Source organism: Dreissena polymorpha, chromosome 7 (assembly GCF_020536995.1).
Source record: "Dreissena polymorpha isolate Duluth1 chromosome 7, UMN_Dpol_1.0, whole genome shotgun sequence".
Taxonomy (NCBI): Eukaryota; Metazoa; Mollusca; class Bivalvia; order Myida; family Dreissenidae; genus Dreissena; species Dreissena polymorpha.
This window is the reverse complement of record NC_068361.1, coordinates 83,873,145-83,945,233: the sequence shown is the minus strand read 5'-3', so window position 1 is coordinate 83,945,233 and position 72,089 is coordinate 83,873,145. Positions and strand designations below refer to the sequence as shown.

The following is a 72,089-nucleotide window of genomic DNA, read 5'->3' as shown; positions in this document are numbered from 1 at the left end:
AGTAAATGCCTTAAAAAGCTAGATTTTAACCATGGAATGTAGAGCTTCATTATAATGACAATAATAAAGTTGAAGAAAGAAATAAAATGTCCGAAAGAGGGCTTGAACAAGTGTCGTTTGAATGAAATGGCTCATTTCTCTTTCTCTTCACCTGTGTGTCTGACATTTTTCAGCCTTGTTTGTTTCATTCTTTGTGTCTTTCATGTACAAGTCTGGTTTATTTCATCCTAAGAGTGTGACACATATGAGTCTGTGGCCTATCATCCTTTGTATCTGGGATATATGTATCTTGTTTCTTTCCTAAGTGTGTGCCATGTATGAGCGTTGTTTCTTTCTTCCCAAGTGTCAAGAATATATGTGTCTTGTTTCTTTCATCCTATGTGTCTGACATGTCTTTAGTCTATAAGTGTGACATATATGAGTATTGTTTTTTAGCATTTTTTTTGCCTGCTATGTGTCTGACAGTTTTGACTTTTGTTTCTTTTATCCTTTATGTCTGACATGTGTGAGTCTTGTGTATTTTATCCTATGTGTCTTACATTTATGGTGCTTGTTTCATTCCTCCTGTGTCTGATATGTCTGTCCTGCGTCTTTTTTCCTATAATTTTTGTGTCTTGACTCTTACTTTATGTCTCACATATGTGAGTCGATGTTCTTTTTTAAATGCGTCTGACACATGCATGTTTGTTTCTTTCATCCTAAATGTGTGAATTTTTTTCTTCCTATGTGCCTGAGTCTTGTTTCTTTCTTCCTCTTTTGTCTGACATGTGTTTGTCTTTTCTCTTTCTTATGTGTCTGTCATGTGTGAGTTTTATTTATTATGTGTCTGACAAGTTTGAGTTTTATATATTATGTGTCTGACAAGTTTGAGTTTTATTTATTGTGTGTCTGACAAGTTTGAGTTTTATTTATTATGTGTCTGACATGTTTGAGTTTTATTTATTATGTGTCTGTCATGTTTGAGTTTTATTTATTATGTGTCTGACAAGTTTGAGTTTTTATGTATCTGAAAAGTACTAGTCCTGTATCTTTCTTTCTATTTTTCTGACATGTGCGAGTTTTCTTTCTTTCTATTTTTCTGACATGTGTGAGTCTTCTTTCTTTTTCCTGACATGTCTGATATGAGTGAATCTTTTTTTCTTCCTAAGTGCCTGACATATATGAATCATGTTCCTTTCTTCTTATGTTTCTGACATATATGAATCATGTTTCTTTCTTCCTTTGTGTCTGCCATATATGCATCATGTTTCTTTTTTCCTATGTGTCTGACATATATGCATCATGTTTCTTTCTTCCTATGTGTCTGGCATACATGATTCATGTTTCTTTATTCCTTTGTGTCTAACATATATGAATCATGTTTCTTTCCTCCTATATCTATGATCTTTATGAGTCATGTTTCATTCCACCTATTCCTGTGACACATTTGAGTCTTGTTTCTTTATTCCTATGTGTTTTCTTTAAGGAACCTGCCAGATGAGGTGCTGTACCGGGCCCCTACCCTGATGGAGCCCCCTGCCCCAGAGAACACCTTCATACCCGCCCCCTCTCATGAGCCAACATGTAGGTTGAAGTCTGCAAAGGCTCATCAAGGACGGCTCTTTCTGCTCTGATGGTTTTGTTTGAAGGAACTCTCTTCTTTCTTAGCAAAAATCAAGTAAAGGGGGAAAGAGTCGTCCTGATAAGCCTCTGCGGACTGTGTTGATGTGTCTTTATCAAGTTAAAAAAGGAAGCTCACATTTAGGTTGATATGTCTTTGTCAAGTTCAAATAAGAAGACCACATTTTGGTTGATGTGTCTTTGTTAACTTCAAAGGGGAAGCCCACATTTAGGTTGATATGTCTTTTTAATGTTCAAGGGGAAGCTCACATTTAGGTTGATGTGTCTTTGTAATGTTCAAGGGTATGCCCATATTTAGGTTGATGTGTCTTTGTAATGTTCAAAGGTAAGCCCACATTTAGGTTGATGTGTCTTTGTCAACTTCAAAGGGAAAGCCCACATTTAGGTTGATGTGTCTTTGTCAACTTCAAAGGGTAAGCCAACATTTAGGTTTATGTGTCTTTGTCAACTTCAAAGGGTAAGCCCACATTTAGGTTGATGTGTCTTTGTCAACTTCAAAGGGGAAGCCCACATTTTGGTTGATGTGTCTTTGTAATGTTCAAGGGTAAGCCCACATTTAGGTTGATGTGTCTTTGTAATTTTAAAGGGGAAGCCCACATTTAGGTTGTTGTGTCTTTGTAATGTTCAAGGGTAGGCTCACATTTAGGTTGATGTGTCTTTGTCAACTTCAAAGGGGAAGCCCACATTTAGGTTGATGTGTCTTTGTCAACTTCAAAGGGGAAGCCCACATTTAGGTTGATGTGTCTTTGTTAACTTCAAAGGGGAAGCTCACATTTAGGTTGATGTGTCTTTGTAATGTTCAAGGGTAAGCTCACATTTAGGTTGATGTGTCTTTGTAATTTTAAAGGGGAAGCCCACATTTAGGTTGATGTGTCTTTGTCAACTTCAAAGAGGAAGCCCACATTTAGGTTGATGTGTCTTTGTAATGTTCAAGGGGAAGCCCACATTTAGGTTGATGTGTCTTTGTAATGTTCAAGGGTAGGCTCACATTTAGGTTGATGTGTCTTTGTCAACTTCAAAGGGTAAGCCCACATTTAGGTTGATGTGTCTTTGTTAACTTAAAAGGGGAAGCCCACATTTAGGTTCATGTGTCTGTGTCAACTTCAAAGGGTAAGCCCACATTTAGGTTGATGTGTCTTTGTCAACTTCAAAGGGGAAGCTCACTTTTAGTGTGATGTGTATTTGTAATGAATGAAGAGGCAGCCTATATTTTTTACCACCAATTAAATATGAAATACTTTCTACACTGATTAATCATTTTGGTCATGCCATTAGAACAATAACTTTAAATTAGTTTATCTTTGTAATCAAATGGATTGTAACTAAAGAACAGGGTGTTTCTTTTGTAGATATACAAGAGAACATATCAGCTCAAGGTAAAACAATTCTGGAAGAGACTCCTAGAATGTTCGCTACGGAGACAGGAAAGAACAAATCAGATCTTTTGATTTCGAGCAACATACACCATGAAATGCACATCAGTGAATCTGATGAAAACATTGACCATTTGCCAATAAATTCTGTAGCAGATGCCAACAAAAACAATATGAATGCTGGGCACAGTGTTGGTGACGATGCTGAAGAGATGTTTCAAGACAATGACAGGCTTGGAAGCCAATCAAAATCTGTTCATTTTGTGGAGAAGAGAGCAAAAGCAAGGTCTAAAGAAGTAAACGAGGAAAGCAAGGAGATGAAAGAGCTTACCAATGCAAGTATAGCAAAGCAAGAAAAAGAAGGGACAGTTAGTGATGTGAATGATGATGATGAAGTTGCCCGGAAAAACAAAAAAAATGTAAAGGAATCTTGTAAGGAGGATGGCATGGATACATTAAAAAAGAAGAGAGATGAGAGCGATGATGATGATAATGATGATAATCAACACAAAGATGATAAATATGGAGGAAGAGCTAATAAACAAGAATCATCTAAGGCTAGTTCATCTGTTAGCACGAAAGGAACAAACCATGACAGTAACAAAGAAGAAAAGAAAGGTGGTAACAAAGATGCGGAAAATGTTCCAAGGGATATTAACAGCCAGTACCAGAAAACACCACACGCTTCTATAAACCACACTAAAAAATATGCACCAGATGGTAACATCAAACCAGATAAAAAGAAATCATCAAGACCAAATTCAGCCAACAGAGCTAAATTATCTGCCCGTTCTAAACAAAGATCATCAGAACAAAGTAGCAGACCAAGCTCAAGTAGGTGTCTTAGCCGGGAAAGAGACAGTCGGTGCTCCAGATATGAAAAGTCAAAGGCCAGTAAGATGCATACAAACAAACTGGAAGTGACTTATGTTATCCATGGTGACAAGGTCGTGACCTCTCTGGGCTCTGAAAGCCCTCATAGGGGTCGCAGTAGGTCTGCAAGCCCCTGTCGAAGCAGAAGGTCAAGTTTTAGAGTTGACAGTGATGTTGAAGATGCAGGTAGGCACTGCGTTGGCCCTGAAGATCAAAATGATAATTGTAATGTTACAAGTTATAGGTCAAAGGTCAAGTTCATGCTGGAGGGGGAAGAACCAGAAATGGAGACAATATTTATAGAGGATGATGACGAGATCGGAGTAAAGCCTGACAAACTTATTGATTTTGATGTTTTGGATTCAGAAATTGCTCTATTAAGGTCTAACATTCAAAATTCTTTGCTCAAGACTGAGATATTGGAAGATGCTGATGTCAAATCTGAATCTGATCAAGAGCTTCAGACAGAAGAAGAGAAAGAAAGTGATCTGGAAGGCTCAGTGGTCATGGATACTGAAGCTATTGAATCTATAAGAGGGGATTACTCAAACATTCTTGAAAAATACAGGCAAAAATGCATGGATCATAGTGAGGCATACGGTGCTATTAGTGAACGCCTGGTAACTCCTCGAAATACGCAGAATTTTATTTCTTCTGGGCAACGGTCTCATTGTGAACGATCAAACAGTTCACATATAGGGAGCTCAGTGAGGCGTAGGAAAAATAGCTACTCTGGAGAAAATTCAGTTGGAGGGGTCAGTGACAGTGGCAGAGGTTCGGTGGAAAATTTATCGGAAATATCTCAAACAGCCAGCTCAACCTTCACTGATACATGCATTCCTAAACTTGACCTTTGCGATGCAACTAGTGACCTTGACCTTAACACTGATCGCACAGATGTCACAGTAACCAATGAAATGATGGAGATTGAAGATGATCTACTCAAGAAGAATATTTTAGAAATTGTCTGCGACCAGCTGTCACCTTTGTCAAAGGTTGGTAATGGAAATTTTTGTAAACCTTTTTTTAAGCTTGAAAGCATCAAAACACTTTGCATCAAAAGTTAATGCATCAAACAAAAGCTTTTGACATACTGGGAAACTGAAAAGCAGGACTCAAAAACGCACATTTGAGCCATTTTCTCCCAACTTCATTATTTCAATAATTTGTTGTACATGTACAGAGGATATATGAGTTTTCTCAGATAATCTTAGGGCAAATATTAGGGGTGATGGTCTAGCAGGCCTCTGCTAATTTTCATCTCAGCTGGTAACTTTTCTTGGAAGAACGAGTACTTGTTGACTCTACAAATACCTTGAGATCCAGAACATCTCTATGGTGGACACCTTTTCCCCTACACTAGCGGGGCTCTTGGAAGATTCAGCTTGTAATAAGTTTGTATTGAATAAAAGTTGTCATCAAATTGTTGGAACAAAATTTAAAACAATTATGTTTTAGAGTTTTTGCTTGAATTTCATTGAACTTGTTGATACTTTTATTCTCATTTTCTGTAATTGTTTGCAAGTATATTGTGGCTTTTACTTTTAAAGAATCTTGGCTCTTAGAAGTTTTTTAATCGTTTCTTAAAAAAAATATTTTTTTTTTATAAATTAATTGTTTTCTGAATAATTGTGTTTGCATAATTTATCTTAAAATATTAAAAAAATTTTTTTTTTTACAGAAACAGTTTGCAAAAGATCGGAAAGAATCGTAAGTAGTTACCTACTGCATGAATTATCAATATTGCTTCTTATTTGTATTTGAGAATTTGTAAATGCATTTGTATAATATTGGAAAGCACCTGATTTGTAACACAAGTCTGTGAACTAATTAGTTTTCTTTAACAGAGTGTAGAACAAATAATATAAATGAATAATAAAATATGCTGTTTTACACATTGCCATAATAAAAAATGTAACAACAACAATAATAACAACAATGCTACTAATAATCATCATAGAAATAGCTAATTGATAGGTGTATTATGTATACATCTTCAGTTGAATTAAAATAGCAGTGTATCTTATGTACACTGGAGATCTGCAATATAATGTTACTTGTATAAACATATTATTGTTTTATACTCAGTTTGAAAAAGATTTTACATAGTAAAACAATTCAGAGGTAAGTGTCTAAACCCTTTGCATGCTGGAAAATTTGTCGTCTGCTAAAATGTCGTCTGCTGAATTTCTAAAATTAGCATTTTCTTCGATTTTTTTCAAAGAATACTATCAGAATAGCAGACAGCTTGGATCCTGATGAGACAACACGTTCTGTGGCGTCTCATCTGGATCCAAACTGTTTGCAAATGCCTTCAAAATTCGGCTCCAGCACTGAAAGCGTTAAAAATGTGCATTCACTGATTATACATGTACAGGAATTGAAGTATTTGTAGAATGAAAGTTTTAAATGTATTTTGTGTTTTCGTTTAAACTGTGGTGTTACGGAAAGTTTTTAATCCCCAAGCAAATTCTCGCTACAAAAATCATGAAAGTTCTTCAGTACTGTTAATTATTTCAAACAGTTATTATAACATAATTGTATAATTGACATTAATGAAATACGCAAAATATTTATTATAACAAGGCATATTTCCCAATTTTTAACCGGTACAATTAGACTTGACCATTAGAGATCAAGATTAAAAACGTGAATAATATTGGGTTCAGTATTAACAACTTAAAAGAACTACCATATATTCCCTAATAAAGTTTTTACATTTCATGGGGACGGGGGCAGGCATTCAAACAGAACATTTAGATTCACTGTATATACATTTACAAAAAAACAACATTAACATTTTGCATGCTGGAAAATTTGTCGTCTGCTAAAATGTTGTCTGCTAGATTTCAAAAATTAGCATTTTCTTCAAAATTTTTTCAAACAATACTATCAGAATAGCAAACAGTTTGGATCCTGATGAGACGCCACGTTCTGTGGCGTCACATCTGGATCCAAACTGTTTGCACAGGCCTTCAAAATTCGGTTCCCGCACTGAAAGGGTTAAGCTGGAAGTTTTGGGAAAGACAAAAGGGTATGGGTATAGCGGAATATGTGGTCACTTATCAGTGGCCTATTAATGACAGCCATGAAAATGTACATGTGTAATCACATACAAAATGCAAACTCTCTCTCTTCTGTAGACTTCAAGTATTTGGAAAATAAGAGAAACACCAGATTTCCCATATTTAGTAACTATTTATCATGGGTTTCAATAAAGACATGGAAACTATTCAGCCTGAAAATTCAAATATTATGAGCCGATGTTATGAAAAAAGGAGTGTATCAATATTGAAAACATGGTCAGTGCTGATTTTATTGTTGTCATTGACATGTATTCAAATTGTTTGGCATTCAAAGGCCATAATTAATACAAAGTTTATACTATTAAATACATGTTATCCTGCTGTCTATATAGCATCTAAATAACAACATGATGAATGTACTGGCAAAGAGGATGGTTGATTGCAAAACTATGCTAAGTGTCTATTCTATGTATCAGGTATATAGCATTGTTATGCGTGGAGCCATCACTTGCGGGAAGTTCTGGTGTCCTCACAATATCCTGTAGCTTGGTAGAAGTGCCCATCTCAGGGGTTTTCCTAGCCATTTTGGGGAAAAGGAGTCTGGTCAAATTGGGATTTTTTAAATCGATAAAATTGCCAAATTGGGAATTATATTTGGACAAAATGACCCAAATTGGGATTATTTATCAACAAATATTGACACATCAGGCCATTTCCTGGCCAATAAAAAAATGCAATTTGCGCTTATTCCACTGAGTTGTGAAGAGCTATAATTTGATATAACCCTTTATAATAATTCTAATAAGGAAATCAAAATCTTTTAGAATAAAGTTATATACTATATTAGATGTTTATGAAATAAATTTGAGATATAAAAATTATAAGACACATCTTTCTAAAAACAAATGTTGTTTAATTGGTGTTTTTTTTTTCAATTTCGGTTTGGGATAAGGACCATTTGCTTTGAGTTTGCGTACGTTTTACGTCCTTTTTTAAATAGCAGGAAAACCCCTGCATCTATGTATAATTAATCTTGCCATTTTTCTTAATTTATATATTATACTTTTATTGTAGCCATTGAAATAGATAGAGCATAGTTGTAGCTATTTGTATTGTAGATTGTGAAAAGCATTTTAGAGAAATACATGTACATGATACATTAATTGTGTATTTGCTTTTATGGTGAATCTTTGTATATTTATTTTACTATTTGAACATACAGTAAAATGTAATATCAATCTGAAAGCACCCTTAGATTTTGTGTTTAATTTTGTAGGTATATATATTTTCACCCTAGAGTATACATATTTAACAACATGAAAGTCTATTATTGAAAAATGAAAAACATAATATTGTTCTTATTATTGTAAAATTAACAGCAATTAAACAAATAATTAAATCAACTTTGATATATTGTTGTTTTACTATTACTGTAAATACAAATGTTAGGAAATCATGCTTGTAGTGATTTCATTTCTTGTCATTCATTTCTAGGTATTTTTTTGTTTGTAAAGGATAAAATTATGACATAATTTTACATTTATTTGTAATTTGATATGATAGTATAATATAAATGTACTGTACGACACAAGCATTATTTGATCTATATTAAGGAAACCATGTTCCTTTTTTAATCCAAGCACCTTTCCTAAGTTAGCGCACGGCTGGTAGTCACAAAGCTTCTATAAGGAATCCTGTCTAGAATTTCATATCAATTTTTAACCAGGTTTTTAACCAGGTTTTTAACCAGGTTTTTAACCAGGTTTTCCGTAGGAAAAAACTGGTTATTAGATTGGCGAATGCGGGCGGGCTGGCGGGCTGGCAAAGGTCAAAAATGGCCATAAATGAGCTTGTCCTGGCCATAACTATGTCATTCATTGTGAGATTTTAAAATCAGTTGGCACATTTGTTCACCATCATGGGACGGTGTGTCGCACGAAAGAATCATGTCAATATCTCCAATGTCAAGGTCGCCACAACTAAAAATAGATTTAAAAAAAAAAAAAACTTACAAGGGGGGTTAATTTTGTTTGTTCATTTCAAAAGTTCAGTTTGAGTTTTCTCCCTTTATCAGATTTTTTTTTCACAATGAAAACCTGGTTTTGTGACAATTTTGTCCCTTGTTTAACACATGCAATATTTTCTTCTACAGATATATAAAGTATTATTCCTTATAGCAACATTACCTTGCTTAAAGCGTGTGAATGTAAAAAAATGAATACTGAAATAGGCAGAGATTTAAGATATTTTGTGAAAGAACGGAACTTCTAAAGAAGGATTTTCATACAGAGCTTTATGAATATGGGCCCAGTTATGTGGCTGAAATACATATTTCGATATGCATGTGCGTTAAGTGTTGCCCCTGATTAGCCTGTGCAGTCTGCACAGGCTAATCAGGCTAATCAGGGATGACACTTTCCCCCTAATCTGGGTATTGTCAAAACAGTCTTCCTTGAAACAAAAAATACAATAAAAGCGGAAAGTGTTGTCCCTAATGTGCCTGTGTGGGCTGCACAGGCTAATCTGGGACAACACTTTTTGCACATGCATTAAATCCCCTTTTTTACATAGTGCGGCTCATATGTTTTCATTTGTTATTACCTAGCTTCATTTGTTGTTTAGATGTACATGATTTTAGGTTAGGCATTTTGGATTTCTTCATCTTAATTGGGGAAATATATTAGAGTTGAAGATTTGTAGATGGGAGTAACAGTGGTCTTATACTGGCCAATATTAATTTCAACTAACTAAAAAATGAAGCTTACAATGATGCAAATATTAAATGCCAAAACATAAAATTATTGAAGAAAAGTAAGAAAGATCAGTATTCTTTCAAATTGAAAATGATTATTAATTTATTATTAATTGTATCAGACTGAAATAATGTATTATGAATCATATACCTGTCTGACATGTGTATATGTTTAGATATTTTGTAGGGAGGAGGATGTTTCCAAACTGAAAGTGGTTGCCACTTCAAAATCACTGTCAAAAACAAAGTAAGTACCCCAGTGTGATTGCTTTTTCAATTTGGTAATGCAAAATAATCTCCCAATGAAATTTTTAACTGCTGTAAAACATAGCTGAAATAAACTTGATGAAATACTAAAACACTGCTGCCATATTTGTTTATTATTTATTTGAATTTTGTATTCTTTATCTGTATATGACATCCAATCATGTTTTATCATTTGCACTTTGTTAGCATCCAATATTTTAGTGTATTGGAAGTGTCTACATCAAATTTATTTCATATTAGAGGGTCCAAATGGAATTGATCATTTATAATTCTTTAAGCCAATAAATAATGGTAGTAAGGTTTTTAGGAGGCATTTGATGTTTCATTGTTATAATCAGGTGTGCTATGCACTCTATAATCATCATGTCGTATATGCGATGAATTATCATTTTGTTAATGAAGATGCTATGTTTTGCACATAGACAGAAACCCCACATTGGTGACCCCATACCCTCCCCTTTGTTTCATAATCAACGCCCGACCTCCGGCAGGATATCTATGTTACTTTATAATGCTCCTTTGTGTTTTCAGACATGGGCAGAACTCCCACATTGGTGACCCCAGACCCACGTTCCCTCCCCTGTGTTTCACCATCAATGCCTGACCGATGCGGGATATCTCTACTAATTTATAATGCTCCTTTGTGTTTTCAGACATGGGCAGAACTCCCACATTGGTGACCCCAGACCCACGTTCCCTCCCCTGTGTTTCACCATCAATGCCTGACCGATGCGGGATATCTCTACTAATTTATAATGCTCCTTTGTGTTTTCAGACATGGGCAGAACTCCCACATTGGTGACCCCAGACCCACGTTCCCTCCCCTGTGTTTCACCATCAATGCCTGATCGATGTGAGATATCTCTACTAATTTATAATGCTCCTTTGTGTTTTCAGACATGGGCAGAACTCCCACATTGGTGACCCCAGACCCACGTTCCCTCCCCTGTGTTTCACCATCAATGCCCGACCTCCCGCGGGATATCTCTACTACTTTGCCTATGGGCCTGACATGAACCCTCACAGGTTTGGCACTCTAGATCTCCGTAAAACTCTCTAATTTATCATTGGAGTCGGGTTCTGAGAAAACTGGGCATAATGCATGTGCATAAAGTGTTGTCCCAGATTAGCCTGTGCAGTCTGCACATGCATTATGCCCAGTTTTCTCAGAACACGACTCATTGTGTTGGCCTCAATAATTATGAAGAAAATGTTATATTAATGTATAAACTTCAAATGTAGAACAATTTATTGCAATACAGAGCGGTTTTTTGTCCCTTACAACCCGAACACCTCCATAGCAGATAAGTAAACTGGTATGAAAATTGACATTTGTTTGTCGGACTATAACTTGTCTTATGAAGTTTTCCTAAAATTGTAAGTGTATGACATTAAAACTTGCTTGATTTTTTCCTTCACATAAAAACACAGCTGTGCATGTGCATACAGTCCAACCCCTACTTCCGGTCACCCCTCCGGTCTGTGCCGCGACCGTCGATAAAAACTATATAATGCACCCCTCTTAAGCGGTAACCCCGTTTCTCCGGCCAGCGGCCAGCAATTTTGCATCCCAAATATTAAATTCCCCCCATATGAGTGGTCATGCGCAAGTAAGTCAGTCATGTACATTGGCAACATTACACAGACGCAACGGCGAAAAAATCGATACGTACTTCCAGTCTGCGGTTTAGGCCCTGTAGTACTGAAGCGTGATGTGTGATAAACATTTTGACAGCCAGTTTGCAAATTGCAATTAATTAGCGGCGGATTATAGGGTTATCGGGTTAAAAGCAATATGCGACCGTTTGATCTTTTTTATTTCCGCACGTGCGAATATCACCTATTATTACTGGAAAAAAGGAGATTCTTAATTTATGATTTATTATTTGTAGCTCATACTATTTCAAGCACACATTTATGACAATTATCGGCTAATTAAAAGTTAAAAAGAACAACAAAACTTTTAACCGAATTCAACTGATCTACATGTTCTCTGTGCTACAAAGTTTTTATCCCAAAAAAAATACACGCATGCTTTCGAACCATGGGTATGGCGTGACATTGTACATTGGTGCATAAATTTCGCGCGCTTTTGTCGGGACAAAGGAAATACACGATGCTAGAATTTGTAAACGTCTTGTTAACATTAAACTTTCGGGAGTGTGTTTCGGATTACAAATTATTATTTTCATTTGGGAATAAAACAAAACATTTATATTTGTTTTATATTAACAGTGATTTCAATATTAATTTTGATAAAACCCTTTACGCGGCGAAAACACGTTTTTATAATATTATGCATGAAAAGCACGATTACCAGGAGGATTACACCCGGTTGCTATTATCAGTCTCTTAAGTAACTGGCCACGATTTTATCGTGAAGGAGATCACTGTCGGAACCAATTCGTGCGGTAGGTATTCAAAGCCATAAAACTGCAATAAACCGATTAAATTATCGATTTATAGTGACACGGGAGTTATTCACGCATAACTGATTCACAACTGTTCCCATCTTAAGTGCATTGGGGCCATACAACGCGCATTGTGTAAACAATGAATCATGAGAATGATTCTTTTTCATTGACTTGATTTTGATGATGATGATATTGAGGATGATTAGAAAGATGAATAGAATATTTTTTGAATGAAAATGTTGTCTTAAAGCTGATTTTAGAAAGGAAGAAATGAAATTATTTTAAGTATATACATTGTTTAGTACATGTACACATATTTACCATTTTGTTTATACAAAAATTGAACAGTTGGCCATGCACTCATCAACTCCAGACTCCCTATGACCCAACCCCCTCTTAAGAGGCCACCCCGCTTAAGCAGCCAATTTGGCTGTTTCCCTTGACTGGCTGCTTAAGAGGGGTTGGACTGTATTTATATTACAAGTGTCTTACTGTCATAGTATAAGACTTACTCTGGGAAAACCGGACTTAATACATGGGCGTTAAGTGTTGAGGCAGATTAGCCTGTGCAGTTTGCACAGACTAATCATGGACAACTCTTTCAGTTTTTATTGTATTTTTTGTTTTAAGGAAGACTCTTCTTAGCAAAAATATAGTTAAGGCGGAAAGTGTCATTCCTGATTAGCCTGTGCAAACTGCACAGACTTATCTGGGAAGACACTTATTGCACTTGCATAAAGCCCAGTTTTCCTAGAATGAGTCTTTTACGTATGATTGCGCACAGGCTGGGAAGCTACATTCAACGAGAGATAGACCACAGGTACTGGGGACTGCTGTTCGGCTTCAACCTGGTATTCAACAAGAAAGGTACCCTTTATAGGAACAATCAAACGGTTATTAAGAACATCAATTCTGTTTTGTAGAATCTATTGACATCCCAACAATGATAACTTCCTCACATCCATTCAAACCAGAAGATGGTTTCAGTACATCCTTATACATTTGTTATTATTTGTAAACCAGTTGCATTGATTTGAACCATGTTCTGGGGAAACTGGACTTAATGCATATGTGTTTAGTGTCATCCCAAATAAGCCTGTGCAGTCAACACAGGTTAATAAGGGACGATACTTTCTGCCTAAACTAAATTTTCATTTAGAATAGACTGCCTTAAAACCAAATAATTCAATTGTTGCTTAAAATCTAGCAAAATACTTAACACACATGCATTAAGCCCAGTTTTTCCAGAGGAGCCTCATTTTAAAATCCAAACTCGAGCATCCCAACTGGTTTGCAAGATGTGACACTCTAAAAGGGCTGATTGAGATTGTCGTCAATCAGATTGGCAATGTGCCAGACTGACGTTAAACTTAACCCTTTACCTCTCAGATATGCATTTTGACCAATTTGAAGTTCCTAACAAAATCAAATTAAATTAAAAACTTTTCTTAATAGATTTAAGTTTTAAAGGCTTCATTTGCAACTCTTTGCAGCAGAAATCAGAACAGCCTTCAAGTTACTCGCAGGCTTTTAAGGTTTTATGCTTTGTGCATATAGCCATTTCATTGTGCTTCTCAGAGCAGAAAAGGGTTAAGAATAAGCAAATGACTGAGACTCCCAGATAACCCTTTACCCCTTATACACGCATTTGTCGTCCTTCAGAACATCAAATTAAATTTAAGTCCTTTCTAAATATATTTAAGTTTGAAAGTCTCCATTTCCAACCCAAAGATAATGATGAGTAGCAAACAGCATAACACCGGAACAGGTTAACTAAAAATAAAGGATATTTGAAAGAGTTAAAGGATATGAACACAATTATATGTGCAGATGTTTAGTGAAAATTAATAGAATAGCACTAGCTGATGTTTAGTGAAAATGAATAGAATAGCACTAGCTGATGTTAAGTGAAAAAAAAAGAATGGCACTAGCTAATGTTTAGTGAAAATGAATAGAATAGCACTAGCTGAAATTTAGTGAAAATGAATAGAATAACACTAGCTGAATAGAATAACACTAGCTGAATTTTAGAGGAAATGAATAGAACAACAATAGCTGAAATTAAGTGAAAATGAATAGAATAGCACTTGCTGAAATTTAGTGAAAATTAATAGAATAGCATTAGCTGAAATTAAGTGAAAATGAATAGAATAACACTAGCTGAAATTTAAAGGAAATGAATAGAATAGCACTAGCTGGTGTTTAGTGAAAATGAATAGAATAGCACTAGCTGAAATTTAGTGACAATGAATAGAATAATAGAATAGCACTAGCTGAAATTTAGTGAAAATGAATAGAATAGCACTAGCTGAAATTTAGAGGAAATGAATAGGATAGCACTAGCTGAAATTTAGTGAAAATGAATAGAATAATACTAGCTGAAATTTAGAGGAAATTAATAGAATAACACTAGCTGAAATTTAGTGACAATGAATAGAATAATAGAATAGCACTAGCTGAAATTTAATGACAATGAATAGAATAATACTAGCTGAAATTTAGAGGAAATGAATAGAATAACACTAGCTGAAATTTAGTGAAAATGAATAGAATAGCACTAGCTGAAATTTATAGGAAATGAATAGAATAGCACTAGCTGAAATTTAGAGGAAATTATTAGAATAGCACTAGCTGAAATTTTGAGGAAATGAAAAGAATAGCACTAGCTGAAATTTAGTGAAAATGAATAGAATAGCACTAGCTGAAATTTAGAGGAAATGAATAGCATTACATGAGCTGAAATTTAGAGGAAATGAATAGCATTACATGAGCTGAAATTTAGAGAAAATGAATAGCATTACATGTGCTGAAATTGAGAGGAAAATGAATCGCATTACATGTTCTGAAATTTACAAATCATAGAGATTGAGGCTTGGCACAAAAAAAGGCATTGTAACTTTAATTTGTGATACAATGTTATATGATATGGGATCCTGTTCTTGTAAGTGTGTGTTGTTTGTCAGGTACAAGTGAGGAGGCCGGTGGATTCGCCAATCTGGAGTTCAACCCACTGAGGTCTGTGGAGGGGTGTATTTACCGCATCACACCCGCCGAACTGCTGAGGTTGGACAAATGTGTGGGATATCCACAGGTGAGTTAGCATAACTGAAAGTCCATTACACCAGTATGTTTTCTTATTGAAAAAGCTTTGTTACCAGCTTTGCTAATTGTAATGCGTCACCTTGCAAATTTAATATACCACTGTACCAGTATCATAATTTTCTTTTTGAAAAAGCTTTAATTTGTTTCAAGCTTTGTTTGTTGAAATGGGTCGCCTTGCTAAGGCATGGATGAGGTAGCAGCAGAGTTTGCCAGACATGGGCCCATTCTTATCAAGAGTCTTATGGAAAATATTAGTTTAAAACATGTTAAAAGTTATGAAGAATTGATGATGATTGAATTTCATATTGTTTGTGTCAGGTGTTCTTAAAGCACACAGTGAGTAAGGAATCACAATTTTTATCGTCGTTCACCCTCATTTACAGTACTATGCCCATATGGTTGTTGTCTCAATTTATTGTCCCCTACCGGCGAAACTGGAGGAGACTTATGGTTTGCGCTCTGTGCGTTAATCCGTCACACTTTTTTGGATCCTGCGATAAATTTAAAAGTTCTTCATATTTTTTCATGAAACTTGATACATGGACAGATGGCAATATGGAGATTATGCACGTCATTTAATTTTGTTCCTACGTCAATAATTCTGGTTGCTATGGCAACAAATAGATTAGAAATATTAACAAAAAGACTAGAAATATTGCTGAAAATAGTGGATTCTGCGATAACTTTAAAAGTTCATCCTATTTTTGCATTAAACTTGAAACATGGATAGATGGCAATATGGAGATTATGTATGTCATTTCATTGTGTTCCTACGTCAATAATTATGGTTGCTATGGCAACAAATATACTAGAAATATTGCAGAAAATGGTGGAGTTTCACCGGTAGGGGACTTATAATTGCTTGGCAATAGTCTTATTTACTGTATATCCTGTTACGACGTAACTGAGAGAATACTGGAATCACCATAGACATCTGCCCAAATGCTTTTGTGGACATTTTATCCACTAAACACCTGCAACCATGTGCTGTTGCAATTTGGATTACCCAAGATTGTCATTTGAGTTGGGTACAGGGATTGCATAAGATTGCCCAAAAATGGTCATTTGAGTTGGGTACAGGGATTGTATAAGATTGCCCAAAATGGTCATTTAAGTTGGGCACAGTGGATTGTATAAGATTGCCCAAGATGGTCATTTAAGTTGGGTACAGTGGATTGTAAAATATAGCCCAAGATTGTCATTTAAGTTGGGTACAGTGGATTGTATAAGATTGCTCAAGATTGTCATTTAAGTTGAGAACAATGGATTGTATCAGATAGCCCAATATTGTCATTTGAGTTGAGAACAGTGGATTGTATAAGATAGCCCAATATTGTCATTTGAGTTGGGTATAGTGGATTGTATAAGTTTTTCCCAAGATTGTCATTTGAGTGTGGTACAGTGGATTGTCCAAAATTGCCCAAGATTTCATTTGAGTAGGGTACAGTGGATTGTCCAAAATTGCCAAAGATAGTCATTTGAGTTGGGTAAAGTGGATTGTAGAAGATGTCCAAAGATTGTTATTTGAGTTGGGAACAGTGGATTGTCCAAAATTGCCTGATATTGTCATTTGAGTTGGGTGCAGTTATTAAGGTAGTGTGATCAAGGTATTGTGTTTCCAGCACTACGCCCATGTGGTGTTGCCTGTCTGGTTATCCAACTCGGCCGATGTGGATGCGGTAGGGGTCTCCCAGTACTGTGTGCCCGCCCTCACCTTCATAGCACAGCAGCACTGGACTGAGACCGGTTGGTATTCACCATGTTAACATCTACCACTTAGATACACATTTTTTTGCGTTTGAAGTCCCTTAGAAAATCAAATTTAATTATAGACCATTCTTACTAAATTCAAGTTTTAAAGGCTTCATTTCTAGTCCTAAGGTATTGATGAGCAGTAAACAGCATAAAACCTGAACAGCCTGCGGGTTACAAAATAAATGTTTTATATAAGTATTTTCTCTGTATTGTTTTTTAGACCCATTTTTGGGGGATAAAAGAGAAAGGAACCAGTGATGGCTGTAGAATATGCCATGTATATGTATACACAATAACGACTCGTTTCAAGTTAAATGTTTTTATGAGAAATATTGTATTATTTTCAAGTCCATATGTACTTGACTACACGTTTTACTACCCATTTTGGGTGCTGTTAAATGAGACTTATTTCAACTTACGGTAGATTTGCTTTATTTTGAATATACAAATGAAATACAATTGTTGAGTCATTTAAACTTGTAATTTATGTGACTCTTACATTATATTCTGAATACATGATGCCAAAAAAATTGCATTATTTTAACTACATCATATAACCAGGGTACTATTGCAGTATGCTTTGTGACAAATACCATGATTATAATGTTTAATATTCCTTATATTTTGTATACATGTTCAATGAAATTTAAAAAATATTAGCGCAAAGAAACGTCATAGAAGATTACAAAAATTAAATAGTTAGAACACAAATTGAAAAGGTCATTGAATCTGCATAGTGGGTCACCAAAACAGGTAATTGGCCATAAATACATCAAATGTGTCATTTCAAGTTGTTGCAACATTCCCATTGTAGAACGACAGTTGCCGTGTGACTACGCATTATCCCAGTGTATAAAGAGTGCTGACCTTGTGACCCCTAGTTACCGCGACTCCCTTGTTGCCATGGCAGCACAGCAGCCTGTACAGGTGGCCGGTTGATAAGGCGATGACACATTGATGACCAGCAACTGTTTTGCAGAATATTTTCATTGAAAGTCAGAAGGTCCTATCAGTGTATGTGCTTAGAAGGCTGATAAGGCATTCTGGCTCTCAGCAGATGATTGTTCCATGAAAGCCAGGTCATTTCAGTGTATGTAACAAGAAGACTGATAAGGCATTCTGGCCTGCAAAGAGGGAGATATTGAATGAATTTGTTAATACCTAAACATCCAAACGCTAAACAATTGCTTATAAGCTAAGGAATAGCTCTAAAACTTAATTAATTTTAATGCTAACAAGGTCTTACACCAAACAATCCTGTTTTAATTGGACATATTATCGTTTTTTTAACAGTAATGTAACTCCTTTAATTGATTTGTATACACCCAATATCATGGACAATTTTGCAGTGGAATTAATGTGCTGTATTATTATCTAGAGTAAACTGGTGTGATGTTAACCCATTTATGCCTAGCGTCTAGGCCAGCGTCTAGAAAAAGGCCTTTGCAAACAGCGTAGACCCAGATGAGACACCGCATGATGGGGCATCTCATCAGGGTCTGCGCTGTTTGCTGAAAGGAATTTCTGTAAGAAATATTCTAAATATAGAAATAAATATATTAGACATCCCTAATTTTGGAAATAAATTAATCCAATTTAGAAGGATGGGGGAGTCCACTAGGCATAAATGGGTTAAAATAGAGGTTTAGTGTTAAGCACAGTGTGATAAAAGAATGTTACTGTGATGTTGTAAGTGAATACCTTTGCAAAATTGTGATAAAAAGTTTTATCCAGAATTCAATCTTGTTGAGGGATGTACGTGTATACAGTTGCATGTGTTTGTAATCACTTTTAACCCTTTCCCACTTAGTTATGTATTTTCGTGCATTTTTAGTTCCTTAGAAACGTACATTTAATTTAAGAACGTTCTTACTAGATTCAAGTTTTTAAGGCTTCATCTCCAAACCTTGAGATACTGATGAGCAGCAAACTGCATCAGGCCTGAACAGACTGCAAGTTACTAGCAGGCTGTTCTGGTTTTATGCTGTTTGCACATAGCCATTTTCACTTTGCTTCTGAGTGGGAAAGGGTTAAGATTGTTTTTTAGTTATGGTTGATGAAGAGTTAATGTTCCACAACATTCTTGTATATTGGTACCCATTGTTTTTTATGTCCCCCACCACTATAGTGGCAGACATATTGTTTTTGCCCTGTCTGTTGGTTGGTTGGTTTGTGTGTTTGTTTGTTTGTTTGCTCCAACTTTAACATTTTGCCATAACTTATGCAATATTGAAGATAGCAACTTCATATTTGGCATGCATGTATATTTCATGGAGCTGCACATTTTGAGTGGTGAAAGGTCAAGGTCATCCTTCAATGTCAAAGGTAAAAAATATAGCTTCAAAGAGGAGCAGAAGGGTACATAGTGTTTCTTACAACAAACACATATCTTGTTTAAATTATATCTAAGTGGTCATGAAACTTAGCTTGGATATAAAAACTGATTTGTGGCTGATGCAAAACACTTGTCTTTTAGCAATAAAATTAAGAAAGCGTTGGGACTAATGCATTTACAAGTAATTACAGTTTTGAAAGTGCATGAAATGAGAAAAATATATATAACGTTGTTTGTTGTTTTGTGGGCTTGTTGTAATGTATATTGTATTGTGGTAAGGAATTGACGGTTTTATTTTGCAAGCTAAGGAAATCTGTACACTTTAAAAGTGATTTAGCGAGAATAAATTAATGGCAGGGGGGGAGGGGCATAAAAAGGGGCACTGTAAATCATTTTATTGTAATCTTTGCTTTGAACTTTGTACATTGTACTTGACTTTATTGTGCTGTTTCGACTTCAGTTTTATATTAAAGCATTCATTCAGCATATAAAAGAGAAAATATTCCAGTTAAAAATAGTTTGATGCTTATACTGTATGTTTCTCATTAATATGGTCAAAAAGCAAATAAAAACATGCTAGATTTTTCTGTACTGACAATCAAAAGAGTATCAAAAAGGCTGGAGCAATATTTTTAAAGGGTGGGGCATACATTTGGAAGGTGGGGGGACTTATATATTATAAAATGGTTGGGCATACAATTGGAAGAGCCCAACCCTTCCATTCAGCTTTAGCTGAATCCCTACTTCATATGCTGGTACTCATAATTGTTCTGTAAAGTTTTGTAACATTGGACTGGTTCTGTGTTTGTTATTATATAAATAATTTGTGACAATATTATGGCTAACAAAATAAACCTGTTTAATATACTAACTTAATTGGAGCAATATTCGGGATGATTTCTAAATACTCTTGCATTATAACCTTGCTGCACTTTTGTTAAATGAAGAGGTGCAACATTAACATTTGCTCATTTTAAACCAGGCACTTAGGTACTGAGTCTTTTGAGTGAGGCTTAGAATCTGCAGATTCTCAAGCCTTAACCCTTTGCCCCTTATAAACACACATTGATGCGTTTGTAGTCCCTTAGAAAATCTAATTACATTTAAAATCTTCTTTACTAGCATCAAGTTTTAAAGGCTTCATTTCCAACCCTTAGATACTGATGAGCAGCAAACAGCATAAAACCTGAACAGACTGCAAGTTACTCCCAGGCTATTCAGGTTTTATGCTGGTTGCAAATGCCATTTTTACTTTGCTTCTCAGAGGGAGAGGGTTAAATGGTAGGCGCCTGTTAAAAAAGTTACATGTGGATAGCGATATGTAGAAACCAAACAAAAAGATCTTTAATTGATATGTGCCTATTGTTCTCCTTCTTCAATCATTAATTGTTGTATTTGGTGATCAAGACAATAAGATGACATTGTTATGCCATGTTAAATACGTTAAAAAGGCTTCCCCACAGTTTGTGAATGAAGCTATGTTTCTACCATAGGATTTTCATTTGTTAATGTTTCGGATATTGATGGAAGAAAAATAATTTTACTTTTTTCTATGAACATCTATGATCGTTTTGATGCGAAATAAATTGAGTATTATTTCTTAATAAATTCAACAGTGATTACCATGTCATTGTGAAATGTCTATTTTTAGCTCACCTGAGCAGAACGTGCTCATGGTGAGCTTTTGTGATCGCTTTTGTCTGTCGTCCGTTGTCCATTGTGCGGCGTCAACACTTGCCTGTTAACTCTCTAGAGGCCACATTTATTGTCCAATCTTCATGAAATTTGGTCAGAAGATTGGTTTCAATGATATCTTGGATGAGTTTGAAAATGGTTACGTTTGCTTGAAAAACATGGCTGCCAAGGGGCGGGGCATTTTTTCTTAAAAGGCTATATATGGCTATTGTAAAATCTTGTTAACACTCTAGAGGCCACATTTATTGTCTGATCTTCATAAAATTTGGTCAGAAGATTCATCCCAATAATATCTTAGACGAGTTTGAAAATGATGCCAGTTGGTTGAAAAACATGGCCGCCAGGGGGCGGGGCATTTTTCCTTATTTGGCTATAGTAAAACCTTGTTAACACTCTAGAGGCCACATTTATTTTCCGATCTTCATGAAACTTGCTCAGAAGATTTGTCCCACTGATAATATGGATGAGTTAAAAAATGGTAACCTTTGCGCTTGAAAAACATGGCTGCCAAGGGGCGGGGCATTTTTCCTTATATGGCTATTTATGGCTATAGTAAAATCTTGTTAACACTCTAGAGGCCACATTTATTGTCCAATCTTCATGAAACTTAGTCAGAAGATTCATCAGAATAATATCTTGGACGAATTTGAAAAAGATGCCGGTTGGTTGAAAATCATGGCGGCCAGGGGGTGGGGCATTTTTTCTTATATGGCTGTAGTAAAACCTAATTGTTAACACTCTAGAGGCCACATTTATTGTCCAATCTTGATGAAATATGGTCAGAAGATTTGTCTTAATGATATCTTGGATGAGTTCGAAAATGGTTACGTTTGCTTGAAAAACATGGCCGCCAAGTGGCGGGGCATTTTTCCTTATATGGCTATATAAGGCTATAGTAAAATCTTGTTAACACTCTAGAGGCCACATTTATAGTCCGGTCTTCATGAAACTCGGTCAGAAGATTCATCCCAATAATATCTTGGACGAGTAAAAAAATGATGCCGGTTGGTTGAAAAACATGGCCACTACGGGGCGGGGCTATTTTCCTTATATGCCTATAGTAAAACCTTGTTAACACTTTAGAGGTCACTTTTATTTTCCGATCATCATGAAACTTGGTCAGAAGATTTGTCCCAATGATATCTTGGATGAGTTCGAAAATGGTTTTGATTGCTTTAAAAAACATGGCCACCAGGGGCGGGGCATTTTTCCTTATATGGCTATATATGACTATAGTAAAACCTTGTTACCTCTAGAGGCCACATTTATTGTCCAATCTTCATGAAATTTTGTCAGAAGATTGGTCGCAATGATATCTTGGATTAGTGCGAAAATAATTATGTTTGCTTGAAAAAAATGGCTTCCAAGGGGTGGGGCATTTTTCCTAATATGGCTATAGTAAAATCTTGTTAACACTCTAGAGGCCACATTTACTGTCCGATCTTCATGAAACTTGGTCAGAAGATTCATCCCGATAATATCTTGGACGAGTTCAAAAATGATGCCGGTTGGTTAAAAAACATGGCTGCCAGAGGGTGGGGCATTTTTCCTTATTGGCTATAGTAAAACCTAATTGTTAACACTCTAGAGGCCACATTTATTTTCTGATCTTCGTGAAACTTGGTCAGAAGATTTGTCCCAATAATATCTTGTTATTTCAGGTGAGCGACTTTGGGCCTTTCAGACCCTCTTGTTGTAATTTATCTTGTGTGTTGCTTGTTATGTAAGTGTGAATAATAATAGTATATAGATTTGTATGTATTTGACATATAATATATACATATATATTTTCAAAATTATAATGCATATATTGTAGATAGCTTATTTACAAAAATAAATAAACACATATAAATATATTATATATAAAGGAAGTATTTACAAATAATAAATTATTTATAGAGCTCTTTATTTATTGAGTGATCTCATGCTTTAGCTGCTATATTGCTCTTTTATTTCTCAGGCTAGAATGTATTCAAATGTGCACCATGTCACCACTATTTATATACTACTAGACATTATCAAATTGCTTATTACGTAGCTACCATTAGGATGTCATGTAGCTCCCCGCCAAAATTGATCGAATGTTAATAATGAATATTTAAACTTTGTTAGTTATATATAGGAATTGGTCTTAAGTGGATGATAAACAGTATTTGCTCAAATAACTTTTTGTTACAGGGTTAATAAAATTGATTACAAACATGTTTGTGTGAATAATATAGTATTTTGACAAAAATTAAGCATTTTGTCATGGAAACAAGACAACAGTTTAATGTATAAATGTTTGATTTGCAAGCATAGTCAAATTTGATTTTGTTAGTACGGTATTGCTGTTTGTTTTGACCTTTTCTCTGTTAATTTATTTCATCCATTGTAGAATGATTTTGTGAACAATGTTTTGCTGTGTAAGCTAATCTTACATTCAAAAGAGAATTAATGTTAAAAAAACAACATGATCTCTGAAAAATATACAGGTATATTTTTAACATAACTTAAATGTTTATTTGTGTTGTAATGCAAAGTGCTGTATTAAGTGGTACTGGATAGCCCAAATATCTGGCATCATTTTAAAAATTGTTTTAAAGCCCCATCATTGTGATAACAATGCTGCCCATCATTCTGTCTGTTACTGATTAAGAAGCTACTGCTCTGGTCTTGGGAGAATTTCCAACCACCCATTAATGGCATGTTAATTAGCACCATCACTGCTTGTGAGAAGTCGTCATACTTGCTCAGTTCTTTTTCACTATCACCCACCCACCCACATTACCCATCTGTTAGTTTGACCTTGATGTCTTCAAGAAAGGCTATCCAATGCCATTCAGGGTATGTGTGTTTATGACTCACAAATTCTTTTTTCACAATATTTTGCTTCTACGCAATAAAGAAATAATATTATTATATAAACACTTTTTCCAAAACTATATTTTGGTCCCATTTATTAAATACTGTACTTTAAAAACCAATGATAAATAATTGTTTTCCACACAAAATTCATAAATACCCTTTTAAGTTAAACCACTTTTATTAAATTTGTACGTCAAAGTTTGGTCAACACTGCAATTGTGGTTAGTTATATACTGAACCAGTTCATACATGTAATAACATTGTTTGGGATTTTATTCATTGGGTCTGACATAACAATATTATATCATACACACATGGCTGCTCCACAAAATTATATCATTATTTACCGTATATTAGTATCACACAAACATGATTTGTTCTTTGAAAACGGGATTTAATTATGGAAACCTAATTTACTGGTTGATATTTGTTTGCATAAAAATTCTCTTTTTGCATGCATGTACACTGAGCCAGAAATCTTAAAACAAGTTTATCCATATCTAATATTGTTGTTTTATGTTGGTTGTTTTAGATATGTTATTATTTGTCATTAAATTCAGTATTAACCTCATAGCCTTGGAGTTGTTGGCAAAGCCATAAATAATGATTACTCTTAATTTTATATTAAGTCCAGTTTAAAAATCATGTGTCACTGTTCCTTTTTTATGTAAAAATATCATGACATGTAAACTGTTATTGCACTTGTCAGTCTTTTGAATATCAAGTGAAGTCCACAAAGCATACCGTAAGTACTCTTTAATTTAGATACTTAAAAATATTCCCATAATACAGTGTCAGTGAAATTGTAGAGAAGCACTGACAATATACCCAATGCATTTTCATAATCAATCAATTTAACATATTTTGTACTAATAAACATCATTCAGTTGTTTCTGGACGAATTTACACCAAAAAGCACGAATGCATTACTCAGAACTTATCGTTTTCTTACTATGACCACTTCATTAATTATTGGGTGAAGCCATTGTCCATTAGTTGTATACTTATATAAGTCTTGTTCTGTGAAAACTAGGCATAATGCATGTGCGTAAAGTGTTGTACGCACGGGCTAATAAGGGACGACACTTTCAGCCTAAATTGGATTTTTACTAAGAAGAGAATTCATTTAAACAAAAAATGTCATAAAAGCGAAAATTGTCGTCCCTGATTAGCCTGTGCCGACTCAATTATTGGGTGAAGCCATTGTCCATTAGTTGTATACCTATATATTTTCCCAGATAAGGCAAATTTAATGGTCCAATTACTTCTTCATTCGTCTGCTGTGTTTTATGATATCAGGTTGTAATTCACATGACAATTGTGTGCTGTGCCACCAGATGAAGACAAAATTTAATGATTCAATTTATTTGTGAAAACAATGCAATTGTTGGAAAATTTAGAGTCATTTATTATTGGGGGAAATCTGGGTGTCTGAAAAATTGTCACAAAAAATAATTATTTTGGCTAAAAAAGAGAGTGTCTGAAAACTTAGAAATAAAAGAGATGTGTTTGTCAGAAACACAATGCCCCCTATTGCGCTGCTTTGAAATACAATTTCAATATATCATTTGGCAGGTTTAGAAATTATCTCCCTTTTAAAGCTTATTACTTCCCTTGGATTGTAATTTTTGACTTTTTACCTTGAAGAATGACCTTGACCTTTCACCACTCAAAATGTGCAGCTTCATGAGATACACATGCATGCCAAATATCAAGTTGCTATTTTCAATATTGCAAAAGTTATGGCCAATGTTAGTGTTTTCGGACGGACTGACAGACAGTTCAACTGCTATATGCCACCCTACCGGGGGAATAAAAAGTAGTTTATACGGTACATATTTACATATATTAACATATGTCACTTTATTACTCGATGTAAGATGAAGATGAAAGCGTTATTTGTTGTCCAAACAGTAAAATATACAAACACTTACATGTTTATCTTTATTGCATATAGAGTTCATATTTTTGAAGCAACTAACTATGAAAAAAAGGTAAATAAAAATACAAAATACACACACAAAACTACCATTTGTCATACAACCTAAATAAATGAATATAAAAAATATAAACATATAATATAAAGAAAATCTAAATGTACTGTTAGAGTTTCCAAAGAAATATATTATACATTTTAAATTTTAGCGTGCATATAACGTTTCTAACAAAACAACCGGTAACTTATTTCAAAGTTGTTTTAGAAAATAAATATTGTTTTGTTTGTATGGTCTTTTTTTCATTATAATCTAAATATTATAACATTTCTGTTTGGTAAAACAATTTTTCAATAGTACAAAAACAATTATAATGTAGATTTAAGAATCAAAGTACTTGAAAATTATATACATTACACAGAGTAACGGTTTAATAATAACATGGGATCATTTTAGGCAAATATATAAGAAATCTACCGACTTTCCCACTCAAAAACACAGTGAAAATGGCTATGTGCAAACAGCATAAAAACAGAACAGCCTGTGAGTAACTCACAGTCTGTTCAGGTTTTATGCTGTTTGCTGCTCATCAGTATCTAAGGGTTGGAAATTAAGCCTTTAAAACTTGAATTTAGTAAGAAAGGTCTTTAATTAAATTTATCTTTGTAAGGGCTATAAGTGCGTCAAAATACGTGTCTAAGTGGTAAAGGGTCAAATAAACAGGTAACACATATCCAAATGGAAAACATTGTTCATGATTTTGTTACTAGTCTAACATCTTAATCTCTGAATTCTATTTTCTATTGATATGAAAACAATAATACCTGGAATGTGTTCTCAACGTGGATGTCTGCTTCCATTTTCCATAAACCTTGTAAGTTTATCTTAAAATGTATTAACTCTACCAATACATGTACATCAACAATTTATAATCCAATTATTGTTTAATAAATTTTATAAATTATTCAGTTAATCAATAAATCACTTAAGTTCACAGCATAAAATAGTTATCATTAATACATAATTAGAACAAGAGCATTTGACTAAGAAGCAAAGAGATAAGAAAAAAGGTGATTTAAGTATAGGATTTTACTCCAAACGTTTCTGCAATTCTGCCCCAGGTACACTAAGTGAATCCAAACAGGTGGTCCATCAAGAACATATATGATCTGATACAAATGTCATTTAATATTTATTTTATTGAACCAGTTAAAAAAAAACATAAAAAAGAAAGGCTCTTGAACTATTTACTTATTTCCTGGACAGTTCAATAAAATTGGGTATGAAATGATCATGTCATATTTTTTTATCACGTGTGTTTATTAAAAAATGAAATCTTCTTTTCTCAAGAAATTGTAATAAATGCAAGTTGTTTAATTACATCAAAATTATCTAATATGATTGGTCATAGAAAATAAAGCTAATGAAACAATGGCTAAAAGAACAAATCTATTTTTTTTTGAAAAGTAGAACAATTGTAATGGCTGTGTGTGAATTGTAATGGCTGTGTTACACAGAAAGGCATAGTGTACAATAGATTTGCAAAACAAACATGCTTGACTCAATTTCTTATCGCAAATATCACAAACAGAAAACAATGTAAAGCAAAACATTAAATAGTATATATATTGTTATTTCTTGAAAGGTGTGGGAATGTAAAGTGCACAACACTGAATATAAAATGTCACACTTATCACCAAATTATATAAAGCATAAGTGAAAAACAATTACAAACTTAAAATGGCAAGAACCCACAACTGTCATCATTTATGGAAACATTAATTGAGCGATATTTAATAAATTACTTTATCTGCATGAACATCATACAGTGTTTTTTTGTAGTTTAAAATGTAGAGGATTCAATAGTTTCAAATGAACAATAACAGCACTTACATAATTTGTATATACTGGTAGTTCTGATTTCACTTGACAAGATACATACATGTATGTAACAGATCTTACATATTCCAATTATTCTGTATGGAGGTTGTATTTAGGGAAAGATCTCTGATCATGAAAGAAACAGGTTGCTTCTTATAAAAAGGGACAGGGTTGTTAGATCTGTCTTTTGACATTTTCTAATTAACTACTAAATCCAAAGAATGTCTTTGTCTCATATTTAAATTAAGAATTTTTAATATAGTGTGTTCGTTTGGCATTGAATATTTGACAATCAAAAATATTAAACAGGAGCAGGGCCAAGCACCCTACTGTTTTACTTTAGACCTTTCTCTATTATATAATACCATGTTTAGAAGATTAAAAGGCAACTTTACTTGTTGATAGCAAGTAACTTTAGTAACTTTCAAGAACTGTTTCTAAGTCAACATTTTTTTACTTGTTTTATATTGATGTATATGTCATTTATGAAACTTCTTTATTGTAAATCACAACCTTACAGTTAAATACTTTTGTTCCTTTTAAACAATTAGATGCAAACAGAATACGAGATTCATTACTTGACATGCACAGTATTTCAAACTTTCTAGACAGTACAAAAGCGAAGCCCTGACAACTAACATCCTTAATTGCACACAAGAAGTGAAACATCTTTAAACAGTTATGGCAAGTGTCTAAAACGCCTAAGATAAAAAAGTTTAACAAAACAAGCTAAATTACACGTACAAATGTGCAACACATATTGTTTTAAATTCCAAAAGTATAAGTAATATGCTTGTTGAAATTATCATTGGCAATCCCATAAAATACATGTGAAATGTAGTGTATAAGAAATAGGAATACATTCAAATGGCTAATGCATACATGCAATAACAATGTATATGAAACAAATATGAATTAGAATTTTAAGTTAATGAAATGACTACTTCGTGTATAAATATATCTCCACCTGTTTTCAGTATTACAATACTTTACTTGAACATGTTAACACTCCTTGTACATAGAAATGTATAGAAAAAAGGTATTCACGAAACTCTTAATTGAAACCTTAACTAAAGTTGTGCTTAAGTTTAATTTCAGACCACATTTCGTTGTGAAACCTGTTTAAAAAAATACAACAATAAACAAGAGATTGCCAAGCAATATGGTCCTCCACTGGTGAAACTCCACCATTGTCAGATTTTTTTATTATATTCGTTGCCATAGCAACCATAATTATTGATGTAGGAACAAAATGAAATGACATGCATAATCTCCATAATTATTGATGTAGGAACAAAATGAAATGACATGCATAATCTCCATATTGCCATCTATCCATATTTTAAGTTTCATGAAAAAAATATGAAGAACTTTTAAAGTTATTGCAGGATTCAAAATAGTGTGACGGACAGACTGACAGACAGAGCGCAAACCATAAGTCCCCCCTGGTTTCACCGGTAGGGTACAAAAAACACAATTTCAGAAGCATTTACTGGATTTAAACATTTTAAGTCAGTAACTTAAGGTGTTAAACTTTATTAAGGATTTCTCACAAGTTTTCCCCTACATGCTTTATAAATATGGAGCCTGGTAGGAAGTGTCAAAGGAAATGTATCTTGTATGCATGCAATAAGTTTAAAATATAAATTTTAAGTTCCTGTTAAAGCAAGCGAATCCCTGACAAAGCAATTGTAAATATCCACAAAGAGTACAATATTTAATATGTTGCTTGGCACAGTTAAAAAGGCACATAGATACATGCTACGCAATATATGACTGTGGAAAGTAGTCTGAATTAAAGTAAATTACAGTGATTTTAACATGAACTTTAAATACATATACTGATGTCCTCCAAAAGTCAAAAACAGTCCATTATTATTATTAGGACCAAATCAATATAAGAACATAAATTCTCAAAAAAAAATTGGACATAATTTTCTAGTCAGTAATGAATGTTTTGGCACACATCATTAAGGTTTATTTTTTTAAATACCTCAAATACTTTCTTAAAACCACCTCATCTATTAATTTTATTTCACTTTTTTTAATTCAAAATATTTTTTATAACGTAGCACCCTACCCTTTTCAAATGTAGCTACAATACTGTTCACAAACCTGACCTGCTTGTATACACAACAAACTTACTATGAAAACAAAACAACTACAAGTGAATTAAAGTTATCACTATAATTTACAAGAAATAACAGTTAAGCACCGCTATTTCTAAAGCTTTTATTTCAAAATATAAGCTACAAAACCAAATAATTGCAGGGTTTTTTGCTTTTTAACATCTCTAAAATATAATTTATTAAGAAGCATATACATTTACAAATTGTATATAATTATTGTATGATAAAACCGAATAAGGAATTTCATAAAAAGTACAACAGAACATCACTTTTTAAATTTTTTATTTTTTTTGTACAGTTGCAGTAACCTGAAACTCCACATAGTAAAAAAAAGAAAAGATTTTTCTAAGTACTTGATTCACAAAAAAACATTTATTTGTATAAAAAATCTTAACTTTACATTATCGTACAAGAACAAGTTTGCAAAAAATCACACCAAACAATTACCAGCTTCACAACTTGTTATTTCACAACTAATGAATAGAAATAATTATGTACAAAACAACACAAGTCCTTTGTTATTTAGTTATTTGAAGTGACAATCTAAATATACAGTGTAAGTCTTTTGTTATTTGTTATTCAGCTAATGATTTTCGTTTACATAGGATCACATGATAATTATATTATTCTAAATATTTGGTCTGTGTCTTGAATTGAATTCTCAACTAATTTGAGTGTCTTGTTAACAATATGTGTCGTGTTCTGAGAAAACTGGGCTTAATTCATGTGCGTAAAGTGTCGTCCCAGATAAGCCTATGCAGTCCGCACAGGCTAATCTGGGACGACACTTTCCGCTTTTATGGTAGTTATTTTTAGTGTGAAGGAAGTGCCTTCTTACCAAAAATAAAGTTTAAGCGGAAAGTGTCGTCCCTGATAAGCCTGTGCGGACTGCACAGGCTAATCTAGGACGGCACTTTACGCACATGCATTATGACCAGTTTTGTCAGAACACGACAAATATGAATGACAACAGTTTTGTTCTTTAGTCATTTTTTTACACACTTGACAGTCTTGGTGGAATAATGAAAACATTGTTTCTAATGTACAGTCTACCGTCTTTGTTATTCAGATATTTAATAAGTTTGTTACACATGGTCGCATGACAATACAGAGCCCTGTTCTGAGACAACTGGGCTTAATGCATGTGCGAAAAGAGTCATCTAAGATTAGCCTGTGCAGTCAGTTACAACGCTATACATCACAACTGGATTTTGGCTAAGAAGAGAATTCTTTTACAAGAAAAATACAATTGAACCGGAAAATGTCATCCCTGATAAGCCTGTGCTGACTGCACAGGCTTATCTGGGATGACACTTTTCCCACATGTACTAAGCCCTATTTTCCCAGAATGAGGCTCTAATATTACTCAAGACTTCCATACAGCGTCCTTATTTGAGAGTCTTGATGGTGGCGTAGCGGTCCATGTCCTGGTCCTGGAGGTTGGACACAAGTTTCCGCGCGCGCTTCTCCTTGTGAATGAGAAGCACCAGACTGGACAGGGTAACGCGTGCCTTCTCCAGCTCTGTGATGCTCGTGTGATGGCGGGGATTGAGAATCTTCTCATCTAGCACCTGCGGAAATGAAACAATTATGTTTGAATGTGATCTGCGGGAAAATTTCTAAAAAATTTCAGCACCCTAGTATTTGTTTTCTCTCAGATTATGTTCAGGCCATGATTATAATATGGAAGGTTATACCACAGTCAGATTATTTACCAGTACATTAGACGCTACGACGTCAAAGGTGCAAGACAAACAATGCTGATTGATTTGATAGTTTAGTTTTCATACCTCTGGAAGACTGCCTTGTGGTTTCTGAACAGGGTAAAAAATGACATTGCTTGTGAAATATACAGGCCGCTGGCCACACATGGCAGGTGAATGTTTCATACGGGTGTAAAAATGACTGATTATTGTCAGGGGTATCTAGACTGACAGCTTATGCCATGTGTCCCCTAGGTCAGGGGTATCTAGACTGTCAGCTTATGCCATGTGTCCCCTAGATCAGGGGTATCTAGACTGACAGCTTATGCCATGTGTCCCCTAGATCAGGGGTATCTAGACTGACAGCTTATGCCATGTGATCCCTTGGTCAGGGGTATCTAGACTGACCGCTTATGCCATGTGTCCCCTAGGTCAGGGGTATCTAGACTGACAGCTTATGCCATGTGTCCCCTAGATCAGGAGTATCTAGACTGACAGCTTATGCCATGTGTCCCCTAGGTCAGGGGTATCTAGACTGACAGCTTATGCCATGTGTCCCCTAGGTCAGGGGTATCTAGACTGACAGCTTATGCCATGTGTCCCCTAGATCAGGGGTATCTAGACTGACAGCTTATGCCATGTGTCCCCTAGGTCAGGGGTATCTAGACTGACAGCTTATGCCATGTGTCCCCAAGGTCAGGGGTATCTAGACTGACAGCTTATGCCATGTGTCCCCTAGGTCAGGGGTATCTAGACTGACAGCTTATGCCATGTGTCCCCTAGGTCAGGGGTATCTAGACTGACAGCTTATGCCATGTGTCCCCTAGGTCAGGGGTATCTAGACTGACAGCTTATGCCATGTGTCCCCTAGGTCAGGGGTATCTAGACTGACAGCTTATGCCATGTGTCCCCTAGGTCAGGGGTATCTAGACTGACAGCTTATGCCATGTGTCCCCTAGGTCAGGGGTATCTAGACTGACAGCTTATGCCATGTGTCCCCTAGGTCAGGGGTATCTAGACTGACAGCTTATGCCATATGTCCCCTAGGTCTGGGGTATCTAGACTGACAGCTTATGCCATGTATCCCCTAGGTCAGGGGTATCTAGACTGACAGCTTATGCCATATGTCCCCTAGGTCTGGGGTATCTAGACTGACAGCTTATGCCATGTGTCCCCTAGGTCAGGGGTATCTAGACTGACAGCTTATGCCATGTGTCCCCTAGGTCAGGGGTATTTAGACTGACAGCTTATGCCAAGTGTCCCCTAGGTCAGGTCAGTCTTCAGATCTACATGTGTTAATAATGCACTAACTCATACTAATGATGCCCTATACATATGTGAAATTTCTGCTTTTCCCAATATTGTCCATTGTTGCCTAGTAACATCTGGGTTTCCAAGTTTTACCCACCAAGACCAAACAATACCAAAAATCCCTGGTTATATGCCACACTCAAAGTAAGAGACTTTGTTTAAATGCCCATTTAAAAAGCAATTTAATTCTTTACAGCTCAGATATGCATGTTGAACCCTTTGTAGTCCCTCAGAAAATCAAATTAATCCAAACATTCAAGTTTTAAAAGCTTCCTTTTAAACCTTAACATACTGATAAGCAGATAACAGCATAAAACCTGAATAGCCTGCGAGTAACTTGCAGGCTGTTCTAGTTTTATGCTGTTTGCATATAGCCATTTTCACTTTTCCTGAGTGGGACTGGGTTAAAAAATTAGTTCTTACACTCCAGCAGACGTCCGGTATCTCGTCCCTGGTCCTGTGAATCAGGTGGCCGTTTACGTAGATCATGTTAGCCGCAGCGTCCGAGTCAAGCTTCAACAGCTCATAGCTGAACTGGGCCTGCATCTTGATTTGCTGTTAACAAATTAAGCATCATAGGCTAAGAATATTATCATTCTTGTTCAATCTTATATAACTAAAACAAGCAAATTCGTTGAATTGATATCCCAGCCATTATACTTCTGGACACAAAAGTTTTCTTGACGGATGGACAACACCAACGTGCATCATCCTCTTATCCATATATATACTCATACCAAGTTTCAATGAAATCCGTCAAAGCACTTCCAAGATATGTCTTCATACACACAAAAAAGCATTTTTTCAAGGTACAAAGGGCCATAACTCCGTTATTATCCGATGGTGTACAATGCCATTTGGCGTGCATCATCCTCTTATCCATATATACTCATACCAAGTTTCAATGAAATCAGCCAAAGCACTTCCAAGATATGGCCAGATTTTTTTTGGCCAGATTTTATAGCCGAAATTCAGCTATGTTCCCAATCCCAAAAAGTATACTTTTTTTCCCAAAATGTGGCAAAAAATTACCAATTCCCCCCCCCCCCCCAAAATATTTTTTTTTAGAAAGAAGTTTCTAATGCGTATTTTATCTCAATTTTCATTCAATTACATCTAACAAAGTATAATATGATTTTGTTCTTTTAATTTGAATGATTATAAAGAGTTATATCAAATTTCGTATTTCCCTAATCAGTGGACTTTTCGTTTGGAATAAAAAGGCTAATGAATTTATTTTCCCAATTTCATGAAAATGCCGATAAAATTCCCAACTCCAAAGCCATGGGCTATCTTCCCAAAATGTGGAAAAAAACCCTGATGGGAGCGCTACCGACACAAAAGTGCCGCCGGCCGGATGGATGGACAACGCCAAAACAATATCACTCCACCTATGGTGGGGGATAATAAACAGCAGGCCTTACTCTGCCATTCCCTAAATCAACAAATGGCTACAAAAAAGCAAATAAGGGTGGAGAAAATTTCCATTTGGTTATATTTTTTCCACGTTTTTCTTCATAATGACCCAAAAATAACCCAATATAATAAAAAATAAGGACAAAAAAAACAAAAATTTGACTACATAAAATTTTGAGTCACGAGGCGCCATGAACCATCAAAGACTGGCTGGGAATTTGTTCATTATTGATAAATTTGGTATAACTCTTGTTTATTTTTTATTTAAATCATTTTTAATGCTTACCGTTTGTACTTTGTTTTCTATTATACAATTGAAATTTGACAATTTTGTTCATATTAATGAAGATTGATCACAATCCAACTGTATTGTTTTTTATGTGTATGTTCTTGAGAATGTTTAAACACAGTGCAATTAAAGCCAAAATTGAATTTTAATATTATTATTTCAACAATATGTGATCATGAGTTCATGAGACTACAAGAACTAAAACAATTAATGCAAACACAAAACTAAAGCAGAGCACACTGCAGCATCCCTGATCTGTAGCTGAATCTTGCCTTAAATACTTACAGTTTTGAGTTGATCAATCCAGAGGGACAGCAATTAAACTGCTAACAAACTAGAAGCACACTATCTAGCTTAAAACATAACCTACCCAGAAAAATTACCATTTCTTTCCTTGAAATGAAAATGATCAACAAGTATCTTCAGTGCAGTGATTCTTTTCACACAGAATCTAGCTTCAAGTTTCCTACCCAGAATGTTCCCCCTCTCTCGTACCTTGTATATCTCCATGCCGCACTGTGAGCTGCTGATAGCGATCACCTGCCTGCCCGCCATGCTGCAGAGACTCTTCAAGTGGAGGGCCTTGGTCTTCTCCATATTCAGGGGCACCACTACGTACTCTGGGAACGCCTCTGCCACCGCCTGGGCACCCTGTTCATTCGTGTTCTTACCAATGCCAACAAAGATTTCTTTGCCTGTAATATCAGTTTATTCAGAATGATGTTCATAACAAGAAATGTGTCCACAGGACACGGATGCCCCCAACTGTAACTTTGTCACTACATAAAAGTATAACTGTGTAAACGCTTGGTAGAAGTTATTAGCTTTTTTTTCAAATCCTAAACGCAGATTTCGAACCTAAACACGGACCCTAAGTTCAAGGTCAAGGTCACAGGGGTCAAAAATTGTGTGTGTATGGAAAGACCTTGTCCATCTACACATGCATGCCAAATATGAAATTGCTATCAGAAGCGACATAGAAGTTATGAGCATTTTTCGAAATCTAAACGCAAAGTGTGAAGGACAGACAGACGGACAGACGAACGGACAGTCCGATCACTATATGCCCTCCTTTGAGGGCATAAAAATGTCTTAGAATATCAAAATAAATCAGAAAGCCACATAAACTAGAGAGCGGACAACATGCTTAATCCTTGAAATGCACTAAGTGACCCAGTGACCTAGTTTTTGACCCGGCATGACCCATATTCGAACTTGACCTAGATATTGTCTGGATACAACTTCTTACCAAGTTTAGTAAAGATCAGATAAAAACTACTTCAATAAGAGAGCGGACACCATGCTAAATCCTTGAAATGCACTAAGTGACCCAGTGACCTAGTTTTTGACATGGCATGACCGATATTCGAACTTGACCTAGATAATGTCTTGATACAACTTTTGACCAAGTTTAGTAACGATCAGATGAAAACTACTTCAATTAGAGAGCGGACACCATGCTAAATTCTTGAAATGCACTAAGTGACCCCGTGACCTAGTTTTTGACCCGGCATGACCCATATTCGAACTTGACCTAGATATTGTCTGGATACAACTTCTGACCAAGTTTGATAAAGATCGGATGAAAACTATTTGAATTAGAGAGCGGACACGAAGTGTGACCGACCAACCAACCGACCGACGGACAGTGCGAAAACTATATACCCCCTTTTCTTCGAAATGGGGGCATAAAAATGAAAATAAGCAAATTTTGTATGCAGTGAAAGGTGGCGGTTAGTTATTATTAGGGATGCAAGAGGTTAACCGGTTAACCTACCAAAACGACCAGTTAACCGGTCACATTTTCGGGAAAAGGTTAACCTGGAAAAAATATATGATTATGTTTTTTTCATAATGAATATACTGCCAACTTGCGCGGGCGACTAGTTAAAACAACATGCCGCACCATCGACTGTAATAAATAACGTGTCAACAGTCAAAGTAATCAAGCAATTAATCAATACCTTTGTGATAACAAATAAGGGGTACGTTTTGATAACTGACACTACTGGTCTTTTGACTCACTAAAATTTAACTAGCGAACTGCGGTGAGTGGGAGCTTATAGCGAAGACGTAATTGACACGTTTATTCAACTCGCGATAAAAACAGTTGAGACATTGGACGGCTTATTTTGATGTTTTGTTAACCAATATCCAACACCGATTGCTGGCGAAAATACCGTGTTTATAAGTAACAATTTAATCACGAATTGAATTCGTAGTTAAAATCTTGACGAGTTAATGTCGTTTTTTTTATCAAAAATTAATATCATTATGATAATTTACGTCCAATGATTCCACCATTACCGTCCGATGCAAGTTCTATTTAAGAAAGCAAATCATTAACTATTAAAATAATAAAACATCAATTTCAAATATAAAAAATTGATAATTGTAAGTTTGTTTTTAAAAAAAATATATTTTTAGTCGTGGCGACCTTGACATTGGAGATATTGATGTGATTCTTTCGTGCGACACACCGTCCCATGATGGTGAACAAATGTGCCAAATGATTTTAAAATCTCACAATGAATGACATAGTTATGGCCAGGACAAGCTCATTTATGGCCATTTTTGACCTTTGAACTCAAAGTGTGACCTTGACCTTGGAGATATCGACGTAATTATTTCGCGCGACACACCGTCCAATGATGGTGAACAAATGTGCCAAATGATTTTAAAATCTGACAATGAACGACATAGTTATGGCCCGGACAAGCTTGTTCCGCCCGCCCGCCAGCCCGTCCGCATTCGCCAATCTAATAACCAGTTTTTTCCTTCGGAAAACCTGGTTAAAAAACACATAAAAGGCCATAATTCTGCCCAAAAAATAGCAGCATTACAAATATCTTCCTATACAATCATCTAGACAGAAGGGTCATTTTAATTGTGAAAGTTTGACTGAGGTCCGTCCAGGGTTCAAGGAAGTGCAAAACACAATCATTGGGACAAAGATACAGCTAAAAAGAAAAGTGCAATACTTAATGCTTCCTTCTTAGTGGGCGCATAAAATACAATGAAAGTCAAGACATCTTGGTTTAGAATCTAAGATTTACATTCATGCATGCTTTGCCATAAGCTGAGAGCAGTTACCATATTAAATGCGAAGACTGTTGTTGTACATGGATTCTGTATCATAAGACCATATCTGAACATTCAGTTTATATTCCATACCTGTAAATAGCACATCGCCACCATCAAGTGTTGCTGAGCCATCATTGATCTCTTGAATTCTTAGTTTGAGGTCATTTTTCAGAACTCTTCTGATTTCTTTTGTCTAGAAAATAAAATGATTAAGAAAATAAAAATGAATTTCTATTTATAGCTTTATGGTTATTCCAATTCGTACAGTGTGGTATTGAAGGAGACATCTCGCAGTCCGACAGCTGTAAACAAACCGCGGATCTGCTTTATTATAACACATTGCAGGCGGTTTTTATTGAATTACTTGTCTCATCAATAGGGTACCTTCCCCCAACCCCCTAAATTTTTTCTAAACGGATTTACGTGATTTGGAAAAATGGCATCGGCGTCGATCCAAAAACTGGAATTCCGGTTTAACCTGGAAAACTTTCACCCATGCAGATTAAGTGTTAAATATATTAAATAAACTCAGATAAATACATCAATAACACAACATTAACTCTGAAATTTGTGTGTTTTTATTTGTTAATGTTGTCCCCATAAGTCTGCCATGTGTTTCTGGTTAATGATATTGGGCATGGTGTAATGAGGGGTATAATTTAAAACAAGTGAAGAGTTGTTTTAACACTAAATACAAACCACTTCTACTTTAAGTTTCATCACTTTAAGCTAATTTTAGCTGATTGAGAAGTCACTTCCCTCAAATTTGAACATAGGTTGAGCCCTGGTGAATAGGGAATTATTCGTCTATTTGTTTATTATTGGTATTCGTCATTGGATGGTCTCCAGCAGTATGTTCTAATATATTTATGTATTCGCATTCGAAATTGTTAATGTTTAATATAAAAAATGTAAAATAAATCTTTAAAAAATCTAATATTTCTTTTGGCATTTCTTTTGTTCCCTGTATTTTAAATATTGTCAATTTATTTTAAAATGTTTTAAAATATTTATATATTCACTCTCAATATTGTTAATGTATTATTAAACAAGAGTGCCAAACTGTCACAAGATATGCCCGTTCGAAGGTTTTGGACACCATGCTCAATGCTTGAAATGCACTTAGTGACCTCGAGACCTAGTTATTGACCCGGCATGACCCATATTTGAACTTGACCTAGATATCATTTAGACGTAACATATGACTAAATTCGATGAAGATCAGATGAAAACTACTTCAATTAGAGAGCGGACACCATGCTAAATGCTTGAAATCCACTAAGTGACATCGTGACCTCGTTTTTGACCCGGCATGACCCATATTTGAACTTGACCTACATATCATCTAGACACAACTTCTGACCAAATTTGGTGAAGATCGGGTGAAAACTACTTCACTTAGAGAGCGGACACCATGCTTAATCCTTGAAATGCACTAAGTGACCCCATGACCTAGTTTTTGACCCTGCATGACCCATATCTAGATCTTGATCTAGATATTGTCTAGACACAACTTCTGACCAAGTTTGGTGAAGATCGGATGAAAACTATTTGAATTAGAGAGCGGACACTGCTGTGGATGCCGCCCGCCGCGGGTGAAACTATAATACGTCCCGTTTTTAAAAACGGGCGTATAAAAATGTAAAATAAAAATAAATCTTAAATTGAAATAAATTCTTTTCATGTATTTTTTTTTAATCCTGATATTGCTTGAAATGCATGTAAAGAATACATTTATCCTGAAAAAATAATCTTGAAATAACAGCGTCAGGTGACAATCAAAGGTGTGAAAGGTTTGCGTTATTCTTCCCACATATACAATACTATTCACACCTGTTTGCCTATGTTGTATCAGTGGGACGAAACATCCTATCCCTCCCTACACAAATATCAGTGGCACGAAACGTCAATCACCCAAAAAATCACTTGTGACTTTTTAACAATTTGTTTATCATTCTCACCTCCCCTTGTCGGACTTTCAGACCAGGGCGGGTTATGAGCGCAGTGCCGCCTATGATGACTGCACAGTCCTCCACGCAACAGCAGTCTTTGTAATCTTCATCGTCCTCAAGCTCGATGATGTTTAGCGAACATTTTCTAAGAACATCCACAAGCTGTGCCTGTTCGTCCCTCGCCCGTTGGTAATCAATTGGATTCGAAGTAACTCCGCGATCTGCGAAACTTCGGGGTACGCGACATATAATCGCGTAGTTGTAGGAGAACGCGGATGATTTCATGGTATTGGTCATGGTCATGGTCATTTTCTATTCTAAAGGCTTGTTAAGTTTGAAAAAAATATTTGCCCGGAAGCAAAACAGGAAGTGAGTAATCGCGTCCAAAACATTTGTGTCGTGGAAATTGCTTTAGCCAAACTGGTCACCGATCGAATGGCCGAGTATCATTGGCGTAGCTGATTGATAGATAGATAGATAGATAGATAGATAGATAGATAGATAGATAGATAGATAAGATTTATTTTGAGTCGGCAAGACAACATAAGCCATTAAGGCTTTTGAACCGACTATATAAACATGTGTATAAATGCAACAAGTATAAAACAGCTACAATATGGAAATAAAATATAACAAAATTAAGTTAATAGATATGATATGCATGCTAATAAGTTAGTGAAATCACAGTATTACATTCTAATAGTTTTCATACTATTTAAAGAAATATTGTGCAGAGCCGCTGATCTTGATCTATAAGTAGATCTAATAAATAAAAAAACTGCCGTAAAAATTGTGAGTTTAAAGACTAAGAAGAAACGAAACACAAAATGAGCTAAGAAAGTGGGTAAAGACGAGGTATCAAATCGAAACAGATTCGAATTGAACTGGTCAGCAGCTTCCTCACAAATAAAAGGTTGCAAGTACACATAAGCAAATATAAATCTGACAAGCACAGCAAGTACACATAAGCACATAAAAAACTGACAAGTACACATAAGCATATACAAACTGACAAGCACAGCACAAGCAAGTACATATAAGCACATATAAAACTGACAAGCACAGCAAGTACATATAAGCCCATATAAAACTGACAAGCACAGCAAGTACATAAAAGCACATAATAAAAAAAAACTGACAAGTACACATAAGCATATACAAACTGACAAGCACAGCAAGTACATATAAGCACATATAAAACTGACAAGCACGGCAAGTACATATAAGCCCATATAAAAACTGACAATCACAGCAGACCGAAGGTAGTTATAGATTTAAGGTAAAAGCAGATTTCATACCAAACAAAATAATAGTGAAAAATGTTCATGGTAAAATGTTCATTGACTGGCATCAAGCACATAAAGACAGACAAGCAAGGCAAGCTTTGGGTAGTATTAGAATTTAGGTAAACAGATTACGTAACAAATAAAAAATAGTAATGAAAAGTGAATAATGTTCATTTGACTGGTGTCATTCAACTGGCTCTAAACATACAACATTAATGCATACATGTTTACACATAGATGGGTACAAAAAAAGCACATTGCATATAGGCCTAAGCATTTCAGCACAAACAACAAGCAGTACAGAATATTTAGACAATAGAACTCAACAGGGTAATGTTGAACATGCAATACAAAAAGCACAAAAAGAGCGCAAAAAGCACAAAAATAAGCACAATAAGCATGAAAAAGAAGGGAACAGAAACTAGAAACTACTTATTTTGCAGTATGCTGTACTTGTGCTGTGGCCCTGTCCCAGGAACAAGAAGAACATTTACAGAAATTTCCATTCCAAGACTGAATAAGATTTTTGAATTGATTATAATTTATGTTGGCTCTAAATTCTTCTGGGAGGGAATTCCACAGCACACGGGCAGCATACCTGAAAGACTGCTTACCATAGGTTGAAGTCTTTACTCTAGGAATCTGTAAAAATATTTGAATATCTAAAATTAATTGACGAATTTCTTTTTCGGCGTAAGCTGTATTAAGCCAGCTTTTCACCCTGACTTGACCTTTGTAAGTGTTCAATAATATTCAAATAAAATTTCCCGCGGCTAGGTACGAATGAATACACTTCATTTATTCCATTGGCTGATTTGAGTATAACACCAGAACATTGGAAACATATCCGCGTCTTTGTAACACTGTTTTACTGCATGAAACAATTTTATCTCTAATGAAAAGGCTCAATAGATAGAACAGTTTTACAATCAATTTTCGACATAAATACAGTTTGTGCGTTCACCTTTTATTTTCAGAGAATTACCAGCGCAAAAGCGTTTACACTAAAGGCTATATTCTCACATTTAGTACTTACTTGCATTGCATTTCAACCCGCGAGGTTTCGGGTCAATTCGCGGCCAGTGTGTGAAAGTCAGAGTTTATATACAGTTCATCACCGGAGTTCGCAGAAGGGGTTGCGATCTTTTCATTGAAGGAAAAAATTGGAATCTATGCTATTTTTGTCTGATGGAGTAAATAGTTCGTTTAGTCGCTTTGTCGATATATCAATATTTTAGGCACAGCTGTTGCCTTGGTCGTGTACAGTTGGCATAAACAATTTTCAGCAGCAGAATTGTTACCTAACTTTAATGCATTGCATTCCAATCCGCAAGGTATCAAGGTCAGTTTGCGGTCAGTTGCAGAAATCTTTATATAAACGCCGTCTCGTAAACTTTGTGCACTTGAAGTCTGTTTTGATCAGATAGATACTAAATAAAGATATTCGGCGATATTATTGTGGTATGTCAATCATCGATTTTTAATATGTTTTCAACATTTGCATGATAAGGACCAATTTTGATAAAATTAATTAGAAATATTTATCCATTTAGACCAGTTTATTAAGCATGAGCACAATAATTCACTATACTATAATTATGCAATTAAATAAGATTCGAGTATTGCCGGCTGACCTATATGCACTCGTTTATTTTCATGTTTCTTGTGTTTTTTATTCTGTAAATATAGATATCTGAGTAATAATATCACATAAAGCAAAATAAGCCACGAAATCTGGCGCAACACCCCGTAATTGATTTGCTTGTGATGTAGCTAAGAACTGCGCAGAAAAAAAGGCATCCGCTACTTTTTATCTCATAGAGATAACTTTTGATCGTTCATAAACATCGACCACAATCAACGCCGTATATCTTTTTTTTTAAAGATATTTCTTGTTACAACTAAGTTAGTTAGTACTACAGGCGCAAGCCCGTTAAGAATTTTGTAGGTTTCAATAGCCATACTACGCATTCTTCTAATATAAAGAGATGGAATTTTAACTTTTTGAAGCAAATCATGGTAAGATGAAGACAAATCATTGTAAACAAATCTAAGTGCCCTTTCTTGCAGTCTTTCCATTTTCTTTGTATTGTTTTTAGAACAGAAATGCCAGGCCATTGAGCAAAAATTGAAATTGGATAATATAAAAGTATGAAAAACTGTCAATTTATTTAGCTTATTTAGATGTTTACCTATTCTTTAAAGGATATTTAATTGCCTACCCGCTTTTTTACAAATATTCCCAATATGATCTTCGAAATTTAGTTTATAATCAATATCAATACCAAGAAGTTTTACTGTTTCATCACATGTTATGCTGCTGTCTCCAATTTTGAATATGGGGTTTTTACTAAAAGATTTTTTGCCTACTGCTATGGCCTGAAATTTATCTGGATTGGCTTGCATTTTATTAATCCTAAACCAGTCGATAAGGATGTTACTTTCATTTTGTAGAACTTTAATAACTTCATTAAAATCTGGTGAATGAAAAGATAAGGTATTGTCATCAGCATAATTATATAGTGAGCTTTTCTGAATAAAGTAGAAAATGTTTATAAATACATTGAAAAGAAGGGGCCCTAGAATGGAACCTTGTGGTACACCTTTGCCTATGCCAGCCCAAGAACTTACAATATTTCCAACCTTAATTTGTTGTTTTCTGTTTGTTAGGTAAGATTGTAGGAGGCTGGTGGCAGGCTCTGATAATCCATATTAATTTTATTTTGATAAAAGTATATCATGCGGAAGTCAGTCAAACGCTTTCGATAAATCCATTAAAATAGCGACAATATATTCATTATTATCCAGAGCCTTCCTCCAGTCCTCCAACAATCTTAGTAAAGTGGTTTGGCACCCATAGCCTTTTCTAAAAGCACATAAATAATTGTCAAAAATAGTTTCGAAATAATCAGTTAGTTGTTCAGATAGGACTTTTTCAAAAATCTTAGATGGAATAGGTAAAATGCTTACAGGTCTAAAATTAGCTTTTAGTAAAGCATCATTTTTCTTGTATAGAGGAGTGACTTGAGCCAGTTTTAGGTTATCTGGAAAACATGAAGTAGTAATTGAAAAATTTACTAAATTTGTAATGGGCTCAACTAATGCTGGTTTACCAAGTTTTAGAAGTTTAACAGAAATTTTGTCAACTCCTGTAGCTTTTTTGATATTAAATTTGTCTATGATTTTACTTATTTTAGTTTGTATGTTCGAAGTTAAAATTTTCTGGGGTAAATTTTCTTTCTTTGATTTTATTTTAGCTTGGGTGGTTGTTTGGGTAAAAAACATAATCTTTACCAATATCATTTGCAACAGTTGTAAAAAAGTCATTAAAAATTTCCGAAACATCCTGATCATCTGAAATCATTTTATCATTTTCATTTAGTATAATTTTGGGTTTTTCAGCCAGACATTTTTTAGACATATAAGGCTTAATTGTACTCCAAAAATCAGAAGACTTACATCCACCTAAACATCTTTCTTGAAAGTAATTATTAACTGAAATTTTCTTCAATTTATTTACAAGGTTTCTACATTTTCTATATTTTTCCCAGTTTTTAGAGTTTCTACAATGAAGATATTTGTTATAGTACATTTTCTTATTATATATTGCTTTCCTAAGATCTCTATTCATGTAAGGTAATTGGTTGGCTTTTTTATACATTTGCTTAGTAGGAGCATGCTTATCTATTATTTCAGTAACTTTAGATTCAAAATTGCTGTAAACAGTATTTATGTCTGCATTTGTATTTTGTAAAGTTGATGAATCTGGAATAAAAATTGTTGAAAAATCATTGTTAAAAGATTATATATAAAAAAAAAAAAAACTTTTGTACTGAATTTTTTGTTTCTCATTTTTTGGGGTAGTATTATTTATGACCGTACAGATCATATTGTGACAGTCACTTATACCTGTTGCAAAATTTAATGTACTCATACAGAGCTTTTTGTTATTAGTGATAATAACATCTAGTAAAGATGGAGAACAGTTTTTCATAAAACATGTAGCAGATGTAATCAAATTTTTAAAATAAAAAAGTTCAATAAAATCTTGTAAAGGTTTAGCTTTGGAAACTTGTAACAGATCAAAATTTAGATCTTCAATTAACATAAAATTATAAAATTTAGATAAAATGTCTACACGAGATTACATTTTCAAAGAACAAGTTTTCCTTACAGTTTGGTGGTCTATACACACAAGAAATAATCCATTTTGTTTTGTATAAAATTACCTCAAAGCAAATGTTCTCGATTGAATCTTTTTCCAAGTCTTTTCTTCTACGGGCTGGTATTTCTGACCTGATAAATGCAGCAATGCCTCCTCCATGAATGTTTCTGTCCTCTCGTTGTAGTTTATAACCATTTTACTTGAAATAAAGAGTCTAAAAAAGTGTTTCTGAGATGAACAGTAAATCGACAACTTTATCAGTTAAAAGTTCATGAATATCTGTGAATTTGTATCTAAAGCTGTTAATATTTAGATGAGCAGTTATACATTTGTTTGGATGTTTGTTCCTTGCTGATCGAATTTCCTGAAAGGTTGAACAATCTTTGCTATTAGGCACAGCGGGCCCGGGCCTACACTTCTTTTTTTGAAACATGAAAAAATGAAAATGCTTTCACTTCGAAAAACGCATTAAAATGCTGACCCTGATGGGGGATGAGGTGTCAGAAATCTGCATTTCACATTGACATAATCCTCAGACAATGGATTCTGGTTGTGTTCAAAAGACATATCTTTCAATTATTAACTCTACTTCTTTCTATGTGCATAGATTCTAGTAAGCTTCTTTTCACGTGTAATCATCAACACATTTGCCTAAGTCTAAGTTAAGTGTAGAAATATTGTTTTCATGTAATGGATGTACTTGTTAGAACAATTAGTGTAATCTTTCGACTATAAGTAAGGCTCGATTGGTCATTGTTTGCTCGTTAATTACATGTACCCCGTGAACTCTTAAGTATACTTACATGTACCCCGGGTACGGTAAATATACTTAAAAGTACCCGGGAAATTTAACGCTTAATCGGTCGTTGTCGGCTATTTTTTTTTAAAATTAATTATATTCACATTTATGTAATTTTTCTGTAAAATGGCCTCTTTATTATCGTAACTTATACTCAAAAAAGATGTTGATGCAGTTTTTTATAAAAGAGAAGTTTGTTTAAAATAATCGGTAGCGCGTTTTACGACATCGGATTTTGGGCGGGAATCCAACTCGGGGACAGTCTAATATCGACCGGGACAAAGTATATTTACCGTACCCAGGGTACATGTAAGTATATTTAAGAGTACCCGGGGTACATGTAAGGAGTACCCGAGTCGACAATGACCAATCGAGCATAAGTAAGTTTACACTCAACACGTAACGGTGCAGACAGTATTATTGAAAAGAATTTCCATGGTTTGACTTGTGAATAAGGCGAGTGTTACACTTTTGTTGCTCCCCAAAGGTTTTTTTGTCACAATATTGCACTATATATTCAGATAAAAGGAAAAGTCTTGAGGGCACAGTAGTTGGGGGGACAAGAATTGTTTATAGAAAATTTCAAAGGGCCATAACTCTGTAAAAAATCATCCGTCCAGAACCCGCTGATAATATGCACATCTCCTCTTGGTAGTGAAGCTTCCCATAAAGTTTCATTGAATTCCGGTCATTAGTTGCTGAGAAATAGCCCGGACAAGAATTGCACTATATGTACAGTTAATGGAAAATTTCAAAGGGCCATAACTCTGTAAAAAATCATCCGACCAGAACCCGCTGATAATATGCACATCTCCTCTTGGTAGTGAAGCTTCCCATAAAGTTTCATTGAATTCTGGTAATTAGTTGATGAGAAATAGCAAGGACAAGAATTGCACTATATGTACAGTTAATGGAAAATTTCAAAGGGCCATAACTCTGTGAAAAATCATCCGACCAGAACCCGCTGTTAATATGTACATCTTCTCTTGGTAGTGAAGCTTCCCATAAAGTTTCATTCAATTCTGGTCATTAGTTGCTGAGAAATAGCCCGGACAAGAATTGCACTATATGTAAAAATGTAATGTTAATGGAAATTTCAAAGGGCCATAACTCTGTGAAAAATCATCCGACCAGAACCCGCTGTTAATATGCACATCTCCTCTTGGTAGTGAAGCTTCCCATAAAGTTTCATTGAATTCCGGTCATTAGTTGCCGAGATATAGCCCGGACAAAAATTGTGCACAGACGGACACACGTACGGATGGACGGACAGACGAAGTGGCGACTATATGCTCCCCCCAAAATAAATTTTGGGGGAGCATTTAAATTTTCAGGGGGAGGACCCCGGACCCTTTTTTTATGTATCATATCCGGGCCTACAACTAAAAAATGCTAGCTACGCCCCTGTGTATTAATAAGATACCATCATTTTTAGCTCGGCTGTATTCAGAGAAAACCTGAGGTTTTGTCATAGCCAGCTCGTCGTATGGCCCTCTTTGTGCTAAAACCTTTACATTTTGCTCTATTATCATGACAAGGTGATTACCTACGACTATGAAACTTCACATGGACATGCACCTTGACGAGTTCTACACGCCACACCCATTTTGTGTTCACTAGGTCAAAGGTCACTGTAACCTCTAAAAAAAATCAAAAGAAAATCTGAAAACTTTCATTTATTCAAAACTGCATCCGCAGCCGAGCGTTGGCACCCGTCATGTGGTGCTCTTGCTTATAGTTTGCTATTACAAATCATTTGTTATTGTGAATAGAAATTATGACATTTATTTTTTATCACATTATATGATATCAATTTTTAGCACAATTAATAATTTCAGGGACCTACGGAAATATTTGTTTGTAAAGGTCCCTGCTAATTTCTGTCAGGAATCTAAAAGGTTTTCACCTAAGATTAAAAATAAAACAGTTACGTTTCCATAAAAAGAGGGCTCTGTTTAAAAATATGATTTACATTTATTTTGTATTCTTAGCCTATTTAAAGTGTATTTCATTCATACTACAGTGGCCAGTTAACTTAGTTTTCCTGTGCAAGCTGATATGATCTTTTCATTTTACAGCCAGTGTGCATATTCATTTCAAAGTCACTGGCATTTTCTCTACTTGAAACATAGGTGGGGACAGGATGACATAATGAATTAGATAATGACTTATCACCATGTTGTGCAATTGGTCCTAGAAGTCCCAATGGCAGATTGAATATACTCAGTTTAAGTTTAATCCATAAACACTGGCCTATACTATTATGCTATATAAAAACTTCCAACAACAAAAAATGGCATAAAAAGGTTTATTACAATAGGAAGACCCTAAAACAAATAATATTGGTATTAAAACGTTAAAATTCAAACATTCTGCAACTTTTTTAGCATCTAAAAATCGTTTGAGGTTTGTCATCTTGTTTTGTTTTACGTATGATCTCGAGTCAGGACCAGATTAATTTGGTTTGCATTTATTTGGAGGGCACTTGCTCGTGCTTTCTATTAGGTCAGCGCGCTATTACAATAGATCACAACAGGCAACTTCCAAATCATGGGAAAACCCCAATCATTCCGTGATGCAATGCCATTCTGTTATTTATTGCCCCACATACTTTCATTTTTGAACGCTCTTTTTCTTCTTCTGAATCACTAGGAGGAGAACATCTTCACAGAAGCTCCCCTAATTAATAACATAATTATTATTCATGAGAACTAGGCCATGCTTCCCACACAGGCCATCTCATGTTCCCTTGTAAATGTTCGGATATCGTTAAGGGAAATTCAAATGGAATATATTTTCCAACAAAAATATTGTTATATCAATCTTACCAGACCATGTCTAGCGTTGAAAGTTTGGCTATTGCTATAAGGCACACTGATTGTTAATGGGTTAACTTTATTTAACAAAGTATTTGTTAATTTGGAGTGTTAATGGATCATTAATCTTTGCAGGGCTTATTATCAATCAAACAAACACAGCAATGGCATTCTTTTGTTTTATTTGTTCATGTATCAGAAATACAAACATAAATAGACTGACACAAATGTCAATGAAAGATAGCATATGTTAAGTATTCTTAACAAAAAATTTCAAACATTTTTACTGCTCAACTTGTGATTCACTCTTATAAAGAAAATAATTTGCATATGTCTATTTAGGTTTAAAAGTCAGTAATACAATATATTATGATACTAAATGTACAATATATGGTAACCATGAGGTTAAACGCACAAATTTGGACGATATACTTTTGAAAACAGTATGATCATCACCTTTTATAACGTCAAACACATTTTTATAAATTTTATACAATCTTAGCACGTGGCTACCAAACAGGCAGCTGTAACAAAATCAATGGGCTGAAATATCTCAAAATGGGATGGCATGATTTTACTTTTATTATGGAAATTTGTTATTATCCAGATTAAAATTTTGGGCACAAATTCAAGCTGGTGAGTAGAGTTTTACACCTCTGTGACAACCGCATCAGCCATAAGTTTTCATGAAATTATTCATTTTTTTACTACACAAATTTAACTTCCAGTCAGGAAATCTGAAATTCCTTTGCGAGTTCCTAATGTTAAAGTTTTCCCATTTAATTATATCAGCTTTGTAAAATTAGTTTAAATAAAAAAGGCGTAACATAAAATAAATATTACATTTGCATGCAAGTGTGTGTATTTCAAAGTTTATAAGGTCCTTTCACACCCAAAGCTTCATTATGTTAGGACCTAGCATTCTTTTCATATTAACTTTAACCCTTTCCCCTTCAGAAGCAAAGTGAAACTGGCTTTTGCAACCAGCATAAAAACCAGAACCGCCTGCTAGTAACTCGCAGTCTCTGACCTCATATTGTTTTACTTCAAAACATGTGATCGTTGATTTGTATGACCTAATTGAGAATTATTTCTAACATACAGTTTGCTGAGAATAGTTCTCATTCGTCAACACATCTGTTCAAATGACTGGGCAGCACTACTCTGTGCAAATCATCACATTGCTCCTATTGAGAATAAAAACGTATGTGATATTTTTAGTCCAAATTTTTTACATTATCAAAAGGGTAAAAACTGACACATTAAATCCTTATTTATTGGTTGCAAACATAAAGAAAAATCAGATTTGTTAAAAAGACAGTCACAGACTTAAGAGATTTCTCTATCTTAAGACATTCCTTTAATCGTATCTGACAAGTCTTGTGAACATTTAAAAGAAAATAAGTTTCGTATAAAAAAGACAGTCACATACTCAATTTCTCATAACTTACGAGCCTTAATAAGATTTAAAAGAATGTCATAGCCTTAAACAATTTCTTCATTTTGAGACCTTCCTTTAATCATAAGGAGCCTTGTGAATTTGTATGACATGATGTTTTAAACGCGACTCCTAGGACCGAGCCTTCCTGGCAAGTAGTCAACGCTTGCTGCTGTTGTGACCGATGCCACGCATTGGCATCTTGAAGTTTGCTGCCGCCTGGAACTGGAGCTGGTACGCCAGAGGGTGAATCTTGAACCCGTACAGCCTGCAATCACATGATTAGAGACTTGTCAGCAATGATGGAACAATATGAGCCGCGCTCTGGGATAACAGGGCTTAATGCAGGTACATTGAGTGTCGTCCCAGATTAGACTGTGCAGTCTGTAATTACATTACAATATACCAGAGACTTGTCTGAAATGATGGAAAAATATGAACCGCGCTTTTGGATAACTGGTTTTAAACCAGGTACATTAAGTGTTGTCCCAGATGAGACTGTGCAGTCTGCACAGGCTAATCAGTGACGACAGGTTTCGCCAAAACTGGATTTTTGCTAATAAGAAACTTCCTTTTAAAAGAAAACATTACAGCAGACAGTGTCATGCCAGATTAGCCTGTCGAATGCACAGATCAATCTGGGACGACACTTTAAGCACATGCATTAAACCCATTTGTCAGAGAACGGGGCTCATAGTACAGCGTCAATATTCTAGTATCACATACTCAAGTCAATATTCTTATTCACCTTTTTTTTCTCAATTTTTGAAATAAGTTTGATCATTATCGTCTCTTTGGTGTTCACAGAATTTTTTGGAGTTTTGAGTCTGACTCAGCCCTGAGTTTAAGGAGGAATGTGTGCATATTCCTATAGCTGAGAATTGAGATTGTTTGTGCCTTGACCGACATTTGCAATACTCAGCTAATGGAAACTCTAATCTCAGCGTATGTGGTGGGCTAATAAAATCTAGTATGTCTGTGATACTGGGCCCTTGTCTGCAATTATAGAACAATATAAGCAAGCAACGATATAATGCAGCATTGAAGGCTTGCAATGATAGAACAACACTGTGTGTATCCACTAATCAGTCAATGTATTATAGTTTGCTGATAATGATCTTCGGTGCGTGATGAGGGCAGTTGGAAAATAAATTGACTGCATTTCAAACAGGCTGAAACTGGATCATGTGCATACGTTATTTAGTACATGTCAATTCGTTATGTAACTTGCAAATTGCGCTGATGGCTGATCAGAAGGGCATTTCGGTAGTCGTATTAGGTAAGAGCGGATGCTCGGAGGAGCAGGGCGGATCGTCGGAGGGGCAGGGAGGGGCTTCGGAGCCCTGCAATTTATGCCTAGCTGGAGCACTAAACACATACAAGTGAAAACAGTACATTGATATCCACTTCTTTTTATTCACATGTGATGCATATAATAGTTTGTTCAACATGAGAAACATATAGACTTCTAATGCTTGTAATGCTTGAAGCACCGGTAAACATTTCCATCCACAATGTTTAGCTCATGTTTGATCATTTTTAAGTCATTTGATTTATAGGCAGGGATTTCAATTCAAGCAGAATCTTGCTTTTCGATGCAGTTATTTTGATTTTTTTTTCTACTTTTGACCCCTCCATATTATCTGTCTTGCATCATTTTGAAGCAAATGTTACAATGAAACTAACACAAACAATGTGCTTTATATTACATAAATTATGTTTTTTTTATATAGTAATATACGAAAATGTATATTCAGCAACAATTGTGGAGCAATAAACAAATATGTAGAAACCAAATATCTAGACTAAAGTATTTTTAACCCTTAAGAATTTCATTTGACCCCTAAAAAATTTAAGCATGGGGTCATTTGACTCCTGCTTTTCAAAAGCCATTGAAATCCCTGATATTTTTCAAACGCTGATAGGCATACTCCTGGTCCAGTAGACTTGCTACAACAGAATACAAATTAACAATATTCCATAACTTTCCAGACAATTTCATATTTTATTGCGTGCTCTATTTGTCTTCCCCAATTTACTCACCTTGGTACAAACTGATTCGCTGGACGCTTAGGCCTGTACTCTGGATGCACCATAAAGAGCATATGCGGGAAACCTGTGCCAAAATAGGCCCCATCCGTGTGGTGATGACGCGAGGACTTTGGCGTGTATACATCCTGGCATTTTGGACAATAAAGTTTCACCATGGCTTCCCCCGGAACATCAGAGAGACCTGGACAAATGGTCAATGCGAGTAATAAAACAAGACATTTATTTATTGATCATTGTCATTTGCAGATGAAAAATATTTAGTAGATGTAGTATAAGTAGTTTAAGACACCAGACCGAGATAATGAACATCATTATTGGCAAATAAATAAGGTTTTGTTGTTTTAGTACGTGCCATAATTAAACCACAAAGACATCATCCAGAGATACTGGATTGATCAATGAACAATTGTTTATTGGCCAATCATTGTATAATTCGAGTGCAGATGTAATGACTAAGTCTAAGTGAATATCATTTGCCAATTCTATTTTATAGCAATGAATAATCACAACGCCAAAATACTCCAATCTTTAATTACAAGCAATTTCAAGTTCACTAGAATTTTTGATCTTATTCAGTCATCTTCAAAGACCTTGCCACACTGAACTTGTTACTAAGGTAATTTTCTGTGCCAGTAAATATTTAAGACATGAAATATTGCTTTCTTCGTACCCACCTATGGGCAGCATTGGCTGGTTTTCACAGTACACCCTGGGACAGTACCCAAAGTCTCCCTGCTGCCACTTCTCGATCTGCAGAATGAACACATCAAATAAAACTATACTGGAACACAGTACTTGTCTTCAGACACGATATAGTTGAACATAGATGACAATTTAAAATGTTCAACATCTATTTTCAATAAAATAACACAAGAACATTTCTACTTATCTTCAAATGTCATCTTACAAACTTCACTTGTGATTTGCAAATGGCAAGACTAAATTATAAATATTAATTTCATAGCAAAAGTTAACATATCAACACCAATAAGTAAATATTTACCTGGGTAATACATTTTATGTGTGATTAATTTTTTTTTTATTACATTATTTCTGTATTACACAATTACACACATATTATCGTGATACATGTTGATATTTTCTTTTCCATTCCATAACATACTCTTTCCGATATATAATGTAAAATGAAATATAAGCAACCCATGCAAAAGATGTCGAACCTCTAACATTTTCTTAACTGTCAGTCCTTGTGTCCTTGTTTGCTGTCGACAGAACATACCCCAAGTGCAATTTTTAGAACCAGTCAAATATTGCATCCCGTTTTGTGACACATGTTTTTGATTGGTTGAATTGAATTTTACTGGTTTGTGATGATTGTAAATTGAAAACAAGGAACCACATGACTGTTGCCTGTTCCTTGTGAAGATATCATGAGAAAGTCAGCAGTGCCAGTGGCTGTTTAAATGATTGCAAAAATGAATTAACAAGAGGGCCATGATGGCCCTGTATCGCTCCACTGTTATTTATGCGAAAAAAGCGTGCAATGTGCATGGGTTGAAATGTACTCAAGCATGTGACTTTCTCTTCCTAGTCCCACTGGGCGCTTAAAGTTGGAAGGGTGAGCATTTTTTATATATAAATTTGGCCCCAGGGGCATAATTTGAACAAACTTGGTAGAGAACTATAAGATGTCACTACATACCAAATTTGGTAGCCCTAGGCCCATTGGTTATAGACAGGAAGATTTTTAAAGTTTGCACAAAAGAGACTTTATATAAGCATATGTTCAGTTTTGTGACCCCTGAGGCAGAGTCAAATTTGAGCCCAGGGGAATAATTTGAACAAATTTGGTAGAGGACTATTAGATGTCACTACATACCAAATTTAGTAGCCCTAGGCTCTATACTTATGAACAAGAAGATTTTCAAAGTTTGCACAAAATAGGCCTTATTTAAGCATATGTTCATCTTTGTGACCCCCGGGACAGGGTCAAATTTGACCCCAGGGGCATAATTTTAGAAAACTTGGTAGAGAACCTTAAGATTTTAATACATACTAAATTTGGTAGAAATAGGCCCAATGGTTATGGACAGAAGATTTTTGAAGTTTGCATAAAATAGGCCCAATATAAGCGTAGGTTCATTTTTGTGACCCCTGGAGAACGGTCAAATTTGATCCCAGGCCATCCTTACAAAATTGTTTGTTTGGCATAACCCGACCCAGGTAAATTTTGGTGGGTAGGTAGGTAGGGATGTTTTTTTTTAGTAATTTTTTTTTCTGACATTGAACTCCGACATATACCCAACTGAAAGGTAATTATCAAATAAAGCTCCAAGTCTTCTGCCTCTGGTAAAGATTTTTCTGCACTGTCTGTATCACCGCACGTGTATTCGTAAGTCTATTTTTTTCAATAAAGAATTTCGAAAATATAATATAATCAACGAAAAATACTTTTATCTGAAAACGACAGTCCGAAAAATTGTACACATTTTGCACATGAAATAAAATGTGCATATGGTTTGACTTCAGAAAATAAAAACAAGTAACCTTGCAAATACGTAATTAATATACTATTTGGTTGACATATTACTTTACAATAGCATAGTTTGTGAGTAAAAAAACAACAAAGTAATTATAACATTTTAATTTCAATCAAGAACATAAAGGTGCAACATCTTCAACATGTAACTAATTATTTAATTATCATATCAATTGAGGTCAATAGTCGGTAGAAATTTGTAAAGTGATCAGCTTAAAAATAATTTATTGAGTGTTACGCTTCTTTTCATTTGCTTATTTTTTATACAACTTTTGCCATCGGTCGTTATATCGTAGGCAGACGACAATATCAACTGTGTATTCCATTATCTGCGCATAAATGACCCAATATTACCCGATAGCGAACTCAATGTTGATTGGCCAGCTACCATATGCGCTTAAAATTGTTCATGGAAACAAACAGAAAAATAGTTTTATAAAACACTCTGGATTAAAATGGCGTATGTTTTCAATGAAATTTAACGAGATTTAAGCATATTCGCAAATTATATTTTTCTTAAGCCAAATTCGCTTTACTTTCGCAAATGGTGAACGACAGCGCGAGCCCTGTAATAGTGAGCATTTATTCCAATAATAACACGTTCGCAATGCTCGCGCTGTCGTTCGCCATTTGAGTAATTTGTGAAAATATTGAGAATTTGGCTCAAGAAAAATCTTAATTGCGAAAATCTAGTAAAATTTCGTTGAAAACATCCGCCATTTTAATCCAGACTGGTTTTCTATATTGTCTCTTTGTTTCAATTTAAGTGTTCGCAATTCGAACAGTTAACGAAACTCGGTCTGTACCTGATTAGACATTGCTTGACCTTATTGTTAATGAAGTGCAAATGGTAGCTGGCCAATCAGCATTGAGCTCGCTTACACATGACATGATGTTGTCGAATGAAACGTGAGGACGGTTGGAGCTATCGGATAATATTGGGTCATTCTTGCGCAGATGTTGTATAATTTGAATACACATTTAATATCGCCGTCTGCCTCCAAAATAGCGACCGGTCGGAAAGTCGTATAAAGAGATAAGCAAATGAAACAAAAACGTGACAATACCCGTCAATAAATATTTCTAAGCTGACCACTTTTTATCTTTCTACCGAATATTTACCGATCTGAATTAAAGAGTAAAATTAAATAATTAGTTATATGCTGATATAATTACACATCTCTGCCGATTGCCGAATTGAATTGAACGATGATAATTAATTTGTTTTTTTACTCCCAAACTATCCTGAACGACAGAAGCGTATTTTAATTAAAGGGAAACGAGAAAAACAGGAGCGGTTTAATTGTATTTAAAGTCTAATTAATCGCATACGCATATGTCAAATAAATAGGAGACTCAAATAAATACCAGTACGCGTTTTGTCCATTGCTATTCTAGATATCCTTGAAGGAGCATTCAATAAAATGACGCAAATGACCAAAAAGGATAAAAAGCGGAAAGGAAAAATTTAGCGGAAAGAATTTTCGGCGAGCAAAAAAAATTTTTTTTTGGAAAGTAACAAAAAAATTAAGTCGGGCCGATTTTAGTGGGTCGGTCAGGTTATGCCATACAAAAGAATTTTTAAGGATGGCCCCAGGGGCTTAATTTGAACAAACTTGGTAGAGGACTATTAGATGTCACTATATACTAAATTTGGTAGCCCTATGCCATACGGTTATGGGCAAGTAGATTTTTAAAGTTTGCACAAATTAGGCATTATTTAAGCGTTCATTTTTGTGACCCCCAGGGCAGGGTCAAATTTGACCCCAGGGGCATAGTTGGAACAAACTAAGTACAGAACTATAAGATGTCACCACATACCAAATTTGGTAGCCCTATGCCATACATTTATGGACAAGAAGATTTTTTAAGTTTGCACAAAATGGGCCTTATATAAGCATATGTTCATTTTTGTGACCCCCGGGGCAGGGTCAAATTTGACCCCAGGGGCATAATTTGAACAAACTAAGTAGAGAACTATTAGATGTCACTACATACCGAATTTGGTAGCCCTAAGCCCTACGGTTATGGTCAAAAAGATTTTCAAAGTTTGCACAAAATAGGCTTTATATAAGCATATGTTCATTTTTGTGACCCCCGGGGCAGGGTCAAATTTGACCCCAGGGGCTTAATTTGAACAAATTTGTTAGAGAACTATTAGATGTCACTACATACCAAATTTGGTAGCCCTATGCCATACAGTTATGGAGAAGTAGATTTTTTAAGTTTGCACAAAATAGGCCTTATATAAGCATATGTTCATTTTTGTGACCCCCGGGGCAGGGTCAAATTTGACCCCAGGGGCATAATTTAAACAAACTAAGAAGAGAACTATTACATGTCACTACATACCAAATTTGGTAGCCCTATGCCATACAGTTATGGACAGAAAGATTTTTAAAGTTTCCACAAAATAGGCCTTATATAAGCATATGTTCAATTTTGTGACCCCCGGGGCAGAGTCAAATGTGACCCCAGGGGCATAATTTAAAGAAATTTGGTAGAAGACTATTAGTTGTCTCTACATACCAAATTTGATAGCCCTAGGCCCAATGGTTATGAACGAAAGATTTTGAAAGTTTTCACAAAATAGGCATTATATAAGCATATGTTCAATTTTGTGACCCCCAGGGCAGGGTCAAATTTCACCCCAGGGGCATAATTTGAAGAAATTTAGTAGAGGACTATTAGATGTCTCTACATACCAAATTTGATAGCCCTAGGCCAATGGTTATGGACGAGAAGATTTTGAAAGTTTTCACAAAATAGGCCTTATATAAGCAAATTTTCATTTTTTGTGACCCCCGGGGCAGGGTCAAAATTTGACCCCAGGGGCACAATTTGAACAAATTTGAAAGAGGTTCACCCCAGGAGCATTCCTGAGAAATTTCATCAGAATTGGACCAGTAGTTTAGGAGAAGAAGATGTTTTAAGGAAAAGTTAATGCACGCACGCACGGACGCTTGCACGACAGACACAGAACCATGACATAAGCCCCGCTGGCCTTTGGCCAGTGGAGCTAAAAACTCACAATCTTTAATCTTCACTTTCAATTGAAACATTAACTGTAGGTTGATTATCAAATGTTAAAATTGAGTGTTTTTTAAATTGTATTTAGATTTGATAACCTTATTAAACGTCATAATAACAAGAGAACCGCATAAAGGGTGCCACGCTCGGCTGTGAAAGCTTGTCAGATTTTTTTTTCTTTTTTTAGAGGTCACAGTGACCTTGACCTTTGACCTAGTGACCCAAAATGGGTGTGGCGTGTAGAACTCATCAAGGTGCATCTACATATGAAGTTGTAGGTGGAAGCACTTTGATTTTAGAGGCAATGTTAAGGTTTCAGCACGACGCCAGCGGGCGGCTGACGACGAGCAGGCTATGACAATAGCTCAGTTTTTTTTTTTAAACAGCCTCAGTTATAAAAATCAACACAATAAAACACATTTTTTTTTGTTTGGTTAAATAAAAACAAGGTCTTGTAAAATCTGGTGAGGTCTGGGAAATTTTAAAAGTTATTGGACATTGTGTCCTTTACGATGTTTTTGTGTTTCACATGGGTTAAATATAACATTGAGCAGCATGGTTGCTTAATTTAACAAGAGCACCGCATAATGGGTGCCAAAGCTCGGTTGCGGGTACAGTTTTGAATATATGAAAGCTTGTCAGGATTTGTGACCCAAAAATAGGTGTGGCGTGTAGAACTCATCAAAGTGCATCTACATATGAAGTTTCAAAGTTATAGGTGAAAGCACTCTGATTTTAGAGCAAAATGTCAAGGTTTTAGCATGACGCCGGCAGACTGCGGATGACACAACGAGCTGATTATGACAATACCTCGGGTTTTCTCAGAAAACAGCCGAGCTAAAAACAAATTTGTGAAAAAGGTTCCTATTGGTTTCTAGTGAATAAAAATAAATAAAATTCGACCAAACTCTAACTTGCAAGTTGAAGTTGCCACATGATTTGTCAAGAGCCTTAACATATAGTCTCATATATTTGTCATTTGTATGTCTACAAATACCAGAAGGTTGGTAAAACAGAAGAAAGAACTCACCATCTGAGCTATGCCCCTGTTGGTCATGATGTATCTGGCATGTATCAGTCCATACAGCATCTCTGCAGCCTGTTCTATCAGGTCACTCTGGTTTGGGTTGTCTTCTAACTCATCATCTGCTCAACAACAACAACAGAATGAACACATTCAATAATTAACTGTTATAATTTCTTAATATATACATGTTCTGTAACTGGGGTGATCTTCACAAGTAGTTTTTTGTTTGTCTACTGTCAATATACCCAAATTCTTATTAAAATAAGTGTGACTTAAATATACCTCTTTTTTCAAGTGTGACTTCAGTACAAGCTTACCTACAAGTATACTATAATACAAACGAGGCTCAGTCTGGTCAAAGTCATTACCACAGCATTTTATTGAATCTTTTTTTTCTGATATTACATTTAATTCAATAAGCTCCTTTACAGCCATGGGCTTTTAATTCTTCATTCTTCATTTGATAATTTATATAATTTCAAAGCTTACATCATTTTTTAGCCCACACAACACATGAATGCAGCACACAAAGAATTAATTTTAATCAACACTTCTCCCGTTTAGATGCTTAGCTATATACTGTATGTGAGCAGTCACGACATCATAATAAACAGCTTTAAAAGGCCAGCCATTGTTATAATAGAATAATTTGTGAACAAGAAAATGTTACAAGCTTATCTTTACAAAACCAAGAACCTGAGAATGCCCAGTTCAAAATTAAGCAGTACATGACCTGTAGCCTTGAGCTGATTTCAATGAAACTGAGAGATAGAATACAAATGAGCCTCTCTCTTAAAAATTGGAGCTAAATGCAGGGGCTTTAAGTGCCAGGCCTTGAAGAATCCACTCGACCGCTCGCATATGCGAGTGAAGTTGACGGTCGGGCGAGTTAAGTTTGTTAAATACTCGACCGACCGGGCGAGTGCTGTTTTGCAAGTTGAGAAATATAAATTCAGTTCCAGAACTCCTGCCGCATCGATACAAATTGCGAACAAATGTTCGAAAGGACAAAAAATAGGTTTAGTACTAGAAGAAACTGCATCTTCATTTTGACAATGAAAAATGACGTCACAGGCACAGTAAAAAGAACTCTCGAAATCGGCTGTGCTCTTTTGGTAGGTGTCAGTGCTCTTAGCTTATCGATTAAAAGTGAAAAAAAAACAGTTAAATATATTGGTCATTCCATGAAGAATAAAATTTCATTTTAATGTAAATATCAATATAAACAAGAGGGCCATGATGGCCCTGAATCGCTCACCTGACTCATTAAGATCAAATGAAAACTATGACCTCTATTGTCTACACAATGTTTTTCTATGATTTGACCTAGTGACCTAGTTCCTGACTCTAGATGACCCCTATACAATCCCAATCCAGATTTCATCAAGATAAACATTCTGACCACAGTTCATAAATATTGGATGAAAACTGTGACCTCTAGTGTCAACACAAGGTTTTTCTATTTATTTGACCTAGATTTTTACCCCAGATGACCCAAATACAATCCCACCCAGATTTCATCAAGAATTCTGACCAAATTTCATAAAGGTTGGATGAAAACTGTGATCTCTAATGTCTACACAAGGTTTTTCTATTATTTGACCTAGTGACCTAGTTTTTGACCCCAGATGACCCAAATAAAATCCCAACCCAGATTTCATCAAGATAAACATTCTGACCAAATTTCATAAAGATTGAATGAAAACTGTGACCTTTATTGTCTACAGAAGGTTGTTCTATTATTTGACCTAGTGACCTTGTTTTTGACCCCAGATGACCCAAATACAATCCCAAACCGGATTTCATCAAGATAAACATTTTGACCAAATTTCATCAAGATTGGATGCAAACTGTGACCTCTACTGTCTACACAAACAAATTGTTGACGGACAGACGCACGGACACACGCAGGCACGCACAACGGACGCCGGACATCACACGATCACATAAGCTCACCGTGTCACTTCATGACAGGTGACCTAAAAATATGTGTCGGAGATAAACATGAACAGTTGTGGTTAAAATCCCATAGAAACAAGGGCTGTTTGTAAAACATGCATGCCCCCCTATATGGGCTATAAGTTGTAGTAGCAGCCATTTTGTGAATACGTTTTTTGTCACTGTGAATGGTGGTGGTGGTGGTGTAGTAGTAGTAGTAGTAGTAGTAGTAGTAGTAATAGTAGTTGTAGTAGTAGTAGTAGTAGTAGTAGTAGTAGTAGTAGAAGTAGTAGTAGTAGTAGTAGTAGAAGTAGTAGTAGTAGTAGTAGTAGTAGTAGAAGTAGTAGTAGTAGTAGTAGTAGTAGTAGTAGTAGTAGTAGTAGTAGTAGTAGTAGTGGTAGTAGTAGTAGTAGTAGTAGTAGTAGTGGTAAAAGTAGTAGTAGTAGTGGCAGTAGTAGTAGAAGTAGTAATAGTAGAGGTGGTGGTGGTGGTGGTAGTAGTACTAGTAGTAGTAGTACTAGTATTAGTAGTAGAGGTAGTGGTAGTAGTAGTAGTAGTAGTAGTAGTAGTAGTAGTAGTAGTAGTAGCAGTAGCAGAAGCAGTAGCAGCATTACAAGACCAATACTTAAGAATGATCAAATGGGAAAAGGTAACCTAGCACTGGCAGTAAATATGGGGCTCATTTACAGGTCAGATTTGGAATCTCTGCTGTAAAATGAGATTTTGAATGAATTAAAGGGAGGCAAATCTGTAATAAAAAGAACATGCATAAACCGTAGTTGTTTCCCTTGTTTGAACCATGCTAAATCCTTACAAGTTTGGAAAGAATTGGATGAAAAATTTGGACTTTATTGCATAAACACCATTTTCTCAATTCAAGGGGAGGTAATTCTGTACTTCATGGACCAATAATGCTCATTTTTTGTAGGGTTCGTGTCCTCATTGATATAAAGACACTGTGCAAATTTGGAAAGGATCAGACAAAAAATGTGGAAGATTTTTGAAAGTTTTCACAAAATAGGCAAAAACGAATAAACATGCAAAGTTCAACGAGCTCCTGCGGCCATGTTTTTTGACGAATCAAATTTCTTTGAACAACTTTTTCAGGGGAGCCTTCAAAGGTCATCCCTGTGAAATTTTTTAAAATCTGATGAGCGGTTTCTGACAAGAAGATTTTTTAAGGTTTTTACCATATATGGTCATGGCGGCCATCTTGGTTATGTGATCAATTTTTTTTTAACAATTCTTTTGTCCCATGACCTAGGGATGCTCCACATGAAATTTAGTTGAAATTGGCTCAATGGTTTAGTAGAAGAAGATGTTTACAAATTGTTTACAGACAGACAGACGGACGGACGGACGCCGGACGGTGAGTGATCACAATAGCTCACCCGAGCTATCGCTCAGGTGAGCTAAAAATTCATAACTGGTTGATTATAACACTTCTTATATTTAATTAAAAATAAACAGAAACAATAATTGTTAATAAACAGAATAATTCGGGATCAGAAGCCTTAGCCAAAATTTACCATATTGTAACCATTTGTCAATAAAGCGTGTCTTTCAGTAAACGTTCGTCTGAAATATTAAAACTCGGCATGAAAAAGGTTCTATTTTAAAATCTGCAAGGTGGTGGAGACAGAGAGTCATCAAAACGAGAAGCAGAAAGAATTGAGAAAAGGAAACAGTTGCAGAAAACGTAAGGAAAGCAAATAAAATCCATCAGATAATGTAGTTAATTTGTTTGCAGTTAAGTGTCACTATGTTACGTAGGTTAAAAAGGTTCTGGTTGATCATAACTATAAATATATATATGTATTTTAAATGCAGGGGGAGTAGATTAAAGTGAAGGGCGAGTGGATTGTCAGGTCTACTCGCCCTGCAGGGCGAGTAGCTCTGGAAAAATTCTTCAAGGCCTGAGTGCCATCCCATATGAGCCCGTGAAGTCCCCACAGGCCATTCAGGGACGACTTTCCAAGTTTTATAGTAATTTTCATTTTACTTTAGTCTCTTAGTAGCGTAAATCCACTTTACACAGAAAAAGCCATTCCAGAGTAGCTGACTGCAAGGCTAATATGGGATGACACATCAAACGTTTTTCTCATGCATTTTCCCAGAGCAAGGCTCGAATACTTGTCTGTGTCTGTCTGTGGTAGAGACCCTACCTGGTTCTAGATCCAAGATCATATCAAGCGCCTGCCGGTAATGTGGCACCTGCTCATTGAGACCGGTTAGGTTGAACTTGTCTTGAATGTAGTCCTCGTCCACCTGGTGACATTTATAGTCATCATCATTAAAACAAGCAAATTAGTTGAATTGATATCCCCAGCCAAATGAAGTTTGTTTATGGATGGATTCAAATCCCTTGATATATGGTAATATCCTAAAAAAATATTTAAGTCTAGGGTAATTTTTTGCTTGATAGCATTGTTTATAATACATCAATATCATATGCTCATAAGCATAATTGTAAGCAGTTTTCCTGCTCTTTAAAAGAAGCCATAAAAGGGATCCCATAGGTGATTTTGTTCTGTGTTGTGTAACATGCACTAGCGCATTCAGGCTTCCTGAAAAGGCCGGACCGCCGGTCATGTCCGGCAAAATTCTTTACGGTCCGGCGAAGTTTCTAATATTGCCGGTCCTTGTGACAGGCCCAACAAAATATGACTAAATACCGAAAAGTTTAATACTTGCCAAAAGAACGATTAAACCCAATTGGAATCGCTCTTTTCGTGAATTTCGAGCCTTTTTGTCATTAAGAACACTAACGCGTTACTAGTTCTTAAGAGTACTCTCCCTTTGTTGTTGTCTTTTCGAAAACGTCAATTTCATTGTTCCGACATATAACCATCTATCCAATTACAAAGGTTGTAATAAAAAACTACACATGAAAAAAATGCTTATACAAATGATCGAAATTGTCAAATTTGAAGTTGTCATCATCATATATAAGCAATGTTTTGCTTTCTGTATCGTCAGAACGTATGAAATAACACGGAAATGTGCTTATATCAGTGTAATATCGCATAATGCCAAGCCCATTATCATTTTATTTTTGATAATATAAAACAGATAGTCTTGTAAAAGATTTCTATTGTACGGATAATATATGAGTATATTTTTTACAAGTTGACTACATAATTACATATTATATTGAATGAATCCCATATTTTAAAATTAAAGTGTGTTACAATTGCATAAGAACACATGATTTGATGTTATATGTTCCAAAATCAATTACTTATAGTTGTCCAATACTTATACACAGGCTGCACATTGCAATAAATATGAGTTAAACTTTACTAAATTCTTCAGTTATAAACTCACGCTGTTCGGTCAGGTGAATTTTTGTCCGGACAGGCTTACTTTTCCATCAGCCTGTCCGGTTGACAGGCACTGTTTGGGACTTTTCAGGAAGCCTGGTGCATTTGCAAACTAAATCATATATCAAATAGTTCAAATGCAACATTGCCATGCAGGGTTGGCATATTGACCGGTCAATTGAGTATTGACCGGGCCGGCGGTCAATACCCGGTTAAAACCGGTCATTACTGGTCAATACTGGTCAATACTGGTCGATTGAAAATTGTAGCATGAAAACATCACAAAGGAGCTATGTTATATTAAATCAATAATTATTCTGTAATTGATAAACTTTGAGTCATTTATTGTAAAAAAAATCTTTAAAGTTGTAAAAAATTAAATCTTTATTATTTATGGAAATGGCCTTAAATATAAGGACCTATGCAATATCTTTATCTCGGTGTATCACATCTGTTACTAAAGTATTTTTACTATTGTAGTTACCATAGTATTTCACTTATCTATTGATATATCTATTTGATAAGCAGATGGACAAACAGAACTCTTGTGTTTTCTAGGGTCATAAATCTGGCCCCTAAGCCTTAATTGGTAATAAAATCCATGCAGTTTTATGTCTCTGATGTTGACAATGAAGCAAATCTATTTCAGATCACTCACACATAAGGCGATTACTTGCTATTAATTTAATAGTAACTTATAAGTAGTCTCCTTTCTGTATTATGAGCGTTTTTTTTCCTTTCACATTTAAAAGTTCAATTGGTATTCAAATGATTAAGCAATCAAAGTTCTTGATTTTGACAACAAAAATGTTTTCCAATTGTGGGTCTACTATAGACTCTTCTTTTCAATTATTGTTTTCTTTGATTAATTATTTCTTATTATGTTTTTTATTTTTATATCAATGGAAAATATAAGAATTTTTCACTATTTTGTTTAAAAATTATTTAAAGAAATCTAGGCAAGAAAACACTAGAAATGGCGCGGCAGAGGCCGACGCGTATCCCCACGCCGCATGTTTGACCCAAGGGCGCCCCAGGGTTGATCATGGGGCCATGCATAGTTGAGATTGACTGTATTGTCATAAGAGAAGTTCAGTATCAATTAGAAGTGAATGGGTGTAAAAATAAAGAAGTTATAGTAAAAGGCAATTTTGGGAGGGTGTGGCCTATGTGGGCGGGGTGCCCCAGGGTTGGTAATGGGGCCATGCATAGTTGAGATTGACCGTATTGTCATAAGAGAGGTTCAGTATCAATTTGAAGTGAATCAGTGTATTAATGAAGAAATTATAGTAAAAGGCAATTTTGGGCGGGTGTGGTCTATGTGGGCGTGGCGCCCCAGGGTTGGCAACGGGGCCATGCATAGTTGAGTTTGACCGTTTTGTCATAAGAGAGGTTCAGTATCAATTTGAAGTGAATCAGTGTAGAAATGAAGAAGTTAATGTAAAATAACCTAATTTTTTTTTATAGTAAATGGATTTTTTTGGTGGGTGTGGCCTATGTGGGCGGGCGCCCCAGGGTTGGGATTGGGGCCATGCATAGTTGAGATTGACCCTAATGTCATAACAAAAGTTCAGTATCAATTTGAAGTGAATCCGTGTAGAAATGAAAAAATTATAGTAAATGGAAATTTTTGGTGGGTGTGGCCTATGTGGGCGGGGCGCCCCAGGGTTGGGAATGGGGCCATGCATGGTTGAGATTGACCGTATTGTCATAGGTGAGGTCCAGTATCAATTTGAAGTGAATCGGTGTAGAAATAAAGAAGTAAATGTAAAATAACCTAAAAAAATGAGTGATAATTTCTGACGCGGCCCCACCCCAACCCCTATAACTTTTGACCCAGGGGTCAGATCAAAATTCCAAATAGTGCACCGTCGCACATATGCTCATAGCTACCATGTGTGTAAATTTCAAGGTTCTAGTGCTTTTAGTGTAGGAGGAGATAGTGGCCAGGACGGACGGACAGACGGACGGACAGACGGACGGACGGACGGCGGAGATCACCACAATATCCCCACCTTTTTTTCAAAAAGCGTGGGGATAATGACAAGTAAAGGTTGTGTCAAAAAGGTGCCATTTAAGGCCCTATTATCAGTTTTGGGTGCCCCATCCTGTATAGGTGAGGAGACTGTGGGGACAGTGGGGCATGAGGAACAACTCATACACAGTAATTGACAGGTTCTTGCTGAATCAAGCACAGAATTATCTGAGAATTCATAAATCATTATAATTGAAAAAAAGTTCAATCGACCAGAAAAATCCAATCTACCAACTTTGACTAATTTGCAAAATGTCGAGAGATTGGCCTACAAATTGCATGAACAGGTATAAAATAGTGGGTATAAATAGCTTAAGACATTATTGGCAACATGTCTGTTTAATTTATATTATCAATATAGTTTAATTAGGCATGGAATATTAATTAAAATTGGGGCTAAAGTTCAATCGACCACTATTGACCAGTAATGACCACTTCAGGAGTATTGACCGGGGCGGTTTTAACCGGTTAAAACCGCTGGTTAAAACCGGGGGCGGTCGATTGGTGCCAACCCTGTTGCCATGTATAATTTGTGATCATGACAACATTTTGTCTAGCAACATTAAATATTATGCGAAGAACATGTGTAAGTCAAACATATGCCTTTTTTCTGTCTTCAAAATAATAGTGATGATGCCAAAGCAAACAGGACTGCCTAAGGTACTTTGTACTTCATGTCAGAATGTTATTGTGAATTTCATTTGCTACCAGGGAACGTCATAACACTACCATTTCCACTCAGCCAAAAATATCTTCATTGGACCAGACTTCTTTTCTAAAAATGGTCAGAAAAACCTATCAAATTTTTATTCGAATATATTGTACATTGATGCACAATGTGTACTTGCCTCACAGAAAAACTCATTACCACGGAGACCACAGAACCAGGAAATCCAGGAGACTTCTTCAGAACTGCTCATTTTCAGACCAGGACGACCTATGAAAGTGCAAAAAAACAAACTAAGTTTCCATTAGTAAATACTTTTGTTTTACATTACAATTCAGGTGTACACTAGGTAGGTCTCTAGATTTAGTTTGCTTTTAGGGTTAAAGTCATATGGGTGCTTTTTTCCGGCATATATTTAATTATCCTGCTTTGCAACAGATAAGGCCTAAAGCAAAATAAGCCTTTTTTCAGTGAGGCCAGGCTTTGAAGGCATGTTTAAGAATAGTTTCTTTTTGCAATCATATTTCTGATTATGTTTTCATTTCAATAGGTTTCACTCTTTCTGTGTTGAAAATTTTAGATAAATTTGCCAACTCATTAGGGAATAATGAAACTTTAAAGTTGCCTAAACTTGCAAAAAACTGCCATTTTAGCGTGACATTAATTTTTTGGTAAATAAGAAATGCATGTTAAAAGATATTTGTGAATCATATTAAATTATTTTTGTATTTATACTGCAGCAAAACTATCTGTCTTATTCAGAAAATCATTTTTCGAGAGAAAACACAAGCATTTTCTAATTTTATGTGTTTTATAAAAATATACCCAATTGAGGCCAAATGAGCATTTTTATACCTTTATTATATACATGTATTGCATTAAATAAACAATACAGGCAGCTTTAAATGTGTTACCTATCTATTTCACTTAACATTAGGCACCATCTTAAGATGGTATCCTAACCTTTGTCATAATATTTCCTGTATTCTGGATATTTGTGTTCTAAAATGCATCAAATTTGAACCAACAGTCACGGTTTGATGGTGTGTCTCTTCTTATACTCACTGTTTGACAACGACAGCAGATTAACTTATTCTTAAGACCCTAACAGAGGTATACATATTTTAGTCAAACTTATGTGCTGTCAAGTATCAACTGTCAATTGCCTGGAATATGTGTCCCAACAATCACGGTTTTTGTCCCAACAGTCACGGCTGTTTAAAGTGCCTCTATTTCTGCGTTAACATCACCCTAAATATACTAGTATACATGCATGTTATTGTCTTCATTGAACAGCCATTGAGAGAATAAGACTGGTCTTTGACCTTCCAGGTTTATCAATTCATCATACTAGCTATAGAAACTTTTTGTCCCAACAGTCACTATTCACAGATCCCAAAATTTTAAATTAATGGACTCAAAATGTCATTCTCTGTGGTCCACACAATTCCCAAACCTCTGTTATAATAATTTTGTTACATTGTAGTGTAAAATATGCAAAAATACACACAAAATGATGGTCTTATTGCAAAGGAACATGTCCCAACAGTCACATTTATATATTTTATTAATTCTTAAAAATATTTACACTAAACTGTTAAATATTTCAACAGATATTATTTTTCATACTGCCTTGGTTTTCATCTTGAATAAAATAATAAAAAATATAGATCTACAAGGCACATTTGATTAAATACTTAATTTTAAAATGCCAATAAATTAAGTAGCAAGTGCAACATAATATTGCGTTTTTATACTTATTTTTCAAAAACTAAAATACAAGATTACTGTCCTTTTCTGCCTAATAGAACTGTATATTGTGTAAATGTGTAAAAGAGCAAGAAGTCTCCTCCATTACACTAATAACAGTTATTATAACTGATACTTCATATGTAACTTCTCATTTTTGTCCCAACAGTCGAGATTTTAGTAATTAAATTCGTGACATCATATCTCAAAAACTACGCAAAATAAGTTGGGCAAATTTTGAACATTGATTTTAATGCCATGGTATTAAATGACAAACATGTTTGTGTACAGAATAGTCATTGATTCTACTTTAAATAAAACTGACAATGTTCAAGATTCTGTTTACACTACCTTGTGACTCTTATTTTATCAATTATTTTCATGTAAGGATGTTTATCATGCATGAAGTACTATAGGTATATTTTTCATTCTCTATATCCCAACTAACTCATAAAATGGATAGATAATAATATACATGTCTCTTTTATTCTTATATTTTGTGTTAATTTTTTATACATTTTTTATATTTTTAACAAATTTTCTGCTAGTCATGGTTATTTTGTTCATACTAAATGAAAAGATTTCCTTGAAACATTAACTATTTCATAAAATTTGAAGTTTCTGCAAATAGAAACATCTAAATTATTTCCACTTGTAATAACTTTATTTTTTTACAAAATGTCACGCTTATTTTGCTTTAGGCCATAACATGTTATCTATATATCTGGTTCAGCGCATACATCTAGTTGACACGGGTTGATTATAGCAAGTTTTCATTAACAGTCAAGTCTACTGAGCATTGCTTATAATTTTCCCAATTAGGATGAAATGACGCTTTTCCAATATGACGCTTTTCCAATTTGTCCAGTACTGGTACCCAAACATGCCATAAATTTTCAGACCAATTCCGGGACATTGAGCTTAATTTTCCGGAACTTTTGACGATTTTCCGGGACATGTATACATATAGCGATATATACAGACATATATGCATTTTTAATACCAATTTTTTCACATGGTGAATTGCTAAGTTCGAAAGACTATCCGAAATACACAAGATCTATTAAAGTCAAATTAAACATTACTACTTCCGTTACTAGATACAAGAAACTTGTTTTTCGTGTTAAAAAAGAGCACCAAATGGATTTCGTGTACATGTCACATATCTAAAGATAACGCGTGGGCGTATTCACGGCCCCATAAAAACTTCTTAGCGGATTTGTTACTATTTAAAGATGTGATGAAATAAAGTCCAATCGGTGCGTTTTTTTCCACTGAACCCGCGCAAATCATGATGTTTTTGTTTTTATACAACGCAAAATGTAATGCTGATCAAGACGTGGAGGGGAATGACTAGTACATGTAGTTTCATTAATAATCAAACATTGGCACAAATCTACATTTAGACTGTAATTGCTGAAATATTTTTGTTAAATGTGCAAAAATAAAAAAGTTGGTTTTTAGGTTAATGTTGAGCTCTGCTCAGATTTATGTAGTCAATATAAACGGACTCCCAGAACCTTTGATAATTTTTGCTATGGCGCCTCTGGCAGTCCATATGCACCCCTTCATAAACATGGGTGCAGTTAAGCGCAGCGAATCCGCGCGCTTCACTAAACAGAGTTACAGACGTCCTTCTAGACAAATTGAGGAAAATAATGAATAAACTTCATAACCATGTTTAATTTACCTAAATTGAAACCTACAGATGTTATCATTTGCATGCATCCGATAAAAACACGACAATGTTTCAACACACTTTTCTCGCTGACATTGTTATGTTTAAATTTGAAACAGTGTATTCTGTATCGAATACCACATCGTTATCGACTTTTTGGCTCCAACACATAACGCGACGTACAAAATATTGGTGTAATGCGACCTGACCTATATTGGGTCAATTTTCCAATATGGCGGATACAGCGTACAAAACGAAACCTTAGTCAATACAAATCAATTATTTCTTGCTTTAATGGTACCATTTGGATGAGTTTGTGGTTTAGAAAGGTAAATTTTAATAAGCTCTTGCAGTTTTAGTGTTCATTAACCTTTGAATTGTTGATAACATTTTGCACCCATGGACAAGAGGGAGCGCATTGCAACTCTCAGCCTAAGCTAATTATTGCAACTAAGATTTATGTACAACAGTTTATATTGGTCTCTTATTTCTCCTTGAATAATGGTACCTGAGGTCACAAAATAACAGTACACATGTAAGAGAACCTGGGTCCAACGTTGGAGTTAGTTGATGGCCTGTGCATGTTTGGAAGTCAGAAAAGTCAGTGAAAGTGGTAAAAAAAAGTCCGCTGTGTCTGTTTATAGTAACGGTATTACCGAATTGACAACTTTATAATCAGCTTTAACATGTCCACAAGCGAGGCATTAAAGCAGCCTATTCATTTTTAATCACTTATACTGTATAAGTGTTGAATCATGCATTATTTCATAAGAACACAAAATCTGAGGCACTTACTTTTAACCGGAAATACAGTTAAATGCGTTTGCGCATGTGCAGACCTATAACAGTATTTCGTATTCGTAAAATTCGCTGCAAATTCCTAATTCGCGTCGTATTTATGTTTCACAATGTTTGTCTATATTACAGTTCTATCTATCTATCCATCTTCCATTAAGGTCGAACCCCTTTTGAGGACATAGACCTGTCGCGCGTCGACCGACAAGAGTGTTAGTAAGTCTGAAATAAAAGGATATAAAAGAGAGAAAAAGAGTGTGTTAGTTATTAAAAACAGGTTAAAAACAGATCAGGTATTCTATGGGGAGGTATGTTCCACCCGGCTAACAGCCAGGCTGAACTCAGGTCCAGGGAGGTTTACAATGTCAGGAGGTAGAGCATTCCAGTGGATGATTGTTCCGGGAAAGAATGAAAACTTATGGTAATCAGTTGTAGTTTGGATGTTTTGGAATCTTTTTGTATGGGAGGTTCTTGATGGTCTAGTGATTGGTTTGAGGTAGTCAGGTATAGGAATGGCTACCTGGTTATGCAGGATGTTGTGAAAATAACCAGGCGCTGGTCAATACGGCGGAGGTCAAGGCGTCGCCAGTTTAATGAAATTAGCATGTCTGTGACACTGGACAGCCTACTGAAATCATGTTTGGCCCAGCGGGCAGCCCTACGCTGAACTGACTCAAGCTGTTCAATGCGGGTCGCTGCATCCGGGGACCACACGGAGGAGCTGTACTCCAGCTGGGGTCTGACCAGTGTCTTGTATGCGGTGATTTGAGTTTTGTGGAATGCACTTTGAGGTTGCGTCTGAGAAAGCCTAGTGTTTGATGTGCTTTTTGTGTGATGTTGTCGATGTGTGTGTTGAAGGAAAGGTCGTGAGATATAGTGACGCCGAGATATTAAGCAGAGGGGACAGATTCTAGAATGGTGTTGTGTAAGAGATATTGTGTTGGTATGATTGTTTTGCGTTTTGTGATTTGGATGACTTGACATTTTGATGGATTAAATTGCATGTCCCACTTTGTTTCCCATTGTTCAAGTT

General features: G+C 35.3%; 3 protein-coding genes across 5 annotated transcripts in view; 1 reads left to right on the top strand and 2 right to left on the bottom strand.

Moving 5' to 3' along the window:
• LOC127837733 (uncharacterized) overlaps positions 1 to 22,605 on the top strand; it is a 33,099-nt gene extending 10,494 nt beyond the window's left edge. For 2 of the 3 annotated variants that reach the window (XM_052365048.1, XM_052365046.1), the window contains 10 exons: positions 1,466 to 1,563; positions 2,970 to 4,861; positions 5,548 to 5,576; positions 5,955 to 5,990; positions 9,832 to 9,891; positions 10,809 to 10,937; positions 13,110 to 13,192; positions 15,289 to 15,416; positions 17,050 to 17,173; positions 17,997 to 22,605. In XM_052365048.1, coding sequence (XP_052221008.1) covers positions 1,466 to 1,563; positions 2,970 to 4,861; positions 5,548 to 5,576; positions 5,955 to 5,990; positions 9,832 to 9,891; positions 10,809 to 10,937; positions 13,110 to 13,192; positions 15,289 to 15,416; positions 17,050 to 17,173; positions 17,997 to 18,121 — 2,704 coding nt within the window. In that variant the 3' untranslated portion in view covers positions 18,122 to 22,605. The remainder of the gene's footprint in view (positions 1 to 1,465; positions 1,564 to 2,969; positions 4,862 to 5,547; positions 5,577 to 5,954; positions 5,991 to 9,831; positions 9,892 to 10,808; positions 10,938 to 13,109; positions 13,193 to 15,288; positions 15,417 to 17,049; positions 17,174 to 17,996) is intronic. The other variant, XM_052365047.1, reaches the window with a different exon arrangement.
• Positions 22,606 to 25,408: 2,803 nt separating this feature from the next.
• On the bottom strand, positions 25,409 to 40,163 carry LOC127837740 (N(G),N(G)-dimethylarginine dimethylaminohydrolase 1-like). Its single transcript, XM_052365057.1, has 5 exons — positions 39,768 to 40,163; positions 37,897 to 37,999; positions 35,218 to 35,417; positions 33,441 to 33,572; positions 25,409 to 31,574 (listed from the first exon to the last, which is right to left on the bottom strand). Exons 1-5 carry the CDS (start codon positions 40,065 to 40,067, stop codon positions 31,392 to 31,394), a joined length of 918 nt encoding a protein of 305 aa, XP_052221017.1. The 5' UTR covers positions 40,068 to 40,163; the 3' UTR covers positions 25,409 to 31,391.
• An 8,826-nt stretch (positions 40,164 to 48,989) lies between these two features.
• Positions 48,990 to 71,114, bottom strand: LOC127838299 (casein kinase II subunit beta). The gene is made up of 7 exons (XM_052365949.1): positions 71,057 to 71,114; positions 67,016 to 67,104; positions 62,975 to 63,077; positions 58,875 to 58,990; positions 52,989 to 53,064; positions 52,306 to 52,495; positions 48,990 to 50,530 (listed from the first exon to the last, which is right to left on the bottom strand). Exons 2-7 carry the CDS (start codon positions 67,085 to 67,087, stop codon positions 50,422 to 50,424), a joined length of 666 nt encoding a protein of 221 aa, XP_052221909.1. The 5' UTR covers positions 67,088 to 67,104; positions 71,057 to 71,114; the 3' UTR covers positions 48,990 to 50,421.
• Between the last annotated feature and the right edge of the window lie 975 nt (positions 71,115 to 72,089).

Bases quoted from the DNA above. Each gene is read 5' to 3' on its own strand.
- LOC127838299 (XM_052365949.1), bottom strand. From the start codon at position 67,087: ATGAGCAGTTCTGAAGAAGTCTCCTGGATTTCCTGGTTCTGTGGTCTC. The intron at 63,078-67,015 runs GCAAGTACACAT...AAATGTCACCAG, and splicing joins GTAATGAGTTTTTCTGTGAG to GTGGACGAGGACTACATTCA. The intron at 52,496-52,988 runs GTGGGTACGAAG...CCATTTGTCCAG, and splicing joins CCAGCCAATGCTGCCCATAG to GTCTCTCTGATGTTCCGGGG.
- LOC127837740 (XM_052365057.1), bottom strand. From the start codon at position 40,067: ATGACCATGACCATGACCAATACCATGAAATCATCCGCGTTCTCCTAC. The intron at 38,000-39,767 runs GTGAGAATGATA...TTTATTTTCTAG, and splicing joins TGAAAGTCCGACAAGGGGAG to ACAAAAGAAATCAGAAGAGT. The intron at 31,575-33,440 runs GTAAGAACTAAT...TCATTTCCGCAG, and splicing joins TACCGGACGTCTGCTGGAGT to GTGCTAGATGAGAAGATTCT.